Raw genomic sequence first — 72,089 nt, 5'->3', positions numbered from 1 at the left:
TTACCATAAATGGAAGTAGGGAAAAATCCAAAAAAGAGTAAAAAGCTAAAATCACCAAGAAAAGTAGTATATGGTCATATAATGGTCGGCACTCAAAACAGTAGTGTACACTTAATCACTGTATGTTAAGTACAAATACAAGTCCAACCGCTGATCACCAATGTTAGAAATGGGGTCTTTGGTTGGCAGTCAGGTTACCCCCTGTCCAAGCAAGGAACCTAACTCTAATCAGGGTAAAGGAGAATCACTCTCAGTTAACCCCCGCTCACCCCTTTGGTAGCTGGGCACGAGCAGGCAGAAGCAATGTGTAAAGAATTTGTACGAACACACACAGTAAGAGACACAGTAACCTAGTGAATCCACTACAAAATGACACAACACAGGTTTAGAAAGATAGGTAATATTTATCTAAATAAAACAAGATAAAAACGATAAAAATCCGACATAAACAAGTGAAGTTATGAATTTAAAAAGGAAAAGAGTCTTGAACCCTTCAGAAAACAGTGAGAACACTGTTATTGCACAAAAGTACCTGGGTAGCGTCAAAATAAAGCTGCACGGGCGAGTGTGTGTCAGAAAATGCTAGCGATGCCTCGATTTCTCACTCGCAAGCAAGACTGTGCACCGTTCCTCCTATGGTTGGGTCGGCATGCGTCATCTCTTCTCTCCTGCAAGAGAGCGATGAATCAATTCCGGGTGGGCACCTTGGATACGGGCAAGCTTTGTGTTAATTTTCCACACTCAGTGATATTGCGTTGAAATCCGGTCACACGGATTCAAGAAACTGCACTGCGTGGGGGCTTGCATTGTTTACAGCAGCCACTGTGGGTGTTGCACATCGTTTCTCTAGCCGTGTTGTGTCGATCTTCCAGCTGCGATGCAATTGTAGTGGTGTTTATCAGCCTCAAGGAGCCTCTGCACCTTTCACCTTTCAAGGACCCAGAGACAGGTTAGGGCAACACTTGGCAGGCAGGACTCTCAGCAGAAAGCCCAAATACTGGCAGAGAGAAGTCTTTGTTGTCCCTGACACTTCAACAACAGGAGGCAAGCTCAGTTCAAACCCTTGGGGATTCTTCACCAATGGGAAGCAACACAAAAGTCAGTCTTTGTCCTTTCTCAGGTAGAAGCAGCTACTGCAGGCCAACCCAGCAAAGCAGAGTCACAGGCAAAGCGCCAGTACTCCACCTCCAGCTTCTCCTGCTCTTCTCCCGGGCAGAAGTTCCTCGTGGTTCCAAAAGTAATCTGAGTTTCAAGGGTTTTGGGTGATCTACTTATACCCCTTTCTGCCTTTGAAGTAGGCCTACTTGTTTTCAAGATCCTATCTTGCCCAGGCCAGGCCCCAGACACACACTAGGGTGTTGGAGACTGCATTGTGTGAGGGCAAGCACAACCCTTTCAGGTGAAAGTGACCACTCCTCCCCTCCCCTCAGCCACTGTCTAGAGGAAAGGTGCAAACAGCCCAACTGTGAAACTGACCCATGCAGGGAATCCACAAACAAGCAGAGTCACAGAATGGTTTAAGCAAGAAAATGCCTACTTTCTAAACGTGGCAGTTTCAAACACACAATCTAGAAACCAACTTCACTAAAAGATGTATTTTTAAATTGTGAATTCAGAGACCCCAAACTCCACATGTCTATCTGCTTCCCAAGGGAATCTGTGCTTAAATAATATTTAAAGGCAGCCCCCATGTTAAACTATGGGAGAGATGGGCCTTGCAAGACTGAAAACTGAATTTGGCAGTATTTCAGTGTCAGGACATGTAAAACACATAAGTACATGTCCCACCTTTAACATACACTGCACCTTGCCCAGGGGGCTACCTAGGGCCCACCTTAGGGGTGCCTTACATGTATAAGAAGGGAAGGTTTAGGCCTGGCAAGTAGGTACACTTGCCATGTCGAATTGGCAGTTTAAAACTGCACTTACAGACACTGCAGTGGCAGGTCTGAGACATGTTTACAGGGCTACTGATGAGTGTGGCACAACCAGTGCCACAGGTCCACTATTAGCATCTGATTTACAGGCCCTGGGCACCTCTAGTGCACTTTACTAGGGACTTACTAGTAAATGAAGTATGCCAATCACGGATAAGCCAATGTACACATATAATTTATACAGGGAACACTTACACTTTAGCACTAGTCAGCAGTGGTAAATTGTCCAAACAAAACAGCAAAAACAGAGTCCAGCACACAGAAGCAATCTGGGAAGTACAGGCAAAAACTTAAGGGCGACCATGCCAATGATGCCAAGTCTAACAGTCATTTCTTGTAAATATGTCCCATAGTGTTCAGAAAGACAATGGCCTGCTTGTGGAAGTGTCAACGGTGTTTCAACCAAGGAAGGTTGAAAGGGTCTTTTCAGGACTGGGGATGACCTGGATACCTGACAATGAAAATGAGAGAATTAGCACTGAGAATTATCTTAAAGGGATTTGAATGTGTAAGTAAAAGTAAAGAAACATGATGGTATCTCTGGTAGAATACTTGAGAAGAACAGGTAGCCAGGTCCCTGTCTGTCTTTAAGAGTTGAAAGCCACCAAAAGTGTGCAAAAGGACTACTGCATGCTCAGGGGCCTGATGCCTAAATTGTGGAATGAATGAGAATAAACATAAAATTAAATCAGAGTATCTGCAGATTACAATCAGGCCTGGCTAATTACCAGACGGAATTATGAAGAAAGCATATGAGCTTGCCTGGGAGTGAAAGAGCGCAATGAGTGCCGTGGGCTACAGTGAGCCAGGAACAAGAGTAGAAGACTGCCAGATAGTGGAGGCATTGAATTAGGGACGAACTCCACATGGAAAGTCTTCTTCCGTGGCAGTCAGATATGCTTAAATCTGGAATTAGCAGTAGTTTTGCAGGTGGGAAGTTCTCCACAGTGGTAGTCTTCGTGCAATGTAGTCCGATCGACTATGTCTCCAGTGCAGCGAGTCACTGGATGACAACTACAATTGTGGTGGAGATCCTACAATGAGGCACAAAGCGTGGCAGGTAGGGGGTATTGTGGCAGAGAAGGTCCCTGGAGTGGGCTCAGAAAATTAAGGGATACCGGGGGAAAAGAGGCTACATCTTGTCGTATGGGCACCTCTGAAAGTAAAGCAAATGGCTGGTTGTGAGAAAAGTAGTGTCCAATGAGAGACAGTCTGCTGTCCTTTATATTCTTTATATTCTTCCTCATTCTGCTGATCTAGGGTGTCCTGGGCTTGCTAATCCTGGTCCTTTCAAGTAGGGGTCTTCCTAGTTCTGGTCCATTTACTGTTGGTTCATTGGTCCTCCCTGAACTGATATCTGTGGTCTTAGTCCTCTTGTCTCTGATCCTGTTTTCCATGTTTTCTCTAGGTACTGGTCCTCTTTGATCTGTTCACTTGATTCTGCTACTCTTGGCGCTCTTCGTCCTTGTCCTCCAGGCCTTCCAAGCTCTCTTCGTCATTAGTGTCCAGGTCCTTCTAGGTCCTTTTTTTCTTTCTAGCCCAGGTCCTTCTTTTCTTTCAGGCCCTTGTCCACTAAGTCCTGACCCCTGTGTTCCACATCCTCTTGATTCTTCTCCCCATGGCCCCAGTATCCTGTTTTTTCATGTCCTGTTCCTCCAAGTCCATTTATTCCAGGTCCCTTTGGGCACTGGTAACCCTGGTTCTTGTGAATTAATTCTCCCTAGGTGGCTCTGGTCATCCTAGCCCTCCTTGTTCTCCACTTCTGGCTCTTTATCCACCTACAGGTCATTATCCTCCTCCTACTTGTCATACTCCATCCAACCCCAGGTCACCTCCACAATGACATTAGTCAGATACAGTCTCCAAGCATGTCACTCAGATTTTAATTTTGTAGAGATTTATTTTGCTTTGCCACACTGTCAAGGATAGAAATGGGGGCTCAATAGAGACAGGACCTTGCCCAATTAAATCACTGCTTAGAATGTTAAAAACCAAACTACTATACCTAGGATACACTGGGATGGTGAACACAATGTCACTGTGGCTGATGGACAATGAGCATCAATGCCTGTACCCATGCTACTGGATAAATAATATGCAAATGTGGGTTTAAGCCAGGAGAGAAGGATCAAAAGGGTTGATGGATGAGAATTAGGAATAGGAGGATGGCACGGTGCAGGATCAGGAGCATGTGAAAGAGGAGACACATGGTTCAGAGGACCAAGGTCAAGAGTACAGACAGACTAGGCCTGGAAGTACATGGCCAGGATGCCCTGCGTCTAGCATCAATCAATCAATCAATCAAGGTTTGTAGAGTGCAGCTAATCACCTGACAGGGTATCCAGGTGTTTGCATGTCCCAGAGAAAGCATTGAAAATAAGGGAAAAGCAAGGAGAAGGCACACAAAAAATCAGGGGAAGGGAAATGAGAAATCAGTGCCAATGAGGAAAAAGCAAGGAGAAGATACACAAAAAACAGGGGGAAAAGCAAGGAGAAAGCAGAGAAAACTAGGGCAAAACAAGGAGAAGGCACACAAAAAACAGGGAAAATCAAGAAGATAGCAGTGAAAATAAAAGGAAAAGCAAGGAGAAGGCACACGGAAAACAGGAAAAAATGAGACAGCAGTGAAAACAAGAGAAAAACAAGGAGAAGGCACTAAAAAATGGGGGGAAAGCAAGGAGGGAGCAGTGAGAATGAAGGAAAAACATGGACAGGTACTCAAGAAATGGGGAAAAAGCAAGGAGAACACAGTAAGAATTAGAGAAAAGCAGGGACAGGGCACACAAAAAGGAAGGATAAAGCAGTGAGAGTGAAGGAAAAGCAAGGAGAAGGCACTCAAAAAGCAGGGGAAAAGCATGGAGAAGACAGGTGCAAGAGTGGTAGAACATCACAGGGATAGTTGGGCCTGGGACCAGAGGTCAAGAAACATCAGAATTAGGAAAGACTAGGGTGATAGGTGGTGGGTCAGAACAAGTTACTGTAAAATCATGGGTACAAGGAAGAGGAAGACAGGTGCCAGAAGGATCAGCACCTGTTTGAAAAGGACTATGAATATCAGGACTCGGAGGAATATTGCCAGTAGGACCATGTGATCAGGACAGTGACTAGAAAGAACGAGGGGACCAGTACCAAGTGAACACAGAAGATCAGACCAAGTAGGGCTAGGTGAACAATAAGAATAATGACCAGAAGGACTGGAAGTAGGACTAAGAGGGCCATGAAGACCAAGACCTAGATGCCCAGGTTTTGGATTTCCGATTGGGGCAGAATGATCTTCCCCAGTAGCAAGACCATGGTGTGGTGTATTATATATAAGAAGGCCAGCCATAGTCTGGAAGACTAAAGTGACTGCACAATAGTGGCAAGGAGGACCAAAATGACCAGTCTCAGAAGGACCTGAACAAGGAGATCCTGGATTTGGAGGGCCAAGACCAGTGGCTGCAGTACCAGTAGGACTAACAGGACAAGGGTCAGATCCAGGAAGACAAGGACACTCCAACCCTGGAGAACAAAGATTAAGTGGACCAGGAACCAAGAGGCCGGATGAACCAAAGGGACCAACCCCACCAGAACCTGTAGTAATACGGTTGGGAGGTTTAAGGTGAGAAGAACCAGGGCAAGATGACCAGGGTTAAGAGGGCCAGAAAGGAACAGATTGTCCAAGACTGGTTTAACCATGAATTACTAGGAGTGCTAAAATACAAGCTTTATGATTGCCAGCAGAATAGGACAGGAAGAACCAGGACAAACAGGATCAAGAAGACCAGCTCTAGGATGGCTTGTGAACCAGGTTCAGGAGAACTATGCCCTGAAGAATCCAAACTATCAGGAACAGGACTAAGCGGATCAGGGCCAATGAACATATTATCTTGAGAAGGACAAGTACTGGACTATGCAAAACAAGAATAGGGCAGCTGTCACCAGGATGACCAGGGAGGTGAGACAGGGGCACAGGCAATCAGAGCCGAAAGGAAAAGTTAAAAAAGGATCAGGGAACAAAGGACCAGGGGGACAAGAAAGATCAGGGCCAAGGGGAGCAGGACTTTGAGTACAAGGAACATGAGGAGCAGGGTGAGGAGCAAAGGAGGATCAGGACCAGAGACATCAGGACCAAGATAACCACAGCCAGCAAAACGAAGTAGAAGGGCTGGTACAGATGGCCAGGAAGATGAGGAAACGGATAACCAGACCCAGGAGGACTCCAACAAAGAGGACCATGGTCAATTGTTTCAGAACAAAGAGGACAGCAAGCAGAAGGAGCAGGACCAGTAAAATCAGGACAATATACAGGAAGATTAGGAAAATTACTGTTGTTCATGTCCTGAAGCCTTTAGTGCTATTTTCTCAGCTGCAAAATGCATCCTTGAGTCCATTTTGGATGCAATGGTACATTTTGCACTAAGGAAATAGTGCTAAATGTTGGATTACTCTTCTCAATTATTACATATTTATCAGAAATTTTGCAGTATTTACAAGTTATTATACTAGAGAGAATTATGTTAGTTATGCCTACCCCTATTTATTATGTTTCAGTGTTCTCAGACAAGGTTAAAAATAAGAATGATGCTAGTGGCAACAGTTAGTGATCTTCTGCACCTAAATTGGGTCTATATATTTCAGTCACCATATTTTAGCCCAGATGAGTCTCATGGCTGTATTCAGAACCTATACTAGCAGATCCCTAATTATTATATGAGAAGAGTTTTTCCTATGCTTCAACTTCAAAACCACTACTTGTGGTCAAAGTGTATCAATCATTGTGAGACAAAGACATAGGCCCACATTTCAACTTTGGCGGTAAGTGCCTCCTACCGCCACGGTGACTGCCGCCAAAAGACCGTCGCTAACATCCATCCACCATAATATGACCACAGCCGGATTTCCACCACAAGAACGGTGGAAATCCGGCTGTGGCCATGCTGGCGGATGGTGTTAAGGTGGCGCTGCTACCACCAGCAGCGCCACGCCAGTAGACTGCCGCCAGCCATATTATAAAAAATAATATGGCCTGGCGGTGTTCTGCTGGTGAGCACTGCTGGCGGTAGCAGCGCCCCGTCCCTTGCCAGAAGACCCCCTGGATTCAGGTAAGTCGGATTTCTGACAGGGAAGGGGAGTGGGGGTGCTTTATGTGTGTGTGGGGGTGTGTGCATGACTGTGTGAGTGTGTGCGTGCATGCGCAAGAGTATGTAGTGTTGCGTGCGTGTGTGTGTGCATGTGTGAGAATGCATGAATGAATGGAAAAGTGAATGTGTGTCTGTGTGTAAGTTTGGATGTGTGTACGGATGTGTGCGTGAATGAATGGATGCATGCATGTATGAATGTGTGTATGCCTGTGTGAGTGAGTGGGTGAATGCGTGGTGTATGCCTGCGTGTGTGCGTGCATGGGAGGGTGGATAGGAAGGGGGAGGTGTGGATGGGGGGATGGGCATTGTATGGGGAGTGTTGGGGGTGGGCCTCCTACCAGTGACAGGGAAGGAATTCCATGTCACTGGTAGGGCCTACCACCATGGTTTTTGTGGGGTTATGAACGCCACAAAAACCAAGGTGGTACTCTGATTCATAATGCCGGTGGCTGAACAGAAGTGGCTGCCTGGTTGGAGATTGTAATCTCCAACCCGGCGGCTGCTAACGCCATGGCGGTCGGTGTGGTACATTGGCGGGTTGGCTTCCGCCAGCCTGTTGGCTGTACTACCGCCACATTTCTACTGACCTCCGGGGTCATAATGACCCCCAAAGTGTGTAAAGCATTCGATATATCACAAAACATTATAAAATAAAACACAGGAAACAGTGTAAAAATCGACAACCAATGTTTAAAAATCGGAAATATTTTTATCTTTACTTTGACACGAAAACAAATAAAATCAGATAAGGGGAACCAGAGATATGAATTTTTATAGAATTCTGTTTTTCGTGCATAGAAAGTAAAAGTGTTACTCAGGAGATCGGGTCAAAGTCAAAGTTTAAGGCCGACCACAATGGAGTTCTGCGAGGCTACAGCAAGCGGGAGACCTTTGTCAAAAGTATACCTTTCGGAGTTAGGCATTTAGGGCCAGCAGTGGAGACCATCAAATTGTGAGAGTGGTGGGTTGCCCTCTGACAACTCGCCATATCCCTGCCTGTACCACCAGGGCAGTTGGAGAGCCGGGCCGGAAGTTAGCATCTCCGACCGGGAGACGACTCCCCCAACTCCCCCCAGCAATCTCAATACCCTCACTCCCCCTTCATATCAGAACTCACCACCCCACTTCCAGAACAGCACCCCCTCCGCTACCCCCTTCCAAAACAGCACCCCTTCCCCACCCCCTTCCAGAACAGCACCCCTACCCCCTTCTAAAACAGCACCCTCTCCCCCTTCTAGAACAGCATGCCCCTCCCCTCACCCCCAGCATACAGGCACATGCACACACACACACACACACACCTGTCATACACTCATTCACCAGCACTTACATACACGCATTCACTCACATGCATCCATACACGCATTCACTCACACGCATCCATACACGCATTCACACAAACATTCCAACATGCACTTACTTCAACAATCATACACATATTCGCACACCCATACACACACACACACATTTACACACCCATACACACATGCATACACACATGCATTCAAACACCCATACACACACGCATACATACTTATATTCTCTCAACACCCACTCAGACTCGCACACACAACATCCCCCCACCCTCCCACCCCCCTCCCCTGTCGGACGATTGGCTTACCATTCCCCCCGATGAGGAGGTCATCCGGCAGGGAACAGGCGCTTCCACCTTTCTCAGCGCCCCGCCATCAGGACACCGGCATGCCGTATTACAGGTCGTAATATGGCTGGTGGAGTCCTTTTGGTGGGACGAGGCCGGTGGTGGAACCGCCCCTGCGCCTCCAACCGCCAGCACGACCACTGAATGATTTCCATCCAAAATGTGACAGAAATCTTTCAGTACTCGTAATATGTTGGTTAGAAGACCGCCAGCACTGGCGGTTTTCTGGCGCCTGTGGCTTTGGTGGTCTGCTGAAAAGACCGCTGAAGTCGTAATGAGGGCCTAAGTCTTTTCGTGAAGATTTTTCTTACTGAGACGAAGTCACCAATCCGATCCTACCTCCCTGGAATCCTCTTCGGATACGTGTTGCAGGAGACCTCAGTGAAGAATTCTACCTTTGAACTTAGAAGATTTTTTTCAGGATGGAAATCTTTGTCCGGGCCAAAGTTGAATTTGGATTCGACGTCCCTGGAGCCCTCCTTGGAAAGCTTAGAGGGAAGCCCAGGTCAACGTTTTAAAATTGGGCTTTGTCACTTTTTTGGAGCTTTTTCTCTCTGACACTGGATGACCTTCCACAGCAAGCCAATTTTGAGTCAAGATCATAGGATTGCCTTTCCAGGAGCCCCTGTAAAATCCTGGAAGTCTTGGGCTCTGGAGCTTTTCAGCGGGACAAACCTGCAAGTCAGGCCGGACAATGGTTGAGGTAAGCTGGCTTGACTCACGATGTCGAGTCGGTCCCTTTATGGAGCTTTTTTCCAAAAGTTCTTCAAACTTCTTCAAACTTCTGGATCTTCTTCCAGAAGGTCTTTGAAGGTTCTTGAGGAGTCCACAGCTCACTCCAAAGTTCCAGAAGTTCTGAATTGTTCCTTGAGGGTTAGGACTCCAACTCCCAAAATGCAACCATCTCAAACTCCAAAATGACCACTAGAAAGTGGTTAGCTGGTCAGTTTCTTCAAGATTTGATGCAGGGGACTGTGGTTAGCTATTTTCACCTGCAGCAAACAGGGAGTCCGTTCTTGAACCAGTTGAAGCCAGGCAAAGTCCTTTCAGTGGTGAAGCCCAAGTGTGCAGCTGTTGCAGTCCTTCAGAGTGCAGTGTCCAGATGCATGTCAGGGGTCCAGCTAGGGGGATTCTTCTTCTGTTGTTGTTCCTTGTAGGGATCTGAGGTGTGGGTGCAGCTGTGCCATATTTATCCTTGCTCCTGGGGTGGAAAGTGGGGGGGGGGAACTGTCCAATCACAGACAGGCCACCACCCTCTTGTGGGACTACTTCTTGGGAAGTGTGGCAAAAGTTAATACCAGGGAGCTAAATTGTTTAAAAATCCAAAATGGCAGAATCAGAATTTTAGAGTTTAGGTCTGGCTGAGTCTACCCACAGGTGCGGCTAAAATGCCTTAGCACTCCCCTTTCCTGCCCTCTCCTAATCTAATCAAGGGAGCACATGGTTGTCTGGGTTTGCAGGAAATGGGGGAGGTCCTGAGCTGCTCCAAATATCCTTCCCTCCTTTAAAAACAAGCTTGGCTGCTCCCTCCATCCTGTTTCACAATCTGGGGAGGCAGATCTCCTCCCCCAGGAACTTTCTTTGTCTTCAGCCCAGTCCACTTCACACATCATCAAGGCAGCCTGGACAGGCTGCCAGAGGCTGGCCAATCAAAGAAGGGCACTACAAAGCTGAAGTTGGAAACTTTCAGATAGAGTTCTAAAACTCTTTCCTTGAACTAGTTCAACAATGGCAAGTTGCTGGATTTATTATAACAATACGTTTGATACCAAACTTGACAAATTTAGCTTCTTTTGGGAGTTTATTAATTTAAAATGAAATCTCCCTATTTTAGCCTATTGTGCCCACTCACTACAGTGAGGGAAAAAACATTTGGCCACTTTCCCTCACCAGGGTTTATAAAACACTTTTTATAAGGTCCCCACTTATAGTTTCATAGCACCCAGCCCGATGGGCACTTAGGACACACCTTAGGGGTGACTTATATGTAAAAATAAGGTAGACATGCCTTTAAAATTACACTGGGCAACTCAGCAGTGCACTTATGGGTACACTACCTATGCTGGGGTCCCTAAACCTACATGTCCTACCATATACTTGGGACTTGTAGATAGTCTGATACTGCCAATTATAATTAGCCTAATTTGCATATTCACTTTACCCAGGACACAGCCAGGAGTCAGTAACTACTAGTATCTGTCCAAAGGTTTTGGGGTGACCAGGGCAAAAAGGAGGACTTTCCTCCACTGTCCCCCCAGATGAAAGGTGATGGGTACCAAGTTACACCCTAGTAGTCCTCATCAGCTAGGTGAAAAAACCCGAAAAGGCCATCTGCATTGGCATGGGCACTCCCAGGTCTATGCCCCACTGTGAAGTCCATCCCTGGTATGGAAATGGACCACTTTAACAGTTTTGGGTTCTCCCTCTCATCTTCATGAGCCATCTGAGAGGTCTGTGGTCAGTTTGAACACAGAAGTGAGTGCCAAACAGGTATGGCCTCAACTTCTTCAGAGACCGGACCACAGCAAAGGTCTCCCTCTCAATAGCACTTCATTTTCTTTCTCTGGGGAGTTGCAGGCAACTGGCTGATCTTGGACCTCATCTTTGACTTGTGCTAACACTGGCCCAATCCCTTCCTCTGAAGCATCGGTTTGTACTATAAACTCTTTGCTGTAGTCAGAGGCCAGTAAAACTGGTGCTGAACACATAGAGGGTCTTTACGAGTTTGGCAGTCACAGGACCGCCAATTTGGCAGTGGAAGTCATACTGCAGACTGCCCAGTGGTGAAGACCGCCAAATTATGACCTTTGCGGTGTTCCCAAGAGAACACAGCCAAACTACTGTCAGTGCGGTCAGACTGTCGTGGACGGTGGCAGGTACCTTCAGACTGGCAGGGGCCATGTTTCCGCCAAACACATTACAAGATTGCACACCGCCAGGATTTCTGCCACTGTCGCACCACCACAAAAACCCTGGTGGAAACCAACTTTATAAAAGGAAACACCACAGCCACTTTCAGGAACACAGACATGCCCAGACCACCCATGGAGCCAGAACTCCAACTGCTCCTGTTCACACAGCGACTCCAGAATCAGCAACAAAGACAACAACCATAAGTACACACACTGGAGGGATAGGCATTAGTACATACCCACACATAACAGACACAGCTGGGATGGCTTGCGACGGACACACACACACACACACACGTAACCAAACACCCATACGAACACATACACATATACACACATACTACACACACATACACCCAAACAACACACACTGCAGCCAACACAATTGTGCCATACACACACAAACTAGCACACACGCAGCACCACTACTGTCCAACACAATCATACACAACTTCATAGGCTCACACAACCACATCACAACTGCAACTATACAAACGCTTCGCAAATCACTCTCACTGCACACCTCCACATGATAACACATACATACAACAATACGTAACAACACCACAATGCCAACCAAAATAATCACACTGACATTCAAGAACAATTCAACCCACCACACCCACACCACAGACAATGCATGGGACATAGCCAACACCATACATACGCACACACACACAACCAAATGGTAAACATATACCTCCCACTGAAACAGGTAAACATGTACATCTATCACAATGCATATCATGGCTAGGCAATCGCATTTGCCAATACACATAACCTACATAACGTCATGACATGTCACCACTACCCACATCTGTCTGCCAACCCTCACACCTACAGCAATACCTAAGTAGGACAGCACTACTACATCCATCCCCAGGATACCAACCAATGCCCTTTGAAGTTGGCACAGCATGCCCCGGATGCAGTTTCAATACAATGCCTGAATACACATCTTACCTTACCATACCCCTATCACCCATTAGATGGGCAGCTGTCACAACATAATACAGTAGGCCTCTACAGTGACAACACCTGATTAGTCCATGTCCTCTTTAACATGTCCATTACAGTGAAAACAACTCCACTCACAAACCACTCACCATCTACCTGTCCTCAGACATGGCTGCCTACTCAGTCTAGTGATGCCATTCTGGAGGACAACTCAGATTTAGCCAGTACCAGTCAGACACCTAAGCACTTCATATCAGATATGTACTATGTAAAGCTGTGGTATAAACATGTGAGTAGTCAGACGTTATCACAGAGCCAGATCTGCTGACACAAAACACATATATCACTACTGTTAGACCTGACAGTCTTAAGGTGGTCATCCCCCAACTTTTTGCCTGCCTCCCTCTACTTTTCTGACACTGTTTCTTCTGGTTTCAGGACTCGGCACACTTTATCACTGCTAACCAGTACTAAAGTGCATATGCTCTCTCCATTAAACATGGGAGCATTTGTTCTTTACCAATTGCCATATTTGATTTACTTGTAAGTCCTTGGAAAAGTGCACTACATGTACCCAGGGCCTGTAAATTGAATGCTGCTAGTGGGACTGCAGCACTGGTTGTGCTACCCACATACGTAGCCCCTTTAACCATGTCTCAGGCTTGCCATTGCAAGCTCTGTGAGTGCAATTTCACTGCACTTTGACTGGGCATTTAAAAGTACTTGCCAAGCCCTAAACTCCAAGTTTTTCAACATATGTCACCCCTAATGTAGGCCCTAGGTAACCCATAAGGCAGGGTGCTATTTAGATAAAAGGCAGGACATGTGCATGAGTATTGTATATGTCCTGGTAGTGGAAAACTCCTAAATTAATTTTCCACTACTGTTAGGCTTGCTCATTTCATAGGATAGCACTAGCACTACCCTTGTATAATGTTTGTGTGGTAGATTCCGATCAGAAAGGGGTAAACAGGTAATTTTTAGTAAGGCAAGAACGGTAATAGAAAATCCTGCTTATTGGTGAAGTTGGATTTTATATTACTATTTTAAAAATGGAACTTTTAGAAAGTGAGCATTTCTCTGCATTTAAAACCCATCTGTGCATTACAGCCTGTCTCCAATCAATGTCTGGGCTGGTTGACAGCTTCCTTGTGCATTTCACCCAGACAACCATAAACACAGGTCACTCAGTCACACCTGCCGTCATCTGCATACTGAATGTGTCTTCCTGGGCTGGAAGGGTAGAGGGCACTTACTTATCAAAGGCTAGTTCCCTGCCCTCACACAATGGACTGCCAAACCCCCTACTGGGACCCTGGCACACAGACCTGTATTGAAAGGGGAACTTGTGGACTTCAAAACCTCTATTTGAAGTCTCTCCCACATCAAAGGCATTTTGGGGTATATAAACCGGGACCCTGACCCTACCAACTCAGACGCTTCTGGAACTGAATCTGCAACCTGTCAAGAAGAACTGCCTGGCTGCCCAAAGGACTCATGTGGAATGCTTTGCTTAAAAGGACTTTGCTGAGAAGTGCTCTCCAAGGGCTTGGATTGAGCTTGCCTCCTGTTTTCTGAAGTCTCAGGGCCAAAAAGACATCATCTCTTCAGGAAACTCCTTCCACGGCAAAAATCAATGCACAGCCTGCCTTGCAATGAGAAAATCGCCACACACCCGAACCGGAACGACGCTGCCCAGCTTCCAGAGTCAAGATTCGATGCAGCACCTGCCTTGCAACAGAATATTCAACGCTTAGCCCTACCGGTTCAATGCACAGCCAAACCAGAACGACACAGCCAATTCTCTGAGTGGATAATCGAAGCAGCAACTGCTGTGCGACAGAAAATTTGATGCATCACCCTACTGGATCAATGAAACGCCTGTGACTTCTTCCAGTGCACCCCGGATTTCCCCGCATCATCCTTGGGCATCACAAAGATCCCCTCATCACAGTGAGGAACCAAGACTGCACGCTGAAAGGCTACACTAGACCCTTGCAGCATGGAAGAAACGACACAACGGCTGTACAGTGTCGGAAAATCAGACGTACATCTTATTTTTCCGCGCATCTCCTCCTCTGCAGTCTCTGTGCATGTTATCTTTAATGCAAACCAGGTACTTTGTATAATCAAGAGACAACTGTTGATTTTTAAGATTTAAGACTTTTTAAATTTGCAAGTGATATCTCAACTTGTGCTTATTGGATCTTTATTGCTTTGACCTTACTTTAACCAGATAAATATCATATATTTTTCTAAATCTATGTGGTATATTTATGTGGTGTCATCACTGTGTTACTCTAGGATTTATTGCACAAATACTTTTTACATTGCCTTCTAGGTTAAGCCTGACTGCTCAGTGCCAAGCCACCAGAGGGTTGGCACAGGATAATTTGGTTTGTGTGAGACTTACCCTGACTAGGATTGTGGTCCCTACTTGAACAAGGGTGTATACCGCTGCCAAAGACCCCATTTCTGACAACTACTCAGCATACTGCCAAGTGCATCTACAATGGGCCATGTAGCACTTGTTTACCATCCTAATACATCCAATGAGTGCAGTTTCACAACAGGTGAACCTCTGGAACACACATACCACAACATTCACCACTTCCCATGCCACCACACATGCAGGTACACCGGTTGGGATAGGCACCATGACAACTCCACACTCAAACACACCATTCTACAAATGGTAAAACCTGTCACTGAGCCCAGACAACACATATCACATGGGGTAAATACGTGCATGCAGTAGGCACACATGGACAAACACCACTGCCAGTACACCTAATACACATCCCACTAACACTTAAGCAGCCTGAGGAGACAGAATACAAAATCACCTTCACCTCAACACACCACTTGTCATGCGATACCCAAACCACTCCTAATCTGCCACTACCTAATAGCCAAGGCAAGCTGTTAGAGTCACAGGCCCTCAGAAGTATCCCGGATATCGATGTCAACATGAAGCAGGCAGGCAGTCAGCAATGCTGCATAGGACTAGCTAGGGCTTTGTCAGCATGGTGACACATAAGGGTCCTCCCAGAGCACTTACTACCTCCAATACTAAACCATAGTTTTGAAGGCCACATCCCCGTAAGTATTGCCCCTAGGAATGCATTTTCTGTGCAATCAGACTTCACCATTTCAACATGTTTCAGAATCCCATGTTGCCTACCTACACATTCCCTACAGCCAGCAGATCACATATATGTGCCCAGACCTCCCATGAAGGCCAGTTTTGTGGTGGGACTATAATGCCATGCCCACAATCTGTCAATATCCAGAACCAGTACATGATTTATTAAGTCCCAGTGATAAAGGAGAGCCTCACAGTCGCATATGCAGGTAGGCTACAGAGATGGCAGTGGACTGACACCTCAGAGCTACTGATGCAGATGACAGGAGCTGGTCATACACAATGCTCAGTGTGATACTGACACTCACATCCATTGTATAGCCAGGAAGGAGTCACACATGTGCCTATGTCATCAATGCATCACTGCATTACTGACATGGAGAGGCATGGAACAGGGAGATATATAGCCAATGACTGTTATGCACAGAGACACATCTACAAAATATACTCTGCCATTTTACCATTTCCTAATATTGATACACATGTTACATGTACTACAATGCCACTCTGCCAGGAATGAGGCATCCATTCCCACTTAAGGCCAGGCAGGTCCAAGGATACAGTGATTACTCACCCTCTTGTGGCTGCTGTGCTGCCCTCAAATGCCCATCCAGCTCAGGGTAGGCCACTGCCAAAATGCGGGCCATGGGGGGGGAATCAGGGTCTGACGGGCACTCCTCCCTCATTGTGAGGACATCCCCAGCTGGGCCTCCATGGTCTTCTGGGCCCAGGGTCGCAGGTCCTCCCACCGCTTGCAAGAATGGGTGCTCCTCCGGGCATGGACCCCCAGGGTCTGCACTTGCTTGACGACGGCACACCATATCCCCTTCATGTAGACAGCCACTATACCAACAACAGTGCACTATAGACATTAGACCCACCAAATGCCCACACATACCCATCCTAACGCATCACACACATTAATTTCATACCCCCTGCATGCATTTACCCCCTGAACGGAACACGTACGCTATTCACCCTCACACACACCCCTATCACACATGACTATGGTTGGGCTCACCTGCACCTCTAGAGCCCCATACAGGGGTAGGACCCCTTCCACCAGCTTCTCAAGCTCTTCTTGGGTGAAGGCTGGGACCCTATCACCTGCAGGACGTGGCATGATGGCTCCCAGAGACAGTAAACAGCAGCTCACATAGTGAGGTCTTGCTTGCAGGAGTGTCAGGAGTCAAGTGGGCAAGGCTGCAGAAAATAGCAGTCATGGCTGCCACGCACAGGACCGTCACCACTGGCAGTGATCGCCATTGGCCCCAGTCCCCCAGAGGCAACAATGGTAACCAATGAGAAGTTGCACGGCGGTTGCAACGGCCTACCGCCATGACGACGTACGCCGGCGGACTTAGGTCACTTCCGTCTTTCCTGTGCTGCAGGACAGGCGGCTGCCATTTTCTGCACATTTCATGCGTTGATGCAGCTAAATAAGTGTGCCACACACTTTCAACAGCTGAATGTGGAGTAGGACAATGTTGTGCCATCTTGGTTTGGCTCATACATGTGACATGCATGACACAGTTGCCTCATATGGCTGGTATGTCAACAGTGTTAGCTGTGTGTGACAATGATATGTAGTGCTAACTTGTGTGGAGTGCATACCACATTATAAAATCTCTCCTTTCTATTCTAGATACTGTGTCATGATGATATTGAGACCAGTGTACCATCCACTAGTGGGCCTTGCAAACCTGGAGGAGAGGCATATAATTCAGACCTATCATCTGAATCGTCAGACCATCATGGATCTATGTACCCAGTTGGAGCGTGATCTACTGCCTCCCATATGTGATCCCTATGCCATTCCTCCCATGGTTCAAGTTCTGTCAATGCTACACTTTCTTACCACAGGCTCCTTTCAGAATACAGTGGGCTTGGCAGCAGGGATGTCACAGCCCATGTTCAGTCTTGTGCTGAAGGATGTACTGTGTGCTTTATTGAAACACATTGACAGTTACATCAGGTTTCCCCAATGAGGGGATTTGCCCTATGTGAAGGCAGACTTCTATGATGTGGGACACATCCCTCACGTGAAAGGGGCCATAGATGACACCCATGTAGCCTTGGTTCCTCCCAGTGTCAAGGAACAGGTGGTGTGTGTGGCAGACCAACACATCTCCCAAGCCAAATTCCGTGATTCCTGCATCCTGAGGAACAGCAATGCCCCCCACATGATGGCACGGTTACAGATAGTTTGTATACAATTGGATGTGTGTCTCCGTAATGTCACCTGTAATCACAAACTTCCCTGTGTCTTCCCTGTGTCTGTCCCTGTATTGAGACACTGGTGCACACAGGTGACTCTGGCTATCCTAACATTCCCCAGCTGTTAACACCAGTGAGGTACCCTGCCACTGAAGGAGAACTTTGTTTTAAAGTGGCTCACTGCAGGACGAGGTGTGTAATAAAAAGAACATTTGGCCTCCGAAAGGCCAGCTCTAGGTGCCTGCACGTCTCTGGAGGTGCCCTCCTCTACAGTTCCCAGAGGTATGCCAGATCATAGTTGCCTGCTGCATTCTCCACAATCTGGCCCTGAGACGTCAGATACCCTTACTAGCTGATGATGAGGAGGCAGCTGGACCAGTAGCTGGTGATGCAGAAGTGGAAAGTGATGAGGAGGCAGATGAGGAAGGTGCAGCTGAGTCCAGGGCAGAGCTTATCATTCAGTAACACAGGTATGCTGTGTGTGAATTTGCATGTGTACTATTTCAACATATCTAAACTCTAGGGGGGGGTTAAGAAAACCAAGTGAATGACGCTCCTACCTTCATAAAATACTAACTACTCATCCAGTATTAAACGGTGCCTAATACTGAGGTAAACCCCTCCAATACCCTCAATTGGTAACACAACGTTACCTAGAACATGACGCAAAGTATTAGCACACGTTAAATGTCACATGAGATTAACCAAGTAGTAAATAATCAATTCACATGCAATACAATCCAAAAGTTGCCATTATTTATAACAGATCAAGTCAACAAGATACATAAGAGTACTGAGCAAGATATATAGAATCTATGTTACAAAAATCCAATCACAAGTTAATTAGTAGTCCATTTTCTAATATAAGTCCTAACATTTCCTCTATTTCAAATAGGAATCCAAAATATATTCAAGATATCCAAGCACGATCCAATCCAATTGTGAACTGTCCTCTATTGGTATGTCCGTTCTGTCGTCAACACGTGTTTCATCCGGGGGGTACCCCTGGATTTCATCAGGACCTCCTACAATAATATTATCATAAACACCAATGTAAGACAAGCCACAGTGTAATCCTTCAACATAAAAATTGATATAGGAAATATGCACTGGAAACCAAATCTATTTCATATATTTTACCCAAATTAGACACACAAATTATCTACTATTATAGACATATATTGGGATACAGGGATGATCATGGTCACCTTAGATGTGGTGGCATTATATACCAGCATACAACATGAAATAGGGATTAAAGCGATTGAACATATCCTGTACAAGAGGTCAGCTAGTCTGATGGAACATACACAGATGATAATTACGGTGATTGATCTTATACTCAACAACAATTACTTTCTTTTTAAGAATGACTGGTATAAGCAAAAACAGGGTGTAGCAATGGGCTCCAGATTCTCCCCCTCATATGCCAATCTATTTATGGGGTGGTTCGAGGAAACTTGGATTTGAGGCCCAGGTGCCGTGAAATGGCATACTTATATTCTGTATTGGGGACGGTACATCGATGATTGTTTTATGATATGGACAGGAGATGTCAGTTCATTAGAGGAATTCTGTAAATATCTGAATGATAATGCTGTGAATATCAAATTTACACATAAATTTAGTGAGCTTCGATTAGAATTTCTAGATGTGGAATTATTTATTGAGAATCATAAAATTGAAAGTAAACTATATCGCAAACCGACTTCATGTAACACTATACTGCATGCTACAAGTGCTCATCCACAGCATCAAATAGAGGCAATACCACTTGGAGAAATGATCAGAGCAAGGAGAAATTGTAGTAAAAATTGTGACTATGTGGAGGAAATAGAGAATATGGGACAGAGATTTCTAGCCAGGGGTTATTCTGACATAACTATAAACAAATCATTACGAAAAGTGAGAAATCTATCACGTAGGCAGACAATAAGTATGGATGTATGCAAAAGGGATATTTGTGATACGAACAAGGATCTAAGGACTAGAATTATTTTGGATTATACGGAGAAGTCTAAAATACTTATTAGGAGTATGAAAAAACACTGGTCCATACTAATTCAGGATGACACACTTAGTAAATTTATAGGGCATAGACCTGATGTAGTATTTAGAAGGGGTAATACCCTAGGTAATATACTTAGCCCTAGCTATCCGCAGGAGAAGAGAGAGCTAGACTGGCTGAGTAAGCGCAGCCAGGGATTTTTTAAATGTGGTACATGTGCAGTCTGTAAATGGGCTTGGCAGCCTATGAGGGAATTCAGTCATCACAATGGTAAAAAAATATCTATCAGATCACATATTGACTGTAATACTAGGTATGTGGTTTATATGATTATATACAAATGTGATAAGATTTATATAGGCAGCACAATACGCCCATTAAAGGTTAGAATTCTAGAACATTGGAGGGCAATCAATCAACAAGATGAGCGCTATCCCATAGCTTTGCATATGAAACTTTGTAATGCACAGGCAATTCACAAGACATTTAAATTTTTAGGCTTTGATCATTGTGAAGTTAACCCCCGTGGTGGAAACAGGGAATTAGCCCTTAGGAGAAGGGAATCGCAATGGATTCTAAAATTGGGGGCTGTAGAACGAGGTCTTAATACAGACTATGAATTGGAATATTTTTTGGGAGAGAAATAAATTAGGTTTATGGATTAAATCTATATTCAGATATATGTAAAATATCTAATATGTTTCAACTTTTAATGTATTTTGTTATACATTATTGATGTAGGTACACTACTAGTTATATAGATACTATTCCAGTAGAATAAAATATTAGAATCCATAATGCAAAATACAGTATAAGAATAGGGCGTTTCTTTAAATAGAATTTGATTTACTTTAGGAGTTCATAGAGAAATTTTTATATATTAAAAATACCTGTCTGGATGTAATTATAAAGGCGTGGTTTAAAAATGTACAATTTTGATTCTTAATAGAATGAATTACGAGTAACCTCGGCAATCTCCGATAATTCTGTTATAGTACTGTCCGTTTTTAGTTTCAGTTAAGGGAAACATACGGACGTAAACTAGTTTAGTCCTTTCTCTATTTTAATTAAAGGACGGCTGTATGAAGCGTTCTCAATTCAGAAGTGTCGGCTTTGACACTCGGAACAGCGTACTCGCTTAGTGCGGCTTTAATTTTGGAAATCACGAGTAAGTGGCGAAGCGAGGTCGTTGTACCTCGGATTTTTTCTCTTTTCGTTTCTTTTAAATTTGTGGTAACACCAGATTGTATTACTCAATCGAGCTGGGCTAATAGGTCTTATTTACATTTATTAAGGAGATACAAATACGGAGAGCGAAAGGGATACCAATGGAGATTGAATCTCATTAAATCATTAGAGACTTGGCATAGGGTAAGTTATGTGATAAACTATAAAGCAAAGAATTATATTAGCTTCAGCACATTAGGGAGCTAGATAACTCATTACTCGCTACTTTTTTCTTTTTTCTTTATACAGAAGTTTATGTCGAGGACTTACGTAAGCTAAGAACCCATAATTTAAATAATTGGAGATATCTTATGAGGTAGGGTTAGCTGCAAGGATATATTTTTATAATGTGATTTATAAGGCAGCTGTCACAGAGTCATCACTAATATGGTGCTGTGATGTGGGTTATTGCATGTTTATATATTTTATTAATTTCACATTTATTCTTTTTGATCACATGGACGTTGTTTAAACACATCAGTAGATAATTTGTGTGTCTAATTTGGGTAAAATATATGAAATAGATTTGGTTTCCAGTGCATATTTCCTATATCAATTTTTATGTTGAAGGATTACACTGTGGCTTGTCTTACATTGGTGTTTATGATAATATTATTGTAGGAGGTCCTGATGAAATCCAGGGGTACCCCCCGGATGAAACACGTGTTGACGACAGAACGGACATACCAATAGAGGACAGTTCACAATTGGATTGGATCGTGCTTGGATATCTTGAATATATTTTGGATTCCCATTTGAAATAGAGGAAATGTTAGGACTTATATTAGAAAATGGACTACTAATTAACTTGTGATTGGATTTTTGTAACATAGATTCTATATATCTTGCTCAGTACTCTTATGTATCTTGTTGACTTGATCTGTTATAAATAATGGCAACTTTTGGATTGTATTGCATGTGAATTGATTATTTACTACTTGGTTAATCTCATGTGACATTTAACGTGTGCTAATACTTTGCGTCATACTATTTCAACATAATTTGCTGTCAATGGTCCTCCTGATTTGTATTATCAGTGGTGGTATAAAGTATTCCTATCCCTATGTGTATGTTGTGTGAGGTGACTGAATGCATGTAAGCTGCTGACTGAATATGTACCTTCTATGCCATGTGTACACTGTCTGCAAGTTGCAAGATTGACATCTCCTATGGACCGCCCTGTATTTTGATATGTGTCCTACATTCTCCTGTTCTCATATCATTCCAGCAAGTGACTTTGCCATGTTTATCCTTGGCACTCCTTCCTATTGCTTGGTCCATTCATGTTAATTAGCCTTTGGTTACTGTTCACAGAGTTGAGTTTAGCATGATACAGATGGGAGCTTGAGTGTTTTGTGATGTATTACCTGAGGCTGGTGATGTGGAAGTGATATCTGTTGTGCCCTGTTTAAATGGCTAGCTACACTGGACAGGACAACTATGTACTGCATATTTGCTTTGTGTGGTACCATGCCTACATGTCTGATAGTAGTCTCTGTCATGATCTTTTTGCAGGTTGGATATTTGGATTTGCTATGGTGTGTGGCTGTACTGGTGACTCCCTTACATCTACCCTGGGCCATTTTTGTTGCACTGTGTCTCCTGCAGAGGATGCCTCCCTCTGCAGTCCATTTTACTGCCTGTTGGATTGGGGGGAATATCCACATGACATTTTGCAGACCAAACATTTGTAGGTGTGCAAATGAAGACACAAATGCAGTTGTTGTGATTTAAAGTGTTTATTGTGCATACAGTGGCAAACAGGTGATGAGTGGGGTCATAGTAGATGGTATACTCATAGTAGGTGGCATAGCTGTTGATAGCGCAAGTCCAGTATCAATGGGCTAATGAAAAATTTAGTAATGTCAGTGAATAGTCAACAGGGAGTCTCAGTGGCACACAAAGGAGTGTAATTAGGAGAGGGTCACTTCCTGGCAGTGGATTTGGTCTTGGCATCTGCTGCAGCCAGATGTCTGGATGGACATCCATGGTTGCGGGGGGTTCTTCAGCTACAGAGGGAGGGGTGACTGAGGCCTGAATTTCCCCTTGCAGGGCTTCCATTCCACTTGGATCCGCAGATGTAGATGGCTCAGATGTGCTGTGCCTAGTAGAAGGGGTCTGCTGGTAGATGGGAGAAGCATGCAGTGTGGTGTTGATGTCCTTTGGCACCCCTGAAATTGAGGCCATCGTGGCATTGTGGGCCTGCTACTGCTGCATGACCTCCTTGTGGTATTCCCTCTGCAGCCTCTGGTTTTCACCCATCATGGTTATCTGGCCCATCCTGTCCTGGGACAGATAATATGCTCAGGTAACTGCCGTGGCTCTCCCGACCTCTGGCCCAGAGGTCCCCTCCCATGGCCCCTGCCCCCGTGTGCCTGTGCCCCTGGCATGGTATTCCAACTTCCAGTGTCAGCAGAACCTTCATTGTCTCGGGTGTGAGGGGGTGACTCAGTTGATTGTACAGTCCTTGGGGCACAGGTTGAGGGATGAAGGGTTGGCTGTGATGTTTGTGCCAGATAGTGTGGTGTGGGTTTGATGTGGGCAGGGTGAGACAGGGAGTGGTAGACTGACCAGGGGTAGCCAGATGGGCCAGGTAGGTCGTTAATGTCCAGGCATCCAGCGGCATTGTCCTCACTGAGGCCTTCATCCTGAAGAGGCTGGATTTCTTGGTATCCTCTCAGTGGAAGTGGCAGGGGTACCTGTGGAGGTGGGAGTAAGAAAAGGTTAAATGATGGAGGTGTGATTGGTTGTCTGTTTGTCTGATGCATACAGTGGCATGACTTGTTTCCCAGCAATGGCAATGACAGGTGCAGCTGTGCTAACACAGTTTGTGGATGGTGGATTGTGACATATGTGCAATGCTCCATAGGGGCTTTTTTGCATTGTGTAGTGCCACTGCATCGCTGTCATTGCCATGTCGTGATCCTCAGTCGAAGCATCCAGTTGTTGTAGCTAGTGCAATAGTCATACATGTAAGTGATGTGATGTGGAGTGTACATTGCAGGTATTGCTGTGGATGGGCTACTGCATTGTGGGAGGGGGAGTGATAGTTATTGACTGTGCTATCTATGCACTTGGTAAGGAATGTGTGGGCATTGGGCCAGGATGGTGGTGTGGCAGGCAGGAGAGGGGCATTAGATGATAAGGTGGGAGGTGTAGTGCAAGATGGGGTGAATTGGGAGTGTTTGGATGGAGAGGAAGCATGCTGGACAGGTCATTTAATGCCAGGGGAGTGTTAGTTACTCACCAGAGTCCAGTCCTCCGGGTATTCCAGTCAGGCCTTCAGGATGCAGTATGTCCATGACCTCCTCCCACGATGTGAGATCTTAGGGAGGAGGTAAGGGCACAACACCAGTCTTGTGCATGGCTATCTGGTGTTGTGAAGTCATGGAACGCACATTCCCCTGTAGGTCGTTCCACCTTTTCCTGATATCCTCCTTTGTGTGTGGATGGTTGCCCAGTCAGTTGACCCTGTTGACTATTCTCTGACATAACTCCATTTTCCTAGCTATGGACGTTTGCTGTACCTGTGCTCCAAACAGTTGTGGCTCAACTCTGATGAGCCACAACTCATCATCACTGAAGCGTGGGTGCTTTTGACGTGACATGGTGGCTGTGTTGAGGGTGGGGGTGGGTGCTGTGTGTGTAGGGTGCTTGTTTGGGTGGAAGTGTTTTGTTGTGAGTGCTGGTTGATTGTGGTGTTTGTGTATAGTTGTGATGTGTGTATAATGTTGTTTGTGCAGTTGTGTGGTGTGTGGTGAGTGTGAAGTGTAAATGGGGCTATGGTGTATGAGTGCTGGGTAATAGGTTTGTGGCTTCATGGTATATGTGGTGGTTGTTTTAGTCGCAAAGGATTGTGGGTTGTGTGGGGGTGTGTTTTATAGTGCTGTTATAGGTGTGTCTGGTGTGTCTATGTGTGTCAGGTGTGGGGTATTAAAACTGTCCAATGTGGTGTTGTGTTCTGGCAGGAGTATATTCTGAGCGTGGTGGTTCAGACAGCCAATGGTTTTCCACCATGGTAGAACTGCTGTGGTGATTTGAGGGACGTAATCTGGTGGGTGGAAGGTTGTCGTTGTGGCAGTGCTGGTGGTAGAACCGCCTCATTCCCACCCTCCTGAATCCTGGCAGTATCAATTTTGTGCCTGTATTTTGGTGGCCTTCATAATGTGGCTCTTAATATTGCAGTCGGATTAAGCCAACATGGCAGTTTTTTGCGCCCGCTACTGCAGTGGTCTTGCAATAAGACTGCCAAAGTCGTAAGGAGGCCCATAGTCTTTTTCAGAGTGTCAAAGTCTTTTTCCCACTCTGGGTTACAAATTACCTTCTTGGGCTGTTTCTTTCAGGTGAGTTCTGTCAGAGCGGCCAATATGGTCCCATAATTCTGAACAAACCTCCTGTAATATCCAGTCAGGCCAAGAAAGGCCCTGACCTGAGTCTGGGATTTAGGAGCCACCCAATCCAGGATAGTCCGGATCTTGGGCTGGAGAGGCTGTACATGGCCTCCACCAACAAGGTGGCCCAAGTACACTACTGAACTCTGCACTATCTGGCATTTGCTTGCCTTGATAGTCAGGCCTGCCTAGAGCAGGGCCTGAAGCACTTCCTTCAAGTGGGCCAGCTGATCCTCCCAGGTGGAACTGAATACAGCTATATGATCCAGATAAGCTGCACTGAAAGATTCAAACCCAGACAAGAATCTGTTGACCAACTGTTAGAAGGTGGCATGGGCATTTTTCAAACCAAAGGGCATCACCTTGAATTGAAAGTGGTCCTCAGGGGTGGAAAATGCTTACCTCTCATTAGCTCCTAGGCTTAAGGCAATCTGCCAGAGTCCTGCGGTCAAGTCAAATGTACTGAGGAACGTAGCTGCCCCCAACCTATCAATGAATTAATCAGCTCTTGGTATGCGATGAGCATCAGTCTTAGTGACTGCATTTAGACCTCTGTAGTCTACACAAAATCTTAGCTCTTTTTTCTCACCTTGGGGATTGGGTTTGGATACCAGTACCACTTGACTGGCGCAAGGACTATAAGAGGGCTCATTTACCTTTAACTTCAACATTCTAGCCACCTCAGCTTTGATGTTGGCCTTGACCTGGTCAGACACCCTGTACAACTTATTTTTGACAGGTAAGCTGTCATCAGAGTCAAGTGAGTCCAGGGGTCAGAGAGAACAGTCCTGGAAACTGCTCCAAAACTTGTCTGCAGTATTTCTGCTGCTGGGCTGTCAATTTTGGAGAGAGTACTACTCCCTACACTGGCCCACCTTGTGCATTGTTGAACAGGAGGTCTGACAGAGGTTCACTCTCTTCCTCCTTTTTCTTATCTGTGACCATAAGCATGGTCATGTCTGCCTTGTCGAGGTGGGGTTTCAGTCTGTTCACATGCAGGGTCCTATGAGGATTCCTGAGGGTGACATGGTCCACCAGGTAGGAGGTGTGAACTGCTCCCAGGAGCAAACAATAGAGTGACCTAAATAGGCTGAGATGACCCATTTTAACCTGAAACAATATATTGAGGAGGCTAGAAGGATCTATTTTGAAATTAAGGTGTCAGGTCCAGCTTAAATATCACAAACTGCTTGACCGTTCTGCTGGAGCATTTCATTTATACTTCCAAGAGGCATCCCATGTTGAAAGCAAATGCTAAATGACACTTGGACAGAGCCCTTTCATTGTCCTGCCAACCAATCAGGCCCCAATCAAAGAGAGACTCTCTTTGACATTACAGTGTCACAGCCTATTTGACAGGTCTGCTGTTTTTACATATAACATTTGAGGCACACTCCAAAGGAAGGAAACAAAACACCAAAACACTTTGCTTCAGATTCACTAACATTTGGTGCAACACAACACGGCAAGGAACTTACTCCAATCAGGAAGGCAGGAATGTGCCATATTGTTAAAGAAATAGTTCATTCCTGCTCTCTCTCTCTCTCTCTCTCTGTGCTGGTGCTGCCTAGTACCAATGCAGGCACCCCTGCGCCATGGTGCACACAAAGCAATGCAACCCCTTACTTAATCTGAACCTCTGTTTAAATTCATTGTCTGACTGATGAAAGCTTATCTTTGAGTCCACCAGATATTTGTCTCTGTGTTTGCTGGAGGTAAACTTACTGCCTAAGTGAAAGTGGATTTTGGTTTCACATGTGGAAATACACCAGGATTGTGATACATTCGCAACAATCCTGCAGCTTTCTGAGCCTCAGTTTAGAGCTGCTGAAGACATCCGTCATTTTAAAAATGACCAAATGTGGTAGGGTTGGCCCTGGGAACCTTCACCTCATTGGTTAAGGTATCAGTGCCTACTGCAGATCAGTTCTGGACCTGTGAAAGAACAGAAGAGGAATGGACTTGTCTCTCACCTGAGAACAGCCCTGAAGACTGGCCCTGCTCTCTCTCTCATACCCAAGACAAAAAGAGGGCTCCAAGGGTCATAAGACTGACCTTCTGTTAAAGCTACAAGGACACAACATACTACAATAGCCTTTTCCTGCAGCTGCTCCGCTGACTAATGACAATAGGACATGGACATTGGCTGGACCTGCTGTGGCCTCTGCCTGGCACCCGGTGCTTTAGAAGTGTACTCCTGCGGTGGATTCGGATTAACATGACTGCACCAACCGGGACAAACCTGGTTGGTGTATTTGACTGAACCTCCATGGTGTTCAGCATCAAATCAGGCCTAGGTCCTATTCTATCACAACCACTGACTATCATTGTCACTTTGTGCTTCATGCTCTATTTTTACTTAAAATCTTAAAATGTGTATCTCCGGTTCCCCTGATTGGCTGTGTGTCAATGTGGCATCATTTTGTTTATTAAGGTTTACTCAATTTTTCTCATTTGTTTTATGATTTTGCTTCTCAGCTTTATTACCGTTTTAATACTGCAGAAATACTTTGCAGATTGCCTCTAAGTTACGCCTGCCTGCTCTGTGCTATTGCTACCAGGGGTTTGAGCTCAGGTTAACTTGGTGACTCTAAGGGTTCTCTCTCACAAGGATTATGATCAATATTTTAGGTGGGTACTTATCTCCCTCAACCAAAAACCCAATTTCTTACAGCTTTCTTACAGAAATGGTTTAACTCACAATGTGGTTGTACGTATGACTCTAAGGTTGTATGCGATCATACTCATCTAAAAAATTTGTATTATGTACTTTGTCCATAGGGCTTGGCAGAAGGCATCCTATATGTGTCTAATGTATAACTCTTGTAGGTCATGTGACAATTTTCACATTACCTGCAAGACCTGTAGAATTGCAGGTAATGTGAACATTTTAAGAGGGTGAGACCAATAAGGTGACTAGAGTACATAACTCTTTTTGGAGAGTGTGGCTTAACAGATATGCCTTGTGTCTAGGATGTGTTAAAGTGTTATGTCCATTATCACTTGATTGGTGATTCAATGTTTAGAACAGTGATAACTTGTTGAATTACTTCAAGTCCACAAACATCATAGGATGCTATCACAATTACTGGACGATCTCATTAACAATATAATCAATTATGTTGGTTGAGATGTCATCAGTGATGTTATCAATGATATAATTTCACATGTCATGACTGATGTAATATGTGAGGTCATAAGCACTGCATGACAGTGGCTCAAATTAGGTAGATGACTAAACTATAACTGGCGAATTTTAGTTTTCAGATTTTTAAATGATGGCTCTTAACTAATTTCAGCACACTTCTATAATGTAACTTTAATCTTAGTTTTTTCAGTGAAAGTCTGAAAATGTATCTATATAGATAGATGAGGTAAAATTATAGCAAATGTTTGGCTGAGTTATCTGTCTTCATTCACAGAGAATACTTTCCCTAATGTCTCTGTGTGATGCCAGCAGGAGATCGATTTCCCGAGCAGCACAAATGCAACACATTGAAATAGATTAGATTGCACAAACACTTGTTGAAAAAAGTGCATGCAAGTAAAGGTTAATAGGACAAAGCTGGATCCATTAGAACTAATCATAACACATACATACTGCAAGTGGAGGATAGATTTGTGGCTAAAAATCATTTGCATAAATCAAATAATTATATTTGACACATCCCCAGACAATTCATCATTAACCTCTGCAAGTACAGGCTGTTTTTGAGACTTATTTTCTTCATGTATCTGGTGTGTCAGTATCACAGGAGAATATCTTGCATCTGTGTGGTGAATAGGAGAAGGGCACGTCAGGTGAGGTGCTAGAGTAAAACATAACTTTTTTAGAAGAAGTTAGACATTTAAGGGAATTGAAGTAGTGTGCAGGAAAAGGAGACTCAAAGTAATATATTAGATTTGAAATCTGAATGAAATGATAACTGTCTTCAAAGTTGAAAAAGGGAAATGCAAAACCCATCTGTCTCCTTTTCCATCTTATATACTAGTGCTATTCACCTCAAATTCAAGCCTTATATACAAGTGCAATTCACCAATTAAGCAAAAAAATCTAAACTTGTGGAGATATCTAAATACCATTGAAGCATACAATGCATAACAATACGTTTAAAACCGTTATGGGTGATCCTATTAATTTTCACTGATTTAGGATTCATGAACTCTCAGGTGCCAGGGACAAGGTTGCCTCGTCCTCTGCCACGGTTCCTGTGTGACGGGGATGAGACCAGCTCGTCCTGCACCAGGCCCACTGCTCCCCCGTGGGTCTCCCACCCACATACCCCTGTCAGGCATGGAAGGGGAATCCTCTCAACCAAAGCTCTCCGTCAGGGAAGGATCCCCTTCTACCCTCTACCCCCCACCCCTTGTGACATCAGTTGATGTGACACGCTGACCTCATCAAAGGTCGCTCCAACCGCGCTGGATCGGAGAGAGAAATTAAAGCATTTCTCTTTCCGATCAGGGGCTACAGCGGGAGAGGCATAATACCAAAGTAAATGTCTTTCCTTTCCTTTGATGTCTCTCTGAGCATTTCTGCAGCCCGATCATGAAGCGATAGGGCTGAATAAATGCCCACTACACACCAGGGAGTTTTTTACAAAAAAGATTGTGCATGGGGAGAGCAGCCCCTTTGGCAAGGGCCGCTCCCCAGGAGGGCACATTTATTACGGCCTTTTCTGCAGAAACCACTGGGGGGGCAGATACCACTAGACACCAGAGATTTTTTTTAGTCAGTTTCATGCAAGGGGAGCGACCCCTTAGCCAAGGGTCGCTCCCCTGGGAGGTAAATTTAATTAAGGCGATGTTCAGCCCCCAAGGGGGGCAGACACCACTAGGCACCAGGATTTTTTTTTTTTTTTACTAATGGGGAGTGACCCCCTTAGGCAAAGGTTGCTCCCCTGGGGGGCAATTTTTATTTTAGACCATTTCTGCCCCACTTGAGGGCAGATTGGCCTATTTCTATCAGGCTGATCTGCCCCCGGGGAGGCAGTAACCACTTATGAACCAGGGATTGGTGTGTGTTTGTGTATGTGTTTTGTTTGGGGGGCAGCCCCTTGGGCAAGGGTCGCTCCCCAAGGGGGCAAATCATTGTTGGCCATTTCTACCTCCCTTGGAGACAGATCGGCCTATTTTTGTAAGACCCATCTGCCCGCATGGGGGGCAGAAAGCCCACCAGAGACCAGGGAAGATTTTTTTTCAGAAAATGAAGGTCTGGGTATGCCATACACCTACCCCACATAAATGAGGACAACATTGTTCTGCCCACCGGTGGCAGATGGGCCAATTACCCCGATCCACTCCCCCAGGGGGGGCCGAAAGCCTACTAGATACCAGGGAATTAAAAAAAAGAAAATAGTGGGATCGTGGCTACCAACCAATATGGGCATAGTTATACCCTCAACCCAACTGAAGGGGGTAACAGTCTTTCAGCTCTTCCCCTGCACACTAAAACATCTTATCCCATGGCAAGCAAGAGGACGTTTGATTATTTTGGGTTTTGGTTTTACATTTGGGCCATGAGAGCTTAGCTAACTCTCAAAATCGTCCCACTTGAAAAAGTAAGGGCTGCATTTTTTGGACTTTGGGATGCTGCCATGTAGAAAAATCTACGAGACCTAGTCACATCTGAAAAATAAACATCTGGGTGAGTCCAGGGTGGTGTGCTTCACATGCATTCCGCATAATTTTCTTACCCACAATGCCCTGCATACCTTCAACTTTGCTTGAAATCACATATTTTTCCTACATTTTTATGATGGAACCCTCCAGAATCTGCAGGAATCCCTAAAATTCCTACCACCTAGCGTTCTTGACTCTAAACCGATAAAAATTCTGCCCCACTTGTCAGGCTAAAGATGTTTTTTTTCAAACTACCCTTTTGGACCCACTTTGGTTCCCCCTCATTTTCAACATGATTTTGACTATTCCCTGTCACAGGCACTTGGCCCACCTACACAAGTGAGATATCTTTTTTACCGGGAGACTGAGGGGAATGTTGGGTGGTAGGAAATATGTCCTGGTGCGGTGATCCCACACAGAAACAGGAAAAAATTGATTTTTTATTCTAAATTTGAGGTTTCCTGAGGATTCTGGGTAAGAAAACAGTGGGGGATCCACGCAAGTCACACCTCCCTGGACTCCCTCGGGTGTCTAGTTTTCAGAAATGTTTGGGTTTGGTAGGTTTCCCTAGATGGCTGCTAAGCCCAGGACCAAAAACGCAGGTGCCCCCGCAAAACATGTTTTGTATTTGATAATTTTGATGTGTGCACATAGTGTTTTGGGGCATTTCCTGTCGCGGGCACTAGGCCTACCCACATAAGTGAGGTACCATTTTTATCGGGAGACCTGGGGAAATGCTGGGTAGATGGAAGTTTGTGACTCTCCTCAGATTCCAGAACATTGCAGCACCGAAATGTGAGGAAAAAGTGTTTTTTTGCCACATTTTGAGGTTTGCTAAGCATTGTGGGTAACAGAACCTGGTGAGAGCACCGCAAGTTACCCCCATTATGGGTTCCCCTAGGTGTCTGTTTTTCAGAAATGTCTAAGTTTGCTACGTTTCCCTAGGTGCCGGCACAACTACAGGCCAAAATCCACAGCTAGGCACTTTGCAAAAAACACGTCAGATTTCAATGTAAAAATGTGATGTGTCCATGTTGCATTTCCTGTCATGGGCAGTAGGCCTACCCACACACATGAGGTACCATTTTTATCGGGAGACTTGGGGGAACACAGAAAGCAGAACAAGTGTTATTGCCCCTTGTCTTTTTCTACATTTTTTCTTCCAAATGTAAGACAGTGTGTAAAAAACACATCTATTTGAGAAATGCCCTAAAATTGACCCCAGAATTCAGAGATGTGCAAATAACCACTGCTTCTCAACACCTTATCTTGTGCCCATTTTGGAAATACAAAGGTTTACATGATACCTATTTTTCATTTTTTATATTTCAGCAAATGAATTGCTGTATACCCGGTATAGAATGAAAACCCATTGCAAGGTGCAGCTCATTTATTGGCTCTGGGTACCTAGAGTTCTTGATGAACCTACAAGCCCTTTATATCCACACAACCAAAAGAATCTAGCGGATGTAACGGTATATTGCTTTTGAAAATATGACATCGCAGGAAAAACTGACAGAGTAAAACGTGGAGAAAAATGGCTGTTTTTTTCACCTCAATTTCAATATTTTTTATTTCAGCTGTTATTTTCTGTAGGAAAACCTTGTAGGATCTACACAAATGACCCTTTTCTGAATTTAGAACTTTGTCTACTTATCAGAAATGTTTAGCTGTCCAGGATCCAGCATTGGTTTCATACCCATTTCAGTCACTAACTGGAAAGAGGCTCAAAGCAAAAAAACAGTAAAAATGGGGTATGTCTCAGTAAAATGCCAAAATTGTGTTGCACAATGTGGTTTTCTGATTCAAGTCTGCCTGTTCCTGAAAGAAGCTAGGAAGATAGAGATTCAAGCACTGCAAATCCTTTGTTGATGCCATTTTCAGGGGGAAAAAATCACAAGCGCCTTTTTCCCATTTGTTTTAAAAAAATGAACTTTTTGCTGTATTTTGGCTAATTTCTTGGTCTCCTCCAGAGGAACCCACAAACTCTGGGTACCTCTAGAATCCCTAAGATGTTGTAAAAAAAGGACACACATTTGGCAAGGGTAGCTTATGTGAACAAAAAGTTATAAGGATCTAAGCGTGAACTGTCCCAAATAGCCAAAAAAGGCCTGGCACCTGAGGATGAAGAGGCCTGGCAGTGAAGGGGTTAAAAGAGGTTCTCAAACCATACCAGAGTTGTATAATGTTGGAAAATGGCCCTCTCTGAAATGTTTTGCCTTTCTCCTCTTCTCTTTCTGACCTCATTTTTATTGGATTTAGGAACCTGGGCACTTTACTACTGCTAGCCCGAGCTAAAATGCATGTGCTCCCTCCCTAAAACATGGTAACATTGACTCATACCCAATTGGCATATTCAATTTACTTGTAAGTCCCTAGTAAAGTCCACTAGATGTGCCCAGGGCTTTAAATTAAATGTGACTGCAATACTGTTTGTATCACCCACAAAAGTAGCCCCTTAACCATGTCTCAGGTCTGCCATTTCAAGGCCTGTGTATGCAGTTTCACTGCCACTTCACCTTGGCAGTTAAAAGTACTAGCCTTAAATGCCGCCTTCATACATATAAGCCATTCCTAAGGTAGGCACTAGGTAATCCATAGGGCAGAGTGCCATGTAAGTGAAATGCAGGACATGTACTTATGAGCTTTACATTTCCTGGTAGCGAAAAACTCTCAAAGTCATTTTTCCCTACTGTGAAGCCTGCTTGTCTCATAGGCTGGCATTAGAGATTCTCCTATCTGCTTTTAAGTAGTAATTTCTGATCAGAGAGGAATAGAGCTGTCATATTTGGTATGGTTGGTGAGAAATCCTACTTACTGGGAAAGTTGTATTCTACATTACTATTTTAGAAATGTCTCCAATCTACGTCTGGTCTGTGCTGGTTGAGAGCTCCCCTTGTGCATTCCACCCAGACAGTCGTAAATAGAGGACAATTAGCTGCATCTGCATTCATCTGTATACACATGGATTTCCCTGGGCAGGAAAGGTGGAGGGGCGCTCTCCTACCACTCAAAGGCCAGTGGCCTGCCCTCACATAAAGGATTGATAACCTCACCCCCACAGGGCTCCAGACAGGGCTGGGTTGAAAGGGGAACTTGTGCACTTCAAAACCACTCTTTGAAGTTTCCTCCACTTCAAAGGCACTTTTATATATATATATATATATATATATATATATATATATATATATTTATATATATATATATATATATATATATATATATATATATATATATATATATATATATATGGTGTCTGTGACCCCACCAAATCAAACACATCGGGACCTACAACTTGACTCTGTCAGAGGCACTGCCTGGCTGCCTAAGGACTCATCTGGACTGCTTTGATGGAAGGACTGTTAGCCTGCTTGTTGCCCTGCTGCCTTCTGGACCCTGACTCCGCTGGGAGGACCCTGGCTTCCTCCACAAGTGCTCTCCAAGGGTTTGGATTGAGATTGCCTCCAGTTCTGAAGTCTCAGGGCTAACAAAGACTTCACAAAAGAAAAGAAAATCCAGCGCATCAGAAAATGGACGCAACACCTGCAAAAATCAATGCAGCACCAGCATGTGTCCAAAAAATCGTTGCATCACCTACTGGATCAATGCAGCCCCTGCTCCTTCCTACCAGCACTTTCTGGATTTTCCACTGATCGTCCCTGGGCATTAAAATATCACTGTACCACAGTGAGAAACCAGGGCTGCACTCCTGGAAATCAATGCATCACCTTGATGCATGGAAATAATCGATGCAGCATCTTTGCTGAGTCGGAAAAACGGACACAGCGCTTTATTTTGTGATACATCTCCTCCTCTGCAGACCCTCTTTGGTGTTATTTTTGACGCATCCTAGATACTGTTTGTTAAAAGGATACAACAACTGATTCTTAAGGATAGAGACTCATATAAACCTTTAAAAAATTATGGCGGTCATTCTGACCGCGGCGGTTGGCGGTCGCCGCCCGCCAAGCGGTTCCCGCCGAAAGACCGCGGCGGCCATTCCGGCTTTCCCGCTGGGCCAGCGGGCGACCGCCAGAAGACCGCCGGCCGGCCCAGCGGGACAGCCCCTTCAACAATGAAGCCGGCTCGGAATGGAGCCGGCGGAGTTGAAGGTGTGCGACGGGTGCAGTGGCACCCGTCGCGATTTTCACTGTCTGCACAGCAGACAGTGAAAATCTTTGTGGGGCCCTGTTAGGGGGCCCCTGCACTGCCCATGCCAGTGGCATGGGCAGTGCAGGGGCCCCCAGGGGCCCCACGGCACCCTTTCCCACCATCCTGGTTCTGGCGGTGGACACTGCCAGAAACAGGCTGACGGGAAGGCGGTCGGAATCCCCATGGCGGTGCTGCAAGCAGCGCCGCCATGGCGGATTCCCTGGGCCAGCGTGAAACCGGCAGGAAACCGCCGGCTCCCCTTTTCTGACCGCGGCTTTACCGCCGCTGTCAGAATCGCCCAGGAAGCACCGCCAGCCTGTTGGCGGTGCTTCCGCCGCCCTCCGCCATGGCGGTCATGGACCGCCAAGGTCAGAATGACCCCCTATATCTTGACATGTGCATATTTAATTTTTGTCATTTTTTGTCTTAATGTATTCAGATACATATTATCTATTTTCCAAAGCTGGTGTGTAGTACTTTTTGTGGTGTTTTCACTGTGCTACAGTATGAAGTATTGCACAAATACTTTACATATTGCCTTCTAAGTTAAGCCTGCCTGCTCTGTGCCAAGATACTGGAGGGTGGGCACAGGATAATTTAGGTTGTGGTGTGACTTACCTCTGCCAACTAGAGACCCAATTTCTAACATATTTTCATGTAATCTGTTAATGAAGGATTCTCGCTCAGTTCTCTGTTTTTCCCTCATAATAACATGGCATAATTGATCATTGAACATCTACTAAAACATAACAAGATGGAACCAGATCCATCAACATAGAAAAAACTCTCATTTTCCACATAATATTTAAGCAAGCTTAGTGTGGTGTACATAATTTATAATGCCATGTCCTTTCCAAAAACATATCCAGTACAATAGAAATTGATATATTTATAATATTGTGCTATTGTTCTGAAGACTGGTCATTGTTTCACTGTTAGAAATGGGGTATTTAGTTAGCATTCAGTTTATACCCTGCCCAAGTAGGGACTCCCACTCTAGTCAGGGTATGGGAGCCACACAGCTCAGATATCCTCTGCTCACCACCTTGGTAGCTTGGCACAAACAGTCAGACTTTATCTCAACGGCAATGTGCAATGTATTTGTACCCACACACAGTGAAAACACCACAAAAGTACTCAACATCAGTTTAGAAAAATAGCCAATATTTATTTGAGTAAAACAAGACCAAAACGACAAAAATCCAACATACACAAGCCAACATATCAATTTTTAAAGTAGAAAGTTTCTTAATCCATAGGAACCAATGGATGTGTTGTTTTCGCACAAAGTACATGGCAGGCATCAAAAATAAAGCTGCAGGAGAGGTGATGCATCAGAAAAGCAAGTGATGCGTGAATTCCTTACTCGTAAGTGAGGATGTGCATTGATTCTTTCACTGGTATTTAGGTGATTGTGTTGATTCTTTCCCACACAGGAGAATGATGCATTGATTACCAGACATGCAACCTCAGGTCCTTGCTGCGATGTAGAAGATTTGATGCCTAGGATCAAAGCATGAAAAATTGCGATGAACTGTGCGAAGGGTCATGGTGAGAACAGGCCCTGTGTCAATTCTCCAGCCGTGAGGCAGTCGTTGCATCGCATTTTCAGCCACGGAATAGGTGCTGCATCGATATTTTCTGATGCACACACAGTGGTGCATGGATTTTCCCCACAGGTTTCCAGCTTCCACTTCTACATATCCTTAGCAAGTCAGAACTCTCAGCAGAAGAGTCCAGGTGTCCCTGAGACGTCACAGTAGGAAGCAAGCTCAGTTCAAGCCCTTGGAGAACCTTAGAAAGCAGGATGTAGAAAGCAAAGTTCAGTCCTTTCACTCCCACGGCAGAAGTAGTAGCAGCAGGCCAGCATATCAAAGCAACAGGCAGAGTGGCAGTTCCTCCTCAAGCATCCAGCTCTTCTCCTTGGTAGAATGTCCTCAGTCCAGAAGTGTTCTGAAGTTGTAGGGTCAAAAGTCCAATACTTATACACATTTCTGCCTTTAAAGTAAGCAAACTTCAAAGGAAAATCATTGTAGAGCACAGGACCCTGCCTCTCCCTGTCCTGGCCCCAGGCACACTCTAGGGGGTTGAAGACTGTATTGTATAAGGGCAAGCACAGCCCTATTCAGGTGCAGGTGTCAGCTCCTCCAACCACTCTAGCCTAGGAAGACCAAGCAGGATATGCAGGATAAACCTCAACTCCCTTTGTGTGACTGTCTAGAATGAATTCACAAACAGCCCAACTGTCAGTCTGACCCAGGCATGTATTCAGTAACCAGGCAGAGGCACAGGATGGTTAATCGAGAAAATGCCCACTTTCTAAAAGTGGCATTTTCAAACTTACAATATAAAAAACAACTTTACCAAAATACTTATTTAAAATTTGTGAGTTCATAGTACCCAAACTCCAGATCTGCATCTGCTCCCAATGGGAAACAGCACTTAAAAGATATATCAAGGCAATTCCCATGTTAACCTAAGAGAAGGATAGGCCTTGCCAAAGTGAAAAATGAATTTGGCAGTTTTTTACTATCAGGACATATAAAACATGGCAGTACATGTCCTATCTTTTAATTACACTTCACCCTACCCATGGGGCTGCTTGGGCCGACCTTAGGGCTGCCTTATATGTAGTAAAAGGGAAGGCTTGGACCTGGCAAGTGGGTGTACTTGCAAGATAGAACTGGCAACAAAAACTGCACACAGACACTGCAGTGGCAGGTCTGAGACATATTGCAGGGCTACTCATGTGGGTGGCACAATCAAACAAACCTTTGATATGGCCCTTGGCTCCTTTAGTGCACTCTATTTTGGACTTATTAGTAAATCAAATATGCCAGTCATGGAGAAAACCAATCACCAACCCAATTTAGACACAGAGCATTTGCAAAGTGCCCAGAGTCCTAAAGCTAGCAAAAACAAACTTCAGCACAGGATCGAAACAGGAGGTCAGAACCAAAAAGACAGGGGTAACCACGCCAAGAGCTGACAGGTCTAACACTCACCAACAATCTATTCATGGCAGTTGAAAAAATCTGAACGTTTTAATTTAATTAGTGCTTACTGTTTGCCACACCTTCAAGAGAAAAGCTAAAAATCTCTTCTTTCTGTGAAAAGAGTCTTTTTTTAGGAATGAAAAGGGAATTATGACTAAAGGCAAGGGAACTATAACTCATGACCTCACCATGCACAGTGTTGTTGTCAATGATGTTAGTCCAGTTGTCATCTGTAATGTTGTCAATTATGTCACAGAATATGTCATTAGGGTTTTATTATGTGAGGTGCTAAGCAATGCATGAGTTATGGTTACTGAAAATAACTGTAATCATTGAATTTCAGTGTTCTTTGTTTAAAAAGCTTTAATTGTCATTTTTACCTAACCATATTGACACATTAACATTTATTTTTTTCAATGAATGTCTGTGTTTTTTTAATGTAAAGTGAGATATTATTACCATACCGAACTATAACATCAGTTTTACCTTTGATTTTTTACATTAATTTCTAGGGTTTTCAAAATGTTAGGGTACATTTTATTACCATACGCAATGTCAATCCACTGTCTGCAGCAAGGCCCTGCAGGCAACCCTCATGGGCAGCAAACCCCCACAGGGCATGGCCTTCGCTTGTTCACACCAATACACAGCAGATATTCAGGTACCACCCTTTTTAAAAAAGATCTTGTGGGAGCCTGTGTGGCCTCCTCCACTCAAGTGGGACTCCCACAGGAGTCTAGGAGAATGCAGCAGCTTCAGCATGCACCCACTGGATTGCAGAAACCCCCAGAAAATATTTTTATTTAAATCTGGCCCAAGGCGGGGTTCCCCTTGGATGCCACCAGAAGGTTTGGGATATCAGGGTGTGCCTACTCTGCCTCCACCCAAACCCTCACTCACAACACCATACACACAAACACATCCAACAACAGTACATATACACCCCGTAACCCTCAGGAATAACGCAAGGACAAAAGGAATGGAGTCAAATGAGTGTAATATTAGTAATACTTAGAAATACGTTCAGAAAGCAAAAACAGTATGTACAATATTTATAATATATACAAAAGGTGGGACAATGGCCACTCAAAAATTGTCCGTGGCACACTGGGCCAAAACACATAGGCCAAGCGCACACTTGACTCCTACCTCAATACAGAGAGAACACTGCAGGGGCATCAGGTCGAAAACACACAGGCACCTTGGGACAGGGAATGGGGGGCACCTCAGCCGGAAGATGGTACAATGCCACTGCTCCTGGAGGGGGCTCCATGCCCACTGCTTGGTCCTGGGGAGTGCAAGGCCACAGTCTCTCAAGTGGGTGGTTTGCCCACTGCTTGGTCCTGGGGAGTACAAGGCCACAGTCTCTCAAGTGGGTGGTTTGCCCCCTGCTTGCTCCTGGGGAGTGCAAAGCCACAATCTCTCAAGTGGGTGGTTTGCCCACTGCTTCCTCCTGGGGAGAGCAAGGCCACAGTCTCTCTAGTGGATGCCTTCTTCCACTGGTTCTGAAGGGGGCCTTGTGCCCAGTGTGCTTCATCCTGGCAAGGAGGAGCTGAATGGATGCCTTCTTCCACTGGTTCTGGAGGGGACTTGTGCCCAGTGTGCTTCATCCTGGCAAGGAGGGTCTGAGTTGATGCCTTCTTCCACTTGTTCTGGAGGGGGCCTTGTGCCCAGTGTGCTTCATCCTGCAAGGAGGGGCTGAGTGGATGCTTTCCTCCACTGGTTCTGGAGGGGGCATCGCGCCCTGTGAAGCAGATGTATTGGAGTGCAAGGTCACAGTCTCTCACCTGGGTGTCAAAAAACTGCTTTTGCAGGGGCCAGGATGCACTGCAGCCCATGTAGTCACCACTACACACTGCTCTCCGGTGGTGATGGCTCCTCAGTGAATCGCAGTTGCGCTGCAGGTGGTGGTGCTGGCAGTGGTGGTGGTAGCCTCCAGGCCTTCACCTGAAGCCTCTAACGGCTGCCCACTGGGGCTGCTTCTGCTGGCAGTGGTTCTGCTTGTGGCGGTGCGGGTGGTGGTGCTGGCTGCGGTGCAGGTGGTAGTGCTGGCCGCAGTGCAGGTGGCGGTGCTGGCTGCGGTGCAGGTGGCGGTGCTGGCCGTTGTGGAGATAGCCTCCAGGCCTTCACCTGCAGCCTCGGATGGCTGAAGTGCCATGGCTGGTGTTCTGTGCCCCTTCCTGCCCTTGGCAGATGGTGGTGCCTCCTTGCTTCTGCCAGCTGGAGTCTTTGACTCGGCCTTGCTGGCTGGTTGTGCCTCCTTCCCCTTGCTGGATGCTGTCCCCTTCTTGCCCTTGCCAGGTGGCTAAGCCTTCTTGGCCTTGGCAGGTGCTGTTGGCACACTGGCTGAGCTGATGGGTACCTCCTTGGAGCCTCTCACAGCTGCTGAAACCACAGCGGACGTGGACTGGGTGGCTGCGGTGCTGGACTGGGTTCTGGCCACCCTGGCCCGAGGTGAAGGACGGGGGAGGGGTAAGGAAGAGGTCAATGTTGGCGAGGAAAAGCTTCTTAGGACACTGGGGTGGGAAAAGGGTGAAGGTTTGGGAGTGGAGGACGAGGGAGTGGTTGTAGGAGATGTCAGTCCGCTGTGTTTGGGTGCAGTTGCATGAGCTGGATGCTGTTGTGAGGTGGATGGCTGTTGGGTGGGTGTGTGCTTGCGTTTGTGTACTTTGGGAGGAGGGGTCACAGACACAGTGGGAGAGGACACAGGGGACGTGTGCATGGATGTGCGGGTGGTGACTGCCAGTGAGAGCCGTGTAGTGATAGGCATGCTGGTGATGGAGGTAGTGGATGAGGATGTAGTGCATGCAGGTGTTAGTGGAGACGCTACTGGGAGGGAGGTGGACGACGAGGAGGTGGGAGACACAGTGGAGGCAGTGGATGTTGGTGTGTCTGCATGGGGATGGTGCTTGTGGGAGTGTGTTGATTTGGGTGCATGCTGGTCTGAAGGTGTGCTTGGGATAGGTTGGGGTTGAGGGGATTGGGAATGGGTAGAGAAAGGTGGAGGGGGGAGGCTGGAGGCTGGAGACAGGGACAATGGCTGCCATCAGTGTGGAGGCAAGAGCCTGGAATGCTCTCTGTTGGGCCGCCATGCCAGAGTGAATGCCCTCCAGGTATGCATTTGTTTATTGACAATGCCTTTCGACACCCTGGATGGCATTCAGTATGGTTGACTGCCCAACAGTGAGGGATCTCAGGAGGTCAATAGCCTCCTCACTGAGGGCTGCAGGGCTGACTGGCGCAGGGCCTGAGGTGCTTGGGGCGAAGGATATACCCACCCTCCTAGGTGAGCTGCCACGGGACACATGCTGAGGGGCTTCTGGGAGGGCAGAGGCTAGAAGGGGGAGGGGCGGCTGTACCTGTTGATGTGGGGGTACAGAGGGGCACGCCACCGCAAGGGAGCTCCCATCAGAGGAGGAATTGCTGTTGCTGCTGTCAGCCCCTGTGCCTGGCGTGGAACTCCCCTCGCCCTCCGTCTCACTGGTGGCTTCAGACTCCGTTGTCTCGCCATACAGGGCCAAGTGGGATGCAGCTTCCTCCTGCTCCGGTGCCTCTGCTCCTCCGCCAATGATGCTATTGCACACAAGAACAGGGAGACCACAAAAAGAGGGGGGGAGACAGAAGAAAGACATATTCAGTGTATGCAATTCCACTACCGTTGGTGGACACTACAGACACAGCAGCCCTCTGCACTACGCCATGCACTTATAGTTCCTAGATTATTCACAGGGTCATGGGGTACAAGGCCTATGCCCGATTGCTGCACACATGGAAGTCACAGGAGCCTGACTAGGTGTAGATGGCTCTTACCACTGGTGGGGGTGGGGTGCCACATAGCCTCCCTCACAAAGGGACCTTGCCTACAAAGCTTGCCCTTGCCTAGGGTAACCCACTGCCCACCTCCCCCACCCAGGCACCTCGTAATACGCGCAGAGTCAGATGGATGTGACTTTACTCACCCCCTTGTGGCTGCTGTGATGCCCTCAAGCACCCATCCAACTCCGGATACGCCACCGCCAGGATCCTGAACATCAGGGGGGGTCATGGTGCGACGGGCACCCCTCCCACATTGGGAGGCCATCCCCAGCTGGGCCTCCGCCGTCTTCTTGCTCCAGCGGCGAATGTCCTCCCATCTTTTCCGACAGTGGGTGCTCCGTCTGTGGTGGACCCCCAGGTTCCCGACGTCCTTGGCGATGGCACGCCAAATATCCTTCTTCTGGTGGGCGCTGATCTACAGAAATAGTACAGGAGACAAGGAAAAACTGTAACCGTCCGGACTGTCACAGTCATTTACCCACGTTCCCACCCTTGCCCTGACGCACATACATTCACGGTCCGCTCATGCAGGGCTCAGTCCCCCCCACCATATATCTTTAATCCACACCACTCCAAACAGGCATTGCCCAAGCAGCATGCTCACAGTGTACTCACCTGTTTGTCTGGAGGACCGTAGAGTAGCGTGTACTGGGGGAGGACCCCATCCACTAACTTCTCCAACTCCTCCGAAGTGAAGGCAGGGGCCCTTTCCCCAGAAACATGAGCCATCGTCGCTTCCAGACTGAGGTCACAGCAGCACTTGCAGTGTAGGTCCTCTCCTGTTGAAGGTCAGGTATCAAGTGACGGTACAGATAGAAAATGGCGGTTACGTCCACGGCGGTGCGTACCATCACTGCCGTCGTACATCGCCATTGGCTCCTGGGACCCATAGGGTCCAATGTTAACCAATGCAGGATGGCGCTGCGGTCTTCGACCGCCTTCCGCGACAGTGTAGAACACCAGCGCAGTTACCTCATATCCCCTTGTCCCACCTTACAGGTCAGGCAGCTGCCATTTCACGGGGCCACATGGCATTAATGATAACTGCGTCACACCTATCTAGGCCTTGCATACACATAGTAGCAGGCACATTGCCGATTAACAAATGTGTGCAAATGAGAGTTTGTGATATCTCAGTGTTGGCTGACTCTCTGTTTGCTGTTCTCCTCCAGAGGGCACATCTGCTGGGGCAGGTGATGAGATGGCGGCATCCTCCGGTGTGCAGACTGCTGGTGGACCTGTCGACAATGGAAGAGAGACACGTGATAGTCACCTACAGACTTGATTGTGCAACAATCCATGAACTGTGTGCCCAGTTGGAGCTAGACATGATTTCAGCTATCCGTCATCCCACAGGAATCCCCCCTCTAGTGCAGGTCCTGTCAGTACTCCATTTCCTGGCAAGTGGGTCTTTTCAGACTACAGTGGCCATTGCATCAGGGATGTCCCAGCCAATGTTCTCTAATGTGCTGACCAGAGTGTTGTCTGCCCTGCTGAAACACATGCGCAGCTACATCGTTTTCCCTCAGGTGGAGGATATGCCTACAGTGAAAGGTGACTTCTATGCCCTGGGACATATCCCCAACATCATAGGTGCCATTGATGGGACACATGTGGCCTTTATACCCCCCCAGCAGGAGTGAACAGGTGTACAGAAACTGGAAGAGCTACCATTCTATGAATGTGCAGATGGTGTGTTTGGCCGACCAGTACATCTCCCATGTGAATGCCAAATTTCCTGGCTCAGTGCATGACGCTTACATTCTGAGGAATAGCAGCATCTCTTATGTGATGGGGCAACTCCAGAGGCACCGTGTGTGGCTAATAGGTGAGGACAAGGACCCTTTATCCTGTGAATAGTTGTCTGGGTCTGGGGTTGTCCCTAAGGGTTAGTGTGTGTCTAACAGTTGTCCCTCGACATTTGCAGGTGACTCTGGGTACCCCAAACTGTCATGGCTACTGACCCCAGTGAGGAATCCCAGGACAAGGGCAGAGGAACGCTACAATGAGGCACATGGGCGAACTAAGAGGATTATAGAAAGAACCTTCGGCCTCCTGAAGACCAGGTTCCGGTGCCTCCATATGACAGGTGGTTCTCTCTACTACTCACTAAAGAAGGTGTGCCAGATAATCGTGGCCCGCTGTATGCTGCACAACCTGGCTTTGCAATGACAGGTGCCTTTTCTGCAGGAGGATGGTCCAGATGGAGGTCTTGTGGGAGCTGTGGAGCCTGTGGACAGTGAAGAAGAGGAGGCAGAAGAAGAGGATATCGACAACAGAAACACCGTTACCCAGCGATACTTCCAGTGAGACACGGGTAAGAAGATATCACTACCTCACACATCTCATACAATTGTTTGACCTATCATAAGTCTGTCACTTTTACCCAGCGTATGGACCCTGACTTGTCACTTTGCCTTTCCATTTAACAGATGCAGGTCCCACTGTGTGCCCTCAGCTATATTAACTCATGGACTAGAGCTGTGCTACATCGGTATGTTGACAATAAAATTGGCATTGCTATATTCCATAGTTATTGTAAATACACATTTGTGAAAGCACAGACTGACTCCAGATTGTTTTGTGATTCAAGGGTGTTTCTTTCTGTGCAAATAAGTGGAGGGGGTTGTAAAATGGGCAGGGGTGATGGTGGAGGAATGTCCATGGCAGAGTTCAGTCTATGTGTTTCACAGGTGCATTGTCCAAAGGGGCATATGAAGTGGAGCTAGGGCAGTTGATGGATGGACAGGGTGACAAAGTGGGACAGAAAGATGACATTCAGGGGGGTCTCATTTCCTGGCCGGGGTCTTGGCATTGTTCTCTGTCTTGTTCCTGGATCTTAGGGACCGTTTGCGGGGTGGTTCTCCATCTGGAGGGGGTGGGGTGCTGGTGTCATGGTCCTGTGGTGGTGCCTCCTGTCCACTAGCGCTGGCGGAGGTGGTGGGCTGTTCATCATCCAGGCTAGTGTCAGGGGCCCCTTGTTGTGCCACAGTGTCCCTCCTGTTGTTGACAAGGTACTTCACCACCCCTACTGGTGACCAGGGTGGTGTTGATGGACTTCAGTTCCTCCCTGATCCCCAGATAGTGTTCCTCCTGCAGCCGCTGGGTCTCCTGAAAGTTGGCCAGTACCGTTGCCATCGTGTCCTGGGAATGATGGTACGCTCCCATGATGTTGGAGAGTGGTTTCCCTGGGCCTGTCCTCCCCCTGTTGCACGGCTGTCCTCCCAGTTCCCCTGTTTTCCTGTGCCTCTGTCCCCTGAACTGTGTGCCCACCGCCACTGCCCCCAGGTCCCTGATTTTCATGAGGTGGTGGGTTTGCCAGGGTTCCCTGTAGTGGTGGACATGCTGCTGCTTGACGTGTCCTGGGGACAGAGGGATGGGCCCGCTGGGTGGGTGCTGTGCTGGTGTTTCCTGAGGGGGGAGGCTCTGTGGTGGCATGTATCAGTGTCAGGAGAACCGACTGACCCGAGGTCCCAGATGGGCCGGGCTTGTCATCTTGATCCAGTTGAACAGAGCTGCTGTCATCACTGTGGGCCTCTTCTGTGGGGTGAGTGGACATGTCTGGAACCTCCTGTCCGGTGACGTTGGGTAGGGGTCCTGCAGGGGTGTAAAGGCATGATTATTGCATCTGTGTGTGCCATTGTGTGCAATTGGTGAGTGACCCTGTACTCCAGTGCCTGCATTCTTGTCTAGGACCTTGTGTGATAATTGGTTTGGGGTCTGTGTGGGTATCTGTTGTGAACATGCTTTGGTGATGGGTGTCCATGCTTTGGTGTTGCATGCAGAGCTTGGTGTTGGGATGTGTGGGTTGTGATAGTGGGACAATTGTGAGGTGTTGGAGTGATGGGGGTGAGGGTGAGGGTGGGGGTATGTGATAGCATGTAGGTAGGGTGGGGAATGTAATAGTTAAGAGTTGCCAGAGTCCATTCCTCCTGCTACTCCTGCGAGGCCCTCAGGATACAGTATAGCCAAGACTTGCTCCTCCCATGTTGTAAGTTGTGTGGGAGGAGGAGGGGGTCCGCTGCCAGTCCTCTGTACTGCAATCTGGTGTCTTGAGACCATGGAACGCACCTTCCCCCGTAGGTCGTTCCAACTCTTCCGGATGTCATCCTGTGTTCTTGGATGCTGTCCCAATGCTTTGACCCTGTCGCCGATTCTGTGCCATAGCTCCATCTTCCTAGCAATGGAGGTGTGCTGCACCTGTGATCCGAATAGCTGTGGCTCTACCCGGACAATTTCCTCCACCATGACCCTGAGCTCCTCCTCAGAGAACCTGGGGTGTCATTGAGGTGCCATGATGTGGTGTGGGTGATGTGTGAGGTGGTGTCGGTTGTGATGTGTGAGGGGATGTGTTTGTGTGTGTTGTCTGAGGTGCGTGGGTGGTATGTGAGTGATGGTGCTGTGTGCCTGTGGATGCTAGTGTTGTTTCTGGTGGTGTCTCTCTCTGGCCTTCTTTCTCAATTTTGGTAGTAAGGGTTTGTGGGTGATGTGGGTGTGTGTTTTATATTGGATTGGGTGTGTGGGAGTGGTGTGTGTATGTGTATCAGGTGTGTGTATTTCAATTTGTCCATTGTGGTTGTGTTTTGTAAATGTGCGTGTATTTTGAGTGCGGCGGTGTGAACCGCCAATGGAATACCACGGTTGATAGACCGCCGTGTGGATTCATGGGTCGTGATAGTGTGGGCATGTAGGAAAGTACCATCTTGCCTGGCATGTTACCCCCATTTTTCACTGTATATATGTTGTTTTAGTTGTATGTGTCACTGGGACCCTGCTAGCCAGGGCCCCAGTGCTCATAAGTGTGCCTGAATGTGTTACCTGTGTTATGACTAACTGTCTCACTGAGGCACTGCTAATCAGAACCTCAGTGGTTATGCTCTCTCATTTCTTTCAAATTATCACTAACAGGCTAGTGACCAATTTTACCAATTTACATTGGCATACTGGAACACACTTATAATTCCCTAGTATATGGTACTGAGGTACCCAGGGTATTGGGGTTCCAGGAGATCACTATGGGCTGCAGCATTTCTTTTGCCACCCATAGGGAGCTCTGACAATTCTTACACAGGCCTGCCACTGCAGCCTGAGTGAAATAACGTCCACGTTATTTCACAGCCATTTTACACTGCACTTAAGTAACTTATAAGTCACCTATATGTCTAACCTTTACCTGGTAAAGGTTGGGTGCTAAGTTACTTAGTGTGTGGGCACCCTGGCACTAGCCAAGGTGCCCCCACATTGTTCAGGGCCAATTCCCCGGACTTTGTGAGTGCAGGGACACCATTACACGCGTGCACTACATATAGGTCACTACCTATGTGTAACTTCACAATGGTAACTCCGAATATGGCCATGTAACATGTCTAAGATCATGGAATTGCCCCCTCTATGCCATCATGGCATTGTTGGTGCAATCCCATGATCCCACGGGTCTCTAGCACAGACCCTGGCACTGCCAAACTGCCTTTCCTGGGGTTTCACTGCAGCTGCTGCTGCTGCCAACCCCTCAGACAGGTTTCTGCCCTCCTGGGGTCCAGCCAGGCTTGACCCATGAAGGCAGAACAAAGGACTTCCTCAGAGAGAGGGTGTTACACCCTCTCCCTTTGGAAAATGGTGTTAGGGCTGGGGAGGAGTAGCCTCCCCCAGCCTCTCGAAATGCTTTCATGGGCACAGATGGTGCCCATTTCTGCATAAACCAGTCTACACCGGTTCAGGGACCCCTCAGCCCTGGTCTGGCGCGAAACTGGACAAAGGAAAGGGGAGTGACCACTCCCCTGACCTGCACCTCCCCTGAGAGGTGCCCAGAGCTCCTCCAGTGTGCTCCAGACCTCTGCCATCTTGGAAACAGAGGTGCTGCTGGCACACTGGACTGCTCTGAGTGGCCAGTGCCAGCAGGTGACGTCAGAGACTCCTTCTGATAGGCTCCTTCAGGTGTTGCTAGCCTATCCTCTCTCCTAAGTAGCCAAACCCTCTTTTCTGGCTATTTAGGGTCTCTGTCTTTGGGGATTCCTTAGATAACGAATGCAAGAGCTCATCCGAGTTCCTCTGCATCTCTCTCTTCACCTTCTGCCAAGGAATCGACTGCTGACCGCGCTGGAAGCCTGCAAAACTGCAACAAAGTAGCAAAGACGACTACTGCTACTCTGTAACGCTGATCCTGCCGCCTTCTCGACTGCTTTCCTGGTGGTGCATGCTGTGGGGGTAGTCTGCCTCCTCTCTGCACTAGAAGTTCCAAAGAAATCTCCCGTGGGTCGACGGAATCGTCCACCTGCAACCGCAGGCACCAAAGAACTGCATCACCGGTACCCTGGGTCTCCTCTCAGCACGACGAGCGAGGTCCCTTGAATCCAGCAACTCTGTCCAAGTGACTCCCACAGTCCAGTGACTCTTCAGTCCAAGTTTAGTGGAGGTAGGTCCTTGCCTCCCCACACCAGACTGCATTGCTGGGAACCGTGACTTTTGCAGCTACTCCGGCCTCCGTGCACTTCCGGCAAAAATCCTTTGTGCACAGTCCAGCCTGGGTCCACGGCACTCTAACCTGCATTGCACGACCTCCTAAGTTGTCCTCCGGCGACGTGGGACTCCTTTGTGCGACTTTGGGTGAGCACCATTTCACTCCACTTTGTAGTGCCTGTTCCAGCACTTTTGCAGGTGCTGCCTGCTTCTGAGAGGGCTCCTTGTCTTGCTCGACACCCCCTCTGTCCCCAGACGAAATTGGCGATATCCTGGTCCCTCCTGGGCCACAGCAGCATCCAAAAACCCTAACTGCACGATTTGCAGCTAGCAAGGCTTGTTGGCGGTCTTTCTTCAGGAAAACACTTCTGCACGACTCTCCACAGCGTGAGGGATCTGTCCTCCAAAGGGGAAGTTCCTAGCCCTTGTCGTTCCTGCAGAATCTTCAGCTTCTGCTGTCCAGTAGCAGCTTCTTTGCACCCACAGCTGGCATTTCCTGGGCATCTGCCCATCTCCGACTTGCTTGTGACTTTTGGACTTGGTCCCCTTGTTCCACAGGCACCCTCGTTTGGAAATCCATCGTTGTTGCATTGCTGATTTGTGTCTTTCCTGCAGAATTCCCCTATCACGACTTCTATGTCCTTTGGGGAACTTTAGTGCACTTTGCACTCACTTTTCAGGGTCTTGGGATGGGCTATTTTTCTAACCCTAACTGTTTTCTTACAGTCCCAGCGACCCTCTACAAGGTCACATAGGTTTGGGGTCCATTCGTGGTTCGCATTCCACTTTTGGAGTATATGGTTTGTGTTGCCCCTATCCCTATGTGTCCCCATTGCATCCTATTGTAACTATACATTGTTTGCACTGTTTTCTAATACTATTACTGCATATTTTGGTATTGTGTACATATATCTTGTGTATATTTGCTATCCTCATACTGAGGGTACTCACTGAGATACTTTTGGCATATTGTCATAACAATAAAGTACCTTTATTTTTAGTATATCTGTGTATTGTGTATTCTTATGATATTGTGCATATGACACTAGTGGTACTGTAGGAGCTTCACTCGTCTCCTAGTTCAGCCTAAGCTGCTCTGCTAAGCTACCATTATCTATCAGCCTAAGCTGCTAGACACCCTATACACTAATAAGGGATAACTGGGCCTGGTGCAAGGTATAAGTGCCCCTTGGTACTCACTACAAGCCAGTCCAGCCTCCTACAGGGCGCATTCCTGTTGGCGTGACGGTGGGAGTTTTGTTATCGTCAGTTTATCACTGACCTTTGGTGTGGCGGATTTGTGTGGGTGTCTGGATTTTGGCGGATTCCGAGCTGTGGGTCGTAATAGCTGTAGCAGAATTACGCCGCCACAACGGTGTGTTGACGGTCTTCTGCACAGCGGTAAGCGGGATTTACCTCCAGGGTTGTAATAAGGGCCAAAGTCTCATGGAAGTTTTGCCAAATGAAAGGTATGTCTCCACTCTGAGGAGGTTCGGGATGTTATATTGATAGATTCTGCTTGGGAAGAACAATTTGAAAGGATTATCTGGATTTAATGGGTGTGTTGCTTTAGGTTGGTTTGATGTTAACATTTTGTATTATACTCAGTGATATGAGAGCTTAGGTGTTTGAAGAAAATAAATTATATTGTTGTGATGAGATAGTGATATTAATAATACATGAGAGTAGTTAAGAGTTATATGGGATGTTTTTCTAGGAAACTACACAAATAATTTTGTTTTGTTTAAGGCTGTGAAATTGATACAGAGGTGGCATTGTTTGGAAATGTATTGAAGAGCATGAAACTTATGGAATAAGGAAATGATTGGTTACTATATGAGTGAAGGTAAGTGTTGGGTTTGTAGGTTTTTTTACATGTTGGTCAGTGATGTTGTTTTTGTGAATTTATATGAAGGTTTTTTGTGTGTTTTAGATTGATGGATTCAGTAAGGGTTATGGATGAAGAAGGATACTGTAATTAGTGTGGATTTATATGGGTGAGTATGTTTAGTGTGAGGCATTACCCGGATAATAAAGTGGATTATATGGATATTGATTTATAATATTGGATTAATTGTAGGTTCCCCTATCTATCAGTCCTGATGAAGACCCATCTGGAGCGGATATTTGGCCCAAGAGCCAGGTGGTCGAAACGTCGACGATATTGCTCATGCCTGGATTCATTTGATTTCTTAGCGAGAATTGGAAATTGGAGGATATAATTCTACTTTGTAGAAATGATATGGTGATTTAATGTGGTTTAAGGATTAACCAACAAGCTGTATTTTATCATTTATATATTTTTATGAATGATCTCCGGATTGGTTTGAGGGGATATCTATTGCTTCTCATTCTTTACTACAAACACAAGCACTTTATATCTTTTGGAATGGTTTCTCTTCTATTTTTTGTGATATGATGGGGGAAGTTATAAATTGTGTATAAGGAAAGACATTTATTTTGTATTTGTAATAAATTATTTTTTAGATAAATGAAGGGTAATGATGTGTGTATATGGATTAGGTTGGTATGGTGGGGAGTTATTGTGCCTAGGGGTTGTTGCTTTTTGTAGTACCTCATGGTTTGAGTTTGAGTTTGAGTTTGTGGATTTGTAAAGCGCGTAGCTACCCTAGGGCGTCCCAGCGCTGAGATACGTCAAAGCTCCCAAGAAGAAAAAGAGAGAAGAAGAGGAAAAATTATGGCAGAGAATTAGCAGCAAAAATAATTGTTTTTAGCTTCTTCCTAAATAGACGTTCGGAAGATTCATGGCGAAGCTCTGAAGGAAGGGAGTTCCATAGCCGAGCAGCTCTCACCGAGAAGGAGTTACCTCCCCAGGATCTCTTAACCCGTTCTGTGCCTTGGACGAGGTCACCTCGTCCAAGGCTACAGTTCCCGTGTGCCTTGGACGAGGTCACCTCGTCCAAGGCACAGGAACTGGGGGGTGCGCGAGCGCGCCCCCCCTGTGCAAAAGCACCCACCCCCCCAAGGTGGGGATAGAAGGGGAAGCCCTTCCCTTTCCACCCCCGACCCCTCCCACCCCCCCTGTGACGTCAGCGCGCGAGCGCGCGCTGATTAGTCACAGGGTCTCTCTCTTTCAATCACGTGGGGAGGCCCGGAGAGGCTTCAAAGAGAAGGAAATGTATTTCCTTCCCTTTGAAGTCTCTCCCACGGTTTCAAAAGCCGGATTGCTTGCAATCCGGCTTTTGAAACCCCACTAGACACCAGGGATTTTTTTTTTTTTGGGAAAGTGACATAAGGGAGCGACCCCTTGGGCAAGGGTCGCTCCCAGGGGGGGAATTTTTGGGGGAAGGCCTTTTCTGCCCCCCCTGGGGGCAGATCGGCCTATTATTAGGCCGATCTGCCCCCAGGCGGGGCAGAAACCTCTAGGGCACCAGGGATCTTTTTTTTATTTGTTTTGTTTTTTGTTTTTTTTAGGTGGGGAGCGACCCCTTAGGCAAGGGCCGCTCCTCTAGGGGCAAATTATATTTAGGCCATTTCTGCCCCCCTTGGGGGCAGATTGGCCTATTTTGATGAGGGCAATCTGCCCCCAAGGGGGGCAGAAACCACTAGACACCAGGGAGTTTTTTTTGTTTTCGTGAATTTCACGTAAGGGGAGCGACCCCTTAGGCAAGGGTCGCTCCCGGGGGTGGGTTGGGGTTGGCAAATTTATTTTAGGCCATTAGGCCGATCTGCCCCCAGGGGGGCAGAAACCTCTAGGTGCCAGGGCAATTTTTTTTTGGTGTGTTTTTTTTTTGTTTGTTTTTTTAGAGATGGGGAGCGACCCATTAGGCAAGGGTCGCTCCCCTGGGGGGCAAATTGTATTTAGACCATTTCTGCCCCCCTTGGGGGCAGATTGGCCGATTTTAGGTCAATCTGCCCTCAAGGGGGCAGAAACCACTAGGCACCGGGGATTTTTTTTTTGGCGCCAATATCACGCAGGGGGAGCGACCCCGTAGGCAAGGGTCGCTCCGGGGGGGGGGTGGGGTTTGGGTGGGCAAATTTATTTTAGGCCATTTCTGCCTGGGGGCAGAAACCTCTAGGCGCCAGTGCAAATTTTTTTTTTGTGTTTTTTTTTTTTGTTTGTTTGTTTTTTTAGAGATGGGGAGCGACCCAATAGACCCATTTCTGCCCCCCCCCCCGGGGCCGGCTGACCTAGGGGCCAAAATCCACAGGTAGGCACTTTGCAAAAAACACCTCTGTTTTCTGTGAAAAAATGTGTTGTGTCCACGTTGTGTTTTGGGTAAAATCCTTTAGTGGGCGCTAGGACTACCCACAGAAGTGAGGTACCATTTTTATCGAGAGACTTAGGGGAACGCTGGGTGGAAGGAAATTTGTGGCTCCTCTCAGATTCCAGAACTTTCTGTCACCGAAATGAGAGGAAAAAGTGTTTTTTTGGCCAAATGTTGATGTTTGCAAAGGATTCTGGGTAACAGAACCTGGTCAGAGGTCCGCAAGTCACCCCATCTTGGATTCCCCTCGGTTTCTAGTTTTCTAAAATGCACTGGTTTGCTAGGTTTCCTCAGGTGCCGGCTGAGCTACTGGCCAAAATCCACAGGTAGGCACTGTTTTCTGTGAAAAAATTTGATGTGTCCACATTGTGTTTGGGGCAATTTTCTTTTGTGGGCGCTAGTCCTACCCACACAAGTGAGGTATAATTTTGATCGGGAGACTTGGGGGAACGCTGGGTGGAAGGAAATTTGTGGCTCCTCTCAGATTCCAGAACTTTCTTTCACCTAAATGAGAGGAAAAAGTGTTTTTTTGGCAAAATTTTGAGGTTTGCAAAGGATTCTGGGTAACAGAACCTGGTCAGAGGTCCGCAAGTCACCCCATGTTGGATTCCCCTAGGTCTCTAGTTTTAAAAAATGCACAGGTTTGGTAGGTTTCCCTAGGTGCGGCTGAGCTAGAGGCCAAAATCTACATGTAGGCCCTTTGCAAAAAACTCCTCTGTTTTCTTTCAAAAAATGGGATGTGTCCACGTTGCGCTTTGGGGCATTTCCTGTCGCGGGCGCTAGGCCTACCCACACAAGTGAGGTATCATTTTTATCGGGAGACTTGGGGGAACGCTGGGTGGAAGGAAATTTGTGGCTCCTCTCAGATTCCAGAACTTTCTGTCACCATAATGTGAGGAAAATGTGTTTTTTTAGCCAAATTTTGAGGTTTGCAAAGGATTCTGGGTAACAGAACCTGGTCAGACCCCCACAAGTCACCCCATCTTGGATTCCCCTAGGTCTCTAGTTTTCAAAAATGCACAGGTTTGGTAGGTTTCCCTAGGTGCCTGCTGAGCTAGAGGCCAAAATCTACAGGTAGGCACTTTGCAAAAAACAGCTCTGTTTTCTGTCAAAAAATGGTGTCAGAGTCACCAGATCCTCGCGGTCTGTGCACGTTCCCAACCCTTCCACCACAAGACAGCTCCAATACTCTGATTAGATTTATCACAGAGTCTAAGACAGTCCAAGTGGGGAAAAGGGGATTAGGACGGGAACAGCTGGGAAGGAGACCTGTAGGAAGCAAAAGGTTAAAACACAACATCAAAATTACATCTCATGAAATCAGTACCATGCTACAACTTTAAGCTTCGTCTTTTCCGAAAAACATGAACAACCCTAGAATAGTCCTAAAACTGACTAGGCTTTAGATGAGCGAATGCCTGAGGAGGAAACAGGAAAAGTTAAATAGGACTTTCAGATTCGAGTACTTTAATTTTTCTTTAGCATGAGAATCAGGAAACACTCTGAGCAATTTCTAAACAACCATATGAATCTCCTTTAAAGAATATTTATCAGGAACACACAGCATTACATCTAGAACTCTGGTATTGTTGTGTTAATCTCAGAAAAAAACATTGGGAAGTGAATTGCGCACATTGCAGATTTTTATGTGAGTATTAAACACCATAAAGTATTGTGCACCATGAAATCACAAATCGTAGATTCAAGGAATAAATCACGCAACGTGTCAACTTGAAATGCTACCAAGAAAATGTCTTAGAATAGTAGCGCACAGTAATTTACATTATTTATACACGAGGAAAGAATTGCGCGTCTTGCCGATTCAAATGCCACCATACAAATGCCAAGAAATGGTAGCGCACAAAGAATCAACATGAAAAGCACTCAGGGAAAGAATTGCGCGTCTTGTCGATTCAAATGCCACCATGCAAATGCCAAGAAATAGTAGCGCACAATGAATAACATGAAAAAACACTCAAGGAAAGAATCGCGCGTGTTGCCGATTCGAATGCCACCATGTAAATGCCAGAAAATGGTAGCGCACAATGAACAGCATGAATTACACACGAGAAGTGAATCGCGCGTTTCGCCGATTCGAATGCCACTATGTAAATGTCAAGAAAAGGTAGCGCGCGCGCAATGAACAACAAAGTTAAATGCTCATGAAACGAGTTGCACGTCTTGCCAACTCGTAAAACATCATGTAAATGTCAAGAAATATCAGCGCGCAATGAACAACAATGTAATAACAGAGTCAAATCTTTATGGAATAAATTGCGCGTCCTCCCTATTTGCAAACCACCATATAAATGTCGAAAAATGGCAGCACACAAGTAATCTGTTATTCATTTAAGAATTAAAATCAAGAATATGAAAATTCTCAATTACGGTGTTGGGAAATGTCCAAACACCGTCTTACTGCCTGGAAACAGTGATCACCAATGAGAGATGAGTGCAGAAGACTGGAAAATCCAAATAGGACGCCGGGACAGGAGCTCAGGAAGAAGCTGCTGCTCTGCACCGGGACCTCTGAATAGTGAGCACTGGAAGTTGGGCTGACTCTCTTTTATAGAGTCTTGGCCCAGCCTAGAACCACGCCCAGGCATGTTGCAGGGAAAGTCTCTAGAAGGCCCTGGAAAGGGACCACACCCTAACACACTCTGAATGTCTGCAGCAATACATTGCAAATGTACAGTATTTATAAGCACCTTAAAAATGAATCTTTTGGATGGAATTCTGCAATGCAAAAGGTTAAACAATTACATATCATCACAATGCATAAATTACATTATCTTGCGAGTGTTGGGTTTTTGCATTCTAGATGCCCGTAGAGTGCGCACTGTCCTGGTGTTGACAAATAGGATGTGTCCACGTTGTGCTTTGCGCCACTTCCTGTTGCCCACACAAGTGAGGTATCATTTTTATCGGGAGACTTGGGGAAACGCTGGGTGGAAGGAAATTTGTGCCTCCTCTCAGATTCCAGAACTTTCTGCCACAGAAATGTGATGAAAATGTGTTTTTTTAGCCAAATTTTGAGGTTTGCAAAGGATTCTGGGTAACAGAACCTGGTCAGAGCCCCACAAGTCACCCCATCTTGGATTTCCCTAGGTCTCTAGTTTTCAAAAATGCACAGGTTTGGTAGGTTTCCCAGGTGCCGGCTGAGCTAGAGGCCAAACTCTACAGGTAGGCACTTTGCAAAAAACACCTCTGTTTTCTTTAAAAAAATGGGATGTGTCCACGTTGCGTTTTGGGGCATTTCCTGTCGCGGGCGCTAGGCCTACCCACACAAGTGAGGTATCATTTTTATCGGGAGATTTGGGGGAACGCTGGGTGGAAGGAAATTTGTGGCTCCTCTCAGATTCCAGAACTTTCTGTCACCATAATGTGATGAAAATGTGTTTTTTTAGCCAAATTTTGAGGTTTGCAAAGGATTCTGGGTAACAGAACCTGGTCAGAGCCCCACAAGTCACCCCATCTTGCATTCCCCTAGGTCTCTAGTTTTCAACAATGCACAGGTTTGGTAGGTTTCCCTAGGTGCCGGCTGAGCTAGAGGCCAAAATCTACAGGTAGGCACTTTGCAAAAAACAGCTCTGTTTTCTGTCAAAAAATGGGATGTGTCCACGTTGTGCTTTGGGGCATTTCCTGTCGCGGGCGCTAGGCCTACCCACACAAGTGAGGTGTCATTTTTATCGGGAGACTTGGGGGAACGCTGGGTGGAAGGAAATTTGTGCCTCCTCTCAGATTCCAGAACTTTCTGTCACAGAAATGTGAGGAACATGTGTTTTTTAAGCCAAATTTTGAGGTTTGCAAAGGATTCTGGGTAACAGAACCTGGTCAGAGCCCCACAAGTCACCCCGTCTTTGATTCCCCTAGGTCTCTAGTTTTAAAAAATGCACAGGTTTGGTAGGTTTCCCTAGGTGCCGGCTGAGCTAGAGGCCAAAATCTACAGGTAGGCACATTGCAAAAAACACCTCTGTTTTCTTTCAAAAAAATGGGATGTGTCCACGTTGCGTTTTGGGGCATCTCCTGTCGTGTTCGCTAGGCCTACCCACACAAGTGAGGTATCATTTTTATTGGGAGACTTGGGGGAACATAGATTATCAAAACAAGTGTTATTGCCCCTTGTCTTTCTCTACATTTTTTCCTTCCAAATATAGGAGAGTGTGTAAAAAAGACATCTATTTGAGAAATGCCCTTAATTCACATGCTAGTATGGTCACCCCGGAATTCAGAGATGTGCAAATAACCACTGCTCCTCAACACCTTATCTTGTGCCCTTTTTGGAAATATAAAGGTTTTCTTGATAGCTATTTTTTACTCTTTATATTTCAGCAAATGAATTGCTGTATACCCGGTATAGAATGAAAACGCACTGCAGGGTGCAGCTCATTTATTGGCTCAGGGTACCTAGGGTTCTTCATGAACCTACAAGCCCTATATATCCCCACAACCAGAGGAGTCCAGCAGACGTAACGGTGTATTGCTTTCGAAAATATGACATTGCAGGAAAAAGTTACAGAGTAAAACGTAAAGAAAAATTGAGTTTTTTTCACCTCAATTTCAATATTTTTCTTTTTCAGTTGTTATTTTCTGTAGGAAACCCTTGTAGGATCTACACAAATGACCCCTTGATGAATTCAGAATTTTGTCTACTTTTCACAAATGTTTAGGTTTCTGGGATCCAGCATTGGTTTCATGCCCATTTCTGTCACTGACTGGAAGGAGGCTGAAAGCACAAAAAATTGTAAAAATGGGGGATGTCCCAGTAAAATGCCATATTTGTGTTGAAAATTTGGGTTTTCTGATTCAAGTCTGCCTGTTCCTGAAAGCTGGAAAGCTGGTGAGTTTTGCACCGCAAACCCTTTGTTGATGCCATTTTCAGGGGAAAAACCACAAGCCGTCTTCTGCAGCCACTTTTTCCAATTGTTTTGAAAAAAACGAAATTTTCACTGTATTTTGGCTAATTTCTTGGCCTCCTTCAGGGGAACCAACAAAGTCTGGGTACCTCTAGAATCCCTAGGATGCTGGAAAAAAAGGACGCAAATTTGGCTTGGTTAGCTTATGTGTACAAAAAGTTATTAGGGCCTAAGCGTGAACTGCCCCATATAGGCAAAAAAGGCCTGGTACAGGAGGGGGAAAAGGCCTGGCAGCGAAGGGGTTAAATCGTGCTATGTAGACTTGCCGTGAGGTAGATGAACGCAGAAGTCTAGCGGGGGCATAAATAGAGAGACAATGTCTAAGAAAAAAGGGACCCTATCATGTAGGCCTTTATGGACCAGACATAGGGATTTAAATTGAATAAGTTGTTTTATAGGCAACCAATGGAGTGCTGCAAGTGCTGGCTTCGCAGACAGATGCCTAGGTAGATTAGTGAGCAGTCTGGCTGCGGCATTCTGCACAACTTGGAGTTTCCTTATCACGTAGTCTGGAGAACTAAGGAACAAAGAGTTGCCGTAGTCAAGGCAGGAAAGAATCAGCACCTGAAAAAGGATCCTTTTAGCCATGAAAGGTAGAAGATTCAAGATCTTCCTAAATGATCTCAAAAGGCCAAAGCAAATAGACGAGACCTTTTTAGACTGGATCTCCATAGTTAAGCGGGGCTCAAGCCAAAAACCAAGGCTCTTGATGTGTGTCTTAGGAGGGGGGAGGCTACTAAAGACCTCTGAATAAGAAGTCAGTGGAAAAGCAGGAGAGCCATTACCCACAATCATTACCTCGGATTTTCCATCGTAAAATTTCTGTTTAGATAGGGTCATCCAATTGGCAATGTCTGCCAAACAGCAAGAGAGACTGGCGGAGGAGGAATGCCCAGTACTGGAAAGGGATACTACTAACTGAGTATCATCAGCATAGGTGACCAAAGAGAGGTTATGGGGGGAAACCACCTTAGCTAAGGAAGATAAATAAATATTAAAAAGATTTGGGCTCAGAGAGGAGCCCTGAGGAACTCCACAAGTCAGAGGATAAATATCTGAAAAAAATGAACGGTCTGAGACTTGAAAAGATCTTCCTGTAAGGAAAGAGGAAAGCCAAGAGAGAGCAATGCCTCCTATCCCCATCTTAGAGAGTCTGTGGCAGAGGAGGTTATGGTCTAAAGTATCAAATGCTGCACTAAGATCAAGTCAAATAATAGCGGCATGGCCCCCTTGATCTAAAAGTTGTCTCGCAGATTCTGTAGCTGGTAAAAGAGCAGACTCAGTGCTATGCTGGGCTCTGAAGCCCATGTGAGAGGGATCCAAGAGTTTCTGGTTCTCTAGATAGCTTGTCAGTTGATGATTAACGTGTTTTTCCAAGACTTTTGCTAAGATGGGAAGAAGAGCAATAGGCCTATAGTTGTCTAGAGTGGCACGATCTAGTTTTTTTTTTTAGAAGGGGTTTGATGACAGCGTGTTTAAACGACGGAGGCAAAGTGCCTAGAGAGAAGGAGCAGTTTAAGAATTTGTCAATGGTGGAACGATAATGTCTGAAGTCAACAGCAAAATGGAAGGAGGGGCAGGATCGAGAGGTGAGCCAGATTTAATATTAAGAAGTAAATTGGCTACCAGAGTATCTGTAAGGGGTTGAAAGATATTTAATACAGTACTCGAGACAAAAGGGTCAGTTGACTGATAATCCAGGGATTCTTGAGGTGAGGCAGAAGGAAATGAGAAATATATTTTAATGACTTTGTCCTGGAAATGAGTAGCTAATAGATTACTCTGTTTAATGGATGCCTCTATCGGGGAATCAATTTGCGGAACCAAAGTCAGTTCCTTAAAAATCTGAAAAATTGCTTTATGGGAGTTAGAAGATTCTTCTATTTTAGTACTATAGTAAGTCATCTGGACTGCTTTAATATTCTGATGGTAACATCTGATGGCTTGCCTATAGGCTTCTTTAGAGGGAAGACTATTGTTCTTTCTCCAAATTCTCTCAAGTTTTTCACAGTTCCTTTTAAGTTATAACAGAAAAGGTGAAAACCAAGGATTAGTCTTATGAGTGGATTTCTTTAATCTTGTTTTAATGGGTAGAACAGAATCTAAGGAAGTAGAAATCCAGTTATTGAATGACTCTGCAGTGATCAAAGATGAATGATTATAGATCATAGGAGGAGTGCAGAGTGCCTTATGCCATTCTGTGGGAACTAACTTGGACCAGATTCGTCCCGATGTCTTTATCTTAGGATGTACGCCTGGAGGGTGGTTGTATGAAAGCGAAAAGGACGGAATATAATGATCTGTCCAAGATAGGGCAGAGGAGTAAAAATCATAAAGTCAGGGACATTACTAAAAATGAGATCGATAGTGTGGCCTTTAAGGTGAGTGGGATTGGTCGAATATTGAACCAGGTCCAGAGCAGTCAGAGAGGCTAATGAGGATTTGGCAGAAGGACAATCTGCATTCTCGGAATGAATGTTAAAATCTCCGAGAATGGTTAAGTTGGGAGTATTGCAGATGAGACTGGCTACGGCGTCGGGTGAAGATTCTAAGAAGTTAACACAAGAGCCTGGGGGTCGATAGAGAAGAATGTCAGATAAAGTGAAGGTAGGCGATAAATATAATGTAAAAGTCATGCTCTCGCACCCTGCAATATCAAATGACGAGGCAGTACATTTAATTGCTGTCTTATGGATAATAGCAATACCGCCCCCCCTTGTGAGGGGTCTATCCACATAAATTATTGAGTAAGTGGATGGTAATTTTCTACAAATATCAACAGATGAGTTATCCGTCAGCCATGTTTCAGTAAGAAATAGTGCATCAGGTTGGAGATCTTCTAAAAGGGAATAAATGTGTAAATAGTGTGCTGGTAGAGACCGACAGTTAAGCAGAAACATTCTGCCCAATTGGTGAGAGGAGTTTATAAAAGAAGGGGAAGTAATGGGTCTCCAGGAGCAACTGGGACATAGTAAGAGGTCGCAAGAGTACGAAGTGTTAGAGAGGCATGCACAAGTCATAAGGGATTTAGGTGCAGGTGGTTGTAAAGGGGAGTAGATTGGCATATTAATATCCGGAGGAGCAGCATTTCTGGGCTCTGGGCTTGTCTGGGTGCGGACGGGTGCAGCCGGGATTGCCTCTGGTGCACCTTTGGCGCGCCAGCGGCGCGCCTGCTGCACACGTCCGCTGCGCGGCCGGCAAGCAGCAGGCTTTAAATCCCCCATCTGGGGAAGCCTGACGCCGGAAGAGACAGCGGCTAGACCGCTAACAAAGATGGCGGCAGAAAAATGGCCTCCCAGGTCGAGAAATGAAAGGTAAAAATGGAGACTGCCGGAACCACTAAACACGGGCGCCGGCAGCTCTGATAGCGAAAAGATTCCCCAAAAAATTACAGTGCCGACAGATAGAGTTGCCCAGAAAAACACCTGTAAGATTTAAAAATGTTAAAAACCTAAATAATTTAAAAACGACTCAGGAGGAGTCACGTACCTGGTCTGGCCGGCAAGCAGCAGGCTTTAAATCCCCCATCTGGGGAAGCCTGACGCCGGAAGAGCTAGCGGCTAGACCGCTAACAAAGATGGCGGCCGAAAAATGGTCTCCCGGGTACACAAATGAAAGGTAAAAATGGAGACTGCAGGAACCACTAAACACGGGCGCCGGCAGCTCTAATAGCGAAAAATGCCCCCAAAAATTACAGTGCCAACAGATGGAGTTTCCCAGAAAAACACCTGTAAGATTTAAAAATGTTAAAAACCAAAATTATTTAAAAACGACTCAGGAGGAGTCACGTACCTGGTCTGACCGGCAAGCAGCAGGCTTTAAATCCCCCATCTGGGAAAGCCTGATGCCGGAAGAGCTAGCGGCTGGACCGCTAACAAAGATGGAGGCCAAAAACAGGGCCTCCCAGGTAGAGAAATGAAAGGTAAAAATGGAGACTGCCGGAACCACTAAACATGGGCGCCGGCAGCTCTGATAGCGAACAAATGCCCCAAAAATTACAGTGCCAACGGATAGAGTTTCCCAGAAAAACACCTGTAAGATTTAAAAATGTTAAAAACCAAAATTATTTAAAAACGACTCAGGAGGAGTCACGTACCTGGTCTGGCCGGCAAGCAGCAGGCTTTAAATCCCCCACCTGGGGAAGCCTGATGCCGGAAGAGCTAGCGGCTAGACCGCTAACAAAGATGGCGGCCGAAAAATTGCCTCCCAGGTAGAGAAAAGAAAGGTAAAAATGGAGACTGCCGGAACCACTAAACACGGGCGCTGGCAGCTCTATAAGCGAAAAAATGCCCCCAAAAATTACAGTGACAACAGATAGAGTTTCCCAGAAAAACACCTGTAAGATTTAAAAATGTTAAAAACCAAACTTATTTAAAAATGACTCAGGAGGAGTCACGTACCTGGTCTGGCCGGCAAGCAGCAGGCTTTAAATCCCCCATCTGGGGAAGCCTGATGCCGGAAGAGCTAGCGGCTGGACCGCTAACAAAGATGGAGGCCGAAAACAGGGCCTCCCAGGTAGAGAAATGAAAGGTAAAAATGGAGACTGCCGGAACCACTAAACACGGGCGCCGGCAGCTCTGATAGCAAAAAAATGCCCCAAAAATTACAGTGCCAACATATAGAGTTTCCCAGAAAAACACCTGTAAGATTTAAAAATGTCAAAAACCAAAATTATTTAAAAACGACTCAGGAGGAGTCACGTACCTTGTCTGGCCGGCAAGCAGCAGGCTTTAAATCCCCCACCTGGGGAAGCCTGATGCCGGAAGAGCTAGCAGCTAGACCGCTAACAAAGATGGCGGCTGAAAAATGGCCTCCCAGGTAGAGAAAAGAAAGGTAAAAATGGAGACTGCCGGAACCACTAAACACGGGCGCCGGCAGCTCTAATAGCGAAAAAATGCCCCCAAAAATTACAGTGCCAACAGATAGAGTTTCCCAGAAAAACACCTGTGAGATTAAAAAACGTTAAAAACCAAAATTATTTAAAAACGACTCAGGAGGAGACACGTACCTGGTCTGGCCGGCAAGCAGCAGGCTTTAAATCCCCCATCTGGGGAAGCCTGATGCCGGAAGAGCTAGCGGCTGGACCGCTAACAAAGATGGAGGCCGAAAACAGGGCCTCCCAGGTAGAGAAATGAAAGGTAAAAATGGAGACTGCCGGAACCACTAAACACGGGCACCGGCAGCTCTGATAGCGAAAAAATGCCCCAAAAATTACAGTGCCAACAGATAGAGTTTCCCAGAAAAACACCTGTAAGATTTAAAAATGTTAAAAACCAAAATTATTTAAAAACGACTCAGTTGGAGTCACGTACCTGGCCTGGCCGGCAAGCAGCAGGCTTTAAATCCCCCACCTGGGGAAGCCTGATGCCGGAAGAGCTAGCGGCTAGACCGCTAACAAAGATGGCGGCCGAAAAATGGTCTCCCAGGTAGAGAAAAGAAAGGTAAAAATGGAGACTGCTGGAACCACTAAACACGGGCGCCGGCAGCTCTAATAGCGAAAAAATGCCCCCAAAAATTACAGTGACAACAGATACAGTTTCCCAGAAAAACACCTGTAAGATTTAAAAATGTTAAAAACCAAAATTATTTAAAAATGACTCAGGAGGAGTCACGTACCTGGTCTGGCCGGCAAGCAGCAGGCTTCAAATCCCCCATCTGGGGAAGCCTGATGCCGGAAGAGCTAACGGCTGGACCGCTAACAAAGATGGAGGCCGAAAACAGGGCCTCCCAGGTAGAGAAATGAAAGGTAAAAATGGAGACTGCCGAAACCACTAAACACGGGCGCCGGCAGCTCTGATAGCGAAAAAATGCCCCCAAAAATTACGGTGCCAACAGATAGAGTTTCCCAGAAAAACATCTGTAAGATTTAAAAATGTTAAAAACCAAAATTATTTAAAAACGACTCAGGAGGAGTCCCGTACCTGGCCTAGCTGGCAAGCAGCAGGCTTCAAATCCCCCACCTGGGGAAGCTTGATGCCGGAAGAGCTAGCGGCTAGACCGCTAACAAAGATGGCGGCCGAAAAATGGCCTCCCAGGTAGAGAAAAGAAAGGTAAAAATGGAGACTGCCGGAACCACTAAACACGGGCGCCGGCAGCTCTAATAGCGAAAAAATGCCCCCAAAAATTACAGTGACAACAGATAGAGTTTCCCAGAAAAACACCTGTAAGATTTAAAAATGTTAAAAAACAAAATTATTTAAAAATGACTCAGGAGGAGTCACGTACCTGCTCTGGCCGGCAAGCAGCAGGCTTCAAATCCCCCATCTGGGGAAGCCTGATGCCGGAAGAGCTAGCGGCTGGACCGCTAACAAAGATGGAGGCCGAAAACAGGGCCTCCCAGGTAGAGAAATGAAAGGTAAAAATGGAGACTGCCGAAACCACTAAACACGGGCGCCGGCAGCTCTGATAGCGAAAAAATGCCCCCAAAAATTACAGTGCCAACAGATAGAGTTTCCCAGAAAAACACCTGTAAGATTTAAAAATGTTAAAAAACAAAATTATTTAAAAACTACTCAGGAGGAGTCACGTACCTGGTCTGGCCGGCAAGCAGTAGGCTTTAAATCCCCCATCTAGGGAAGCCTGATGCCGGAAGAGCTAGCGGCTAGACCGCTAACAAAGATGGTGGCCGAAAAATGGCCTCCCGGGTAGAGAAATGAAAGGTAAAAATGGAGACTGCCGGAACCACTAAACACGGGCGCCGGCAGCTCTGATAGCAAAAAAATGCCCCAAAAATTACAGTGGCAACATATAGAGTTTCCCAGAAAAACACCTGTAAGATTTAAAAATGTCAAAAACCAAAATTATTTAAAAACGACTCAGGAGGAGTCACGTACCTTGTCTGGCCGGCAAGCAGCAGGCTTTAAATCCCCCACCTGGGGAAGCCTGATGCCGGAAGAGCTAGCAGCTAGACCGCTAACAAAGATGGCGGCCGAAAAATGGCCTCCCAGGTAGAGAAAAGAAAGGTAAAAATGGAGACTGCCGGAACCACTAAACACGGGCGCCGGCAGCTCTAATAGCGAAAAAATGCCCCCAAAAATTACAGTGCCAACAGATAGAGTTTCCCAGAAAAACACCTGTGAGATTAAAAAACGTTAAAAACCAAAATTATTTAAAAACGACTCAGGAGGAGACACGTACCTGGTCTGGCCGGCAAGCAGCAGGCTTTAAATCCCCCATCTGGGGAAGCCTGATGCCGGAAGAGCTAGCGGCTGGACCGCTAACAAAGATGGAGGCCGAAAACAGGGCCTCCCAGGTAGAGAAATGAAAGGTAAAAATGGAGACTGCCGGAACCACTAAACACGGGCACCGGCAGCTCTGATAGCGAAAAAATGCCCCAAAAATTACAGTGCCAACAGATAGAGTTTCCCAGAAAAACACCTGTAAGATTTAAAAATGTTAAAAACCAAAATTATTTAAAAACGACTCAGTTGGAGTCACGTACCTGGCCTGGCCGGCAAGCAGCAGGCTTTAAATCCCCCACCTGGGGAAGCCTGATGCCGGAAGAGCTAGCGGCTAGACCGCTAACAAAGATGGCGGCCGAAAAATGGTCTCCCAGGTAGAGAAAAGAAAGGTAAAAATGGAGACTGCTGGAACCACTAAACACGGGCGCCGGCAGCTCTAATAGCGAAAAAATGCCCCCAAAAATTACAGTGACAACAGATACAGTTTCCCAGAAAAACACCTGTAAGATTTAAAAATGTTAAAAACCAAAATTATTTAAAAATGACTCAGGAGGAGTCACGTACCTGGTCTGGCCGGCAAGCAGCAGGCTTCAAATCCCCCATCTGGGGAAGCCTGATGCCGGAAGAGCTAACGGCTGGACCGCTAACAAAGATGGAGGCCGAAAACAGGGCCTCCCAGGTAGAGAAATGAAAGGTAAAAATGGAGACTGCCGAAACCACTAAACACGGGCGCCGGCAGCTCTGATAGCGAAAAAATGCCCCCAAAAATTACGGTGCCACAGATAGAGTTTCCCAGAAAAACATCTGTAAGATTTAAAAATGTTAAAAACCAAAATTATTTAAAAACGACTCAGGAGGAGTCCCATACCTGGCCTAGCTGGCAAGCAGCAGGCTTCAAATCCCCCACCTGGGGAAGCTTGATGCCGGAAGAGCTAGCGGCTAGACCGCTAACAAAGATGGCGGCCGAAAAATGGCCTCCCAGGTAGAGAAAAGAAAGGTAAAAATGGAGACTGCCGGAACCACTAAACACGGGCGCCGGCAGCTCTAATAGCGAAAAAATGCCCCCAAAAATTACAGTGACAACAGATAGAGTTTCCCAGAAAAACACCTGTAAGATTTAAAAATGTTAAAAAACAAAATTATTTAAAAATGACTCAGGAGGAGTCACGTACCTGCTCTGGCCGGCAAGCAGCAGGCTTCAAATCCCCCATCTGGGGAAGCCTGATGCCGGAAGAGCTAGCGGCTGGACCGCTAACAAAGATGGAGGCCGAAAACAGGGCCTCCCAGGTAGAGAAATGAAAGGTAAAAATGGAGACTGCCGAAACCACTAAACACGGGCGCCGGCAGCTCTGATAGCGAAAAAATGCCCCCAAAAATTACAGTGCCAACAGATAGAGTTTCCCAGAAAAACACCTGTAAGATTTAAAAATGTTAAAAAACTAAATTATTTAAAAACTACTCAGGAGGAGTCACGTACCTGGTCTGGCCGGCAAGCAGTAGGCTTTAAATCCCCCATCTAGGGAAGCCTGATGCCGGAAGAGCTAGCGGCTAGACCGCTAACAAAGATGGTGGCCGAAAAATGGCCTCCCGGGTAAAGAAATGAAAGATAAATATGGAGACTGCCGGAACCACTAAACACAGGCACCGGCAGCTCTGATAACGAAGAAATGCCCCCAAAAATTACAGTGCCAACAGATAGAGTTTCCCAGAAAAACACTTGTAAGATTTAAAAATGTTAAAAAACAAAATTATTTAAAAACGACTCAGGAGGAGTCACGTACCTGGTGTTGGCCATGTCTGCCTGCACCCCTGCAATGGTGACTAGGGTTGTGTGGATGTCTTTCAGGTCCTCCATGATCCCCAGGTACTGTCCCTCCTGAAGCAGCTGGATCATCTGCAACTTGTACAGTATCTGGCCCATGATCTCCTGGGAATGGTGGTATGCTCCCACGATTCCTGCAAGTGCCTCGTGGAGAGTGGGTTCCCTGGGCCTGTCACCCCCCTGTTGCACAGCAGTCCTCCCAGCTTCCCTGTTTTCCTGTGCCTCTGTCCTTTGAACCGTGTGCCCACTGCCACTAACTCCAGGTCTCTGATTGTCTTGGGTTTGTGGGGTTGCCTGTGGTCCCTGTAGTGGTGGACACATTGCTGATTGACGTGCCCTGGGGACAGAGGTATGGGCACACTGGGTGGGTGCTGTGCTGGTGTTTCTTGAGAGCGGAGGCTCTGTCATAGGTTGGGACTGTGGCAAGGTAACCGACTGTCCAGAGGTCCCTGATGGGCCAGGTTGGTCATCGTGATCCAAGCGTGCAGAGCTGCTCTCATCACTGTGGGCCTCTTCTGTGGGGGGACTGGATGTTGCTGGCACCTCCTCTCCGGTGACATTGAGTGGGGGTCCTGTGGGGATGAAAATGCAGTGTTATTGTATCGGTTTGTGCCATCTTGTGCATGGGTATGTTTCCCTTTATGGTTGTTATTAGCAAGACAGCTTTGGCTTGTGTGAGTTTTGCTTGGTTTGTCTAAGTGATTGTCTCTAGTGTGCATGTTGTGGTGATGGGTGTCCATGCAGGTCCGTGATGGGTGTCCATGCATTGGTGTTGCATGCAGGGCTTGGTATTGGGATGGGTGGGTTGCAATAGTGGGTTATATGTGAGTTGGCGGAGTGATGGGGGTGAGGGTAGCGGTAGGAGTTTGTGATAGCATACAGATAGGGTGGGGGTCCATCGCCAGTCCTCTGTACAGCTACCTGGTGTCTTGAAACCACAGAATGCACCTTCACCCGTAGGTCGTTCCACCTCTTCCTGATGTCATCCCTTGTTCTGGAGTGCTGTCCCACAGCGTTGACCCTGTCCACGACTCTCCGCCATAGCTCCATCTTCCTAGCAATAGACGTCTGCTGCACCTGTGATCCGAATAGCCCACAACCCCTCACAACAGCACAAGCCATACACCCCAGAGCAAGAGGTACATACCCAACACAAGGCCAAGACAACCTGCCCAAAGTACACACATGTGCACAACACCCCCCCACAAAGAAACGATGAACCACTGTGAGAGAACAGGGATGATTGCAGAGGCCCCCTAACTTTGTGCCCCCATTCTCCACTTTTTGCTGGTGTTTTCCTGACTCTGATGGTGCCCTGGGTACAGCTAAACAGTCCCAAGGCCTGTGCTCTGTGTAAAATCAGTATGCAAATTAGGCTAATTATAATTGGCTCAGTCAACCTACCTATAAGTTCCTAGTATATGGTAGGGTATGGAGGTTTAGGAACCCCAGCATAGGTAGTGACCCCATAGATGCACTGCTGAGGTGACCAGTGTCATTTCTAAGGCAGGCCTGCCTTGCTGGCTGCTTTTAAATTACAGTTACATGCAAATTCGACTTTGGAATTAAAAGTGGTGCCAAAGTCTTAAACTACCTTATTTTTACATATGTCACTCCTAAGGTGTGCCCTATGTGCCCCTAGGGCTGGGTGCCATGTACCTATGAACAGGAACCTTATAAAAATAGTTTTATAAGCCCTGGTGAGGTAAAACAGCCAACTTTGTTTTTCCCTCATCGTAGTGAATGGCCTCCATAGGCTAGAATGGGGAGACTTTATTTTAGTTTTAAAAATCTCTTTAAGTAACAGATACCAGAAGTTTGGTATCAAATTAATTGTTATAACAAATCCCACAACTTCCAGTAGTTGGATTTAATATAACTTGTTCAGGTAAAGAGTTTTACACTTTACCTGAAAAGTTTCCAACTTCAGCCCTGCAGTGTTTTTGCTGCTGTGCTCTGATTGGCCAGCCTCTGGCAGGCTGGCCAGGCTGCCCTGATGAGGTGTGAAGTGGCCTGGCTCAGCACAAAGAGATGTGCCTGGGGGAGGAGATCTCCCCTCAGCAGATGGTGAAGCAGGAAGGGGGAGGGCTGCCAAACTGGTCTTCAAAGGCAGAGAAGGACATTTGGAGCAACCGAGCAACACCCTCACATACTGCAAACCCAGACAATTAGGTGCCCCCTTGATTGGATTAGGAGAGGGCAGGAGAGGGGTGTGTTTAGGATTTGTAGCCACACCAGTGGGTGGGCTCAGCCAGATGTAACCTCCAAAAATCACTTTCAGCCATGATGGATTTTTGAGGAATGTTGCTCCCTGGGATTGATTTTTGCCACACTTCCCAGGAAGTGGTCATCACGGGGGGAAGGACCCTGCCCCTGATTGGAGAACCAAGACCCCTGTTTTTCACCCAGGAGCAGGGATAAACCTGGCAGACCTGCACCCACACCTCAGATCCCTATCAGATTCCAACAAGGAAGAACTACAGGAGAAGAAGGACTGCCCTGCTGGACCCCTGACCTGCACATGGACACTGCACTCTGGAGGACTGCACTAGCTGCACACTTGGGCTTCACCACTTAAAGGACTTTACCTGTCTTCTACTGTTTCAAGAAGGGACTCCCTGTTTGCTACAGGTACAAAGGAGCTGCCCATAGTCCCCTGCATTAAGTCTTGCAGGCAGAGCCCAGCTGACCAGCGTCCAGTGGCCATTGAGGATTCTAAACAGGTGCATTCTGGGAATTGTAGTCCCAACTCCCAAGGAGCAACTTAGAGCTTCTGGAACCTTGGATCAAGTTGTGGACACTTCAAGGACACAAAAAGGACCTCTGGAAGAATATCCAGAAGATTGTAGACGTTTAGAGCAACTCCATAAGTTGAAGAGGTGCATTGTGGGAGTTGTAGTCCCAGGCCCCAAGAGGCACACCAGAGCCTCTGAACCCTTGGCTGGTGCTGTGGGCCACTTTCCTGAATCAAACACTTCTGAAAGTAAGTATGACAGTGTTACCTCGTGGGTGGCCTGAACTCTGGACTTTGTTCCTTTCCAATGTGAGCTTTTTTAACCCTTTGAGCGCTAGTTGCTTCTATGCGCTAAAAAGCATTAATTCTTTATAAATTCATATCTCCGGTTCCCCTTATCCGATTTTGTTTGTTTTGGTGTCATTTTAAAGATACAAATATAATCTATTTTTCTAAATTGATTTTGGATTTTTTAACTGTTTCCTGTGTTTTATTTAATTACTTTTTTGTGATCTTTGAATGCTTTACCCTTTGTCTCCTAAGTTAAGCCTTGTTGCTCGTTGCCAAGCTACCAAGAGTTGAGCTAGGTTTAATTTACTGAGACCTAACTGGACTTAAGTGGAGGTTAGTGGCCTATTGCTAATTGTAGGTACTTACCTGCCCTTACCAATAACCCATTTTCCAACAACAACGGATCCAGAGTGTGCCAAAACCAGCACCGGCCACACAAACTTTTTATTAAGCTCCAGGAGCAACAGACGTCCAACAGAAGGCCAATGGCAAGTCCATAGTCCAAAGTCCAATAGGCCCAAATGGCCCCAACTTGACTCCCACAAGTGCAAATGGTACTCCACCTTAAAGGGGAAACAATGGGGCATCCAGGCACCTCAGGGAACAGGGGCAGGGGGTGGTGGGGTGGTGACTTACAACTGGGATGGGGGCTTGGCTTTACATTTGAGAGATGGAGGGGGCTTGGGTCTGGCCCTTGAAGCTGGTGGAGCAGTCTTGGACTGGGTGCAGCAGATGTTCCTGGGCCAGCACAGGGTCTCTTGCTCACAGGGAAGGTAGCACGGGAATGGGAAGGGCTGACAGGGGCGGGCTGTGACGTGGGAGGAGTGAACAGGGCAAGGAGGTGGGCACGTTTAGGGATGAGACGGGGTAGGCCAGTGGGTTTGAATAGGTCAACACAGGATAGGAAAAGTTTTTTAAGGGCAATCTGGGTGGACCTGGAGGAAGGTGTGGGAGTGGAGGTAGATGGAGTGGTCATGACAGGTGTAAGTGTTCGTGACGTGGGTGCAGGTGACGATGCAGTATGCTGAGGTGTGGCGGATGTGTGTTGGGTGGGTGTCTTGGAATGTTTGAGTGTCTTGAGAGGAGGGGGGGTGGATACAGTGGGCCAATACATGCTGCCATTGTAAATGTATGTTGTCTGTGTGTCTGCAAGTTTGGTGAGCATGCTGCATGTGTCAACCAAAGTCATTGTGGTGAGTGCAGGTGTGGTGTTTGTGGTGCATGAATGGATGTCTGATTTTGTGGTGACTGCGAGAATGGGGTCAGCAACAGTGAATGAGGGTGCACTGCCTGTGAGTGTACATGTAGAGGTGACAGACAGGGAGGCGGAAGAGGTGGACACACTGGGGGAAATGGATGTTGGTGTGTGCCGTTGTATGTTGGCTGTGTGTATGCCTGTGGTGGGAAGTGTGGTGCTTGTGTTTTTCAGTGTGCTTCTTGTGTGTTCAGGTGTGTGCATGGCTGTCAGAATGTGTGCTTGGGACAGGTGAAGGGAGTGGGGTGCTGGAAGGAGTAGAGGTGGTTGGAGGGGGGACGGAATGACTAGGGACACTGGCTGCCATCAAAGAGGAGGCCAGAGCCTGAAAAGATCTCTGTAGGCCAGACCCGGCACCGTGAATGCCATCCAGGTATGCATTGGTCTGCTGCACCTCTGATGCTAGCCCCTGGATGGCATTGACGATGGTTGTCTGCCCAACAGAGATGGTCCTCAAGAGGCCAATAGCCTCCTCTGTGAGGGCAGCAGGGCTGACTGGGGCAGGGGATGAGGTGCCTGGGGCGAAGGAGACGCCCACTCTTCTGGGTGAGTTGGCACAGGCAACTCAGTGGGGAGCAAATGGGAGGGCGGTGATGGTATGGGGGGTGGCGGAAGATGACACAGAATGGGTGGGCCCACTAGGGTCCGCCACCACCAGGGAGCTCCCATCGGAGGAGGTATCAGAGTCACTCCCTCCAGTGGTAGTTGCCTCCCCCGTGGTACTCCCCTCACCCTCCAACCCACTGGTCCCCTTGGCATTACTCGACTCTGCCTCCGTGGAACCGTGGGCCGCTGCATCCCCACTCGCTGGTGCCACAGCTCACTCGCCAGATGATGCTGATGTACACAGATAAAACAAGAGAACAGGGATGGAGAGACAAAACAGCAGAGACACTTGTAAATAGCTGAATGGAGGTACATAACTGGTTCACACATACTCCCACACTGCAAATATTCCACCATGCAGCACCTACCGCTATACACATGGCTATGTCCCTGACTAGAGGCCACAACCGTGCTCTACAGCCATTTCCAACATCAC

The sequence above is a fragment of the Pleurodeles waltl genome, chromosome 8, assembly GCF_031143425.1.
Source record: "Pleurodeles waltl isolate 20211129_DDA chromosome 8, aPleWal1.hap1.20221129, whole genome shotgun sequence".
Lineage (NCBI taxonomy): Eukaryota > Metazoa > Chordata > Amphibia > Caudata > Salamandridae > Pleurodeles > Pleurodeles waltl.
Note: the sequence above shows the minus strand (reverse complement) of the source record.